This window comes from Pleurodeles waltl, chromosome 4_1 (assembly GCF_031143425.1).
Source record: "Pleurodeles waltl isolate 20211129_DDA chromosome 4_1, aPleWal1.hap1.20221129, whole genome shotgun sequence".
In the NCBI taxonomy this organism is placed as follows: Eukaryota; Metazoa; Chordata; class Amphibia; order Caudata; family Salamandridae; genus Pleurodeles; species Pleurodeles waltl.
In genome coordinates, this window is record NC_090442.1 from 1,011,047,467 (window position 1) to 1,011,119,555 (window position 72,089).

General features: G+C 43.5%; 1 protein-coding gene across 1 annotated transcript; it reads right to left on the bottom strand.

Moving 5' to 3' along the window:
- Positions 1-6,031: 6,031 nt before the first annotated feature.
- On the bottom strand, positions 6,032-58,312 carry LOC138288342 (hyaluronidase-4-like). Its single transcript, XM_069229875.1, has 4 exons — positions 58,203-58,312; positions 29,006-29,975; positions 14,983-15,072; positions 6,032-8,993 (listed from the first exon to the last, which is right to left on the bottom strand). Exons 2-4 carry the CDS (start codon positions 29,936-29,938, stop codon positions 8,568-8,570), a joined length of 1,449 nt encoding a protein of 482 aa, XP_069085976.1. The 5' UTR covers positions 29,939-29,975; positions 58,203-58,312; the 3' UTR covers positions 6,032-8,567.
- Positions 58,313-72,089: the final 13,777 nt, after the last annotated feature.

Below are 72,089 nucleotides of genomic sequence, written 5' to 3' on the forward strand. Positions count from 1 at the left end.
CCCCGAGGATAGATCTGGTGGTGACTTACAATAAATTAATCTATCCAACTTAATCTATCCAACCGCAACTCAAAATAGGATGGATGCTCACATCACTTACCTCTGATTGCCTTTACTCTCTTGGGCCATTGGTGGAAAGTTTATACTAATGGAGGAAATCAATCAATCAATCAGGTGCTTGCTGAGCGCAACTACTAACCCGCAAGGGTCCCAAGGCACTGAGGGTGGGGGAGGCATGTAACGTCCATCAGTGAGGTGGTTCTTTGAAAAGCCATGTCTTCAGCTCCTTCGTGAAGTTGATGAGTAGGGTAGTTCATCTGAGATGGAGCGAAAGGGCGTTCCAAGCTGTGACTGCGAGGTGGGAGAAGGAGTGAACCCCCTGTTCATGTTTTCCTGATGTGGGGTACTTCTGCAAGAGAGAGCTGGGCTGAGCGTAAGGTCCTGTGAGGTACGTGGAAGCTCGGTCCCCTGTTCAGGTAGGCTGGTCCGGTGTTGTGGAGAGCTTTGTGTGCGTGGGTGAGGATCTTGAAAGTGATTCTTTTTTCTATGGGAAGCCAGTGCACTGTGTGCAGCTGTTGAGAGATGTGGCTGTGCCAGGGCAGGTCGAGTACTAGTCGGGCGGCAGAGTTCTGTATGTTCTGTAGTTTGCGGAAGAGTTTAATGTTGATACTGGCGTAGAGCGCGTTGCCGTAGTCCAGTCTGCTGGTAATGAGGCCGTGAGTGACTGTCTTTCTGTGTTCAAGGGGGTTCCACTTGAAGGTCTTACGTAGGAGGCGGATGGTGTGGAAGCAGGTGGATGTGACTGAGTTGATTTGGCGGTCCATGTTGAGTTTGGAGTCCAGGTTGATCCTGAGGTTGCGGACGTGGTTTGTAGGAGTGGACGGGCTTCCGTGGGGGTGGGTGGCCACCATGAGTCGTTCCGAGCGTCGGGTTGAGGGCCTATGATGAGTACTTCTGTCTTGTTTGCGTTGAGTTGAAGGCAGCTGTTTTTTCATCTAGTTGGCTCGTTGGATAGGGAGAGGATGAGTTGGGTGTCTTTGGCATTGGAGATGATGTTGATTCCGTAGCTTCTGAAGATGGTGGCCAGTTGGGCCATGTAGACTTTAAATAGTTTTGGGCTGAGGGAGGATCCCTGGTGAACTCAGGAGGTGGTAGGGGTGGGGTCCAAGAGGAAGGGGGCAAGTCTCACTCATTGAGTTCTGCCTGAGAGGAAGGATTGGATCCGGTCAAGGGCTTTGTTCCTGTTGCCGGCTTCATGAAGTCTGTGTATCAGGGTGTGATGGGAGACCATGTTGAAGGCCGCTGAGAGGTCTACTAGGATGAGTGCCACTGTCTCTCCCTTGTCCAGCAGGGGTTGGATGTCGTCTGTTGCAGCCAGGAGGGCTGTTTCGGTGCTATGTTTTTTTCTGAAACCGGATTTGGAGGCGTTGAGGATGTTGTGGTCTTCAATAAAAGCAGCGAGTTGGCTGTTGATGGCTTTCTCAATTACTTTTGCTCGGAATGGGAGCAGGGAGATGGACCTAAAGTTCTTGAGGCCGGTGGGGTCAGCCAAGGGTTTCTTGAGGAGGGGGTTGATTTTGGCGTGTTTCCAGTCATCGGGGAAGGAGGCGTCAGCTAAGAAGTGGTTGATGATGTGGCAGAGCTTGGGGGTGATGGTGTCAGCGGTTCTGTTGAAGACCTGGGGGGGCATGGGTCTATGGGGTCCCCAGAGTGTATGGTCTTCAATGTCTTCAGCGTGTCTTTGGTGGTCAGTGGGATCCAGTTGGTGATTGTTGGTTTATTGGTGTCTGGTTCTCGTGAGGGGGGGTTCCACGCGTAGGTTGTCCTTGTTGAAGCTGTCATAGATGGTCTTGATTTTGTGGTGGAAGTAAGTGTTTAGTCTGTAGCAGAGGTCCTGTGAAGGTGGGATGTTCGTTGTTTCACTGTTGGGTTGGGCGAACCCCTGGATGATGCTGAAGAGTTCCTTGCTGTTGTGAGTGTGTGAGGAGATTCTATCTTGTATTGCTTTCTTTTTGGTGTTTCTGATGAGTTGTGTGCGGAAATCTTACACTGCTGGAGTAAACTTGGCAGTTTGTCCACTTCTAAATTGGGCATGTAGACCAAGAGTTGTTAGAGAGGGTATTCTGTCACAGCTGCAATGGACTAATCTCTCAGGCAAACTATAATCATCCCCCAAATCTTGTGTATGCCTCATTTCCTTTTGAATGTTACCACTGATGCAAAATTTATGTAAATGAAACAAAACTGCATGTATTTTAAGTTGCCACAAGAGTAACAGTAGATCTGTGTTCTGTTTAAAATAGAAAAGCCATCACTGATGAGAAACTGCAGAAAATCTGACAGAACCTAAATCTAATGAGATGAGCTGTGTGACCACAACCTGACATTTCTAGTGTGTCTCCTCTCACATTGCTATTTATCACTCAGCCCCCCTCTTCGCCATCAGCCCCTAGTGTAATCTTTGACATGTTCAGCACTGTCTTAGGGGTATGAGACTGGCATGTTCCATGCAGTTACCGCAGCAACATTCAGATCAAAAGGTTACTAGTCACTTGATTTGGACACTGGCGTCCACCAATAAAAGCATATTCCAGCCCTTCATCTCATATTTTTCCACAGGTGTTAAAGATTTCCTTATGTTTCCCACCAGGTTCTTCGGTGGTAATTAGAGTCTCTTTGACTAATTCCATAGGGACCTTCACTGAAATTCATTTAGAGTGCCTTTGCCTTTCTCGTTGCCACTGTTTTAGTTTAAAATAATGCTGTGGGTATCTTAACAACTAAAGACAGAGGTCCCTTTAATTTTTCTCAAACAGGTGATAAAATCCTGCTGCTGTTGCCTCATCAGCCGACACTGCTTCTGCCATTAGTTTCTAATAAAGACTAATATTAGTAATTAAATCCTTGGGTCCTTGTTATAAGGTATGTAAGCCTGAATGACCAGCTGATTTGGTCTGTTTCTTACAAAATGTAGTTGTAAATTGCTGTATGAAACTATCGCAATTAGAAAGTCAAGGACTGACTTAAAGTCAACAGTGTGGGCCAAGCTGAAGCATCTTTACTGTAATACGCTAACCTAAAGTTACTTTGGTTTGGTCAGTGCACCACTGATAAGGCTTGGCCAAAATGTTAATGACTTTGTCCCCCAAAAGACTAAAAAGTATGAGGGTCACTGGAGATCTTTAAAGATGGCACCTTCCCTGTCATAAATAGTGTTGGAGAAAAGCCCAGCATGGAGTTATTTGGTCTGTAATCCTGTGACCTGGTAGGAATAGAGGCAGTGGTACGAAAATCCTTCCCTTCTCCGGAAATGCCCACAGAATTTGCCCGTACCATCTGATTACTTTTGTTAATTAGAAACAAGGGGCCAGATTTACAAGAAAGTGGCACATCAGCTGTGATGTGCCACTTTTCTTGCGCCTCCTTGCGCTCCCCTAATGACACCATCTGTGCGCCTTATTTACATTACAGCACACCATGGCGCATGTTAAGACAATAGCATCAAAATGTATGATGCTATTGTGGTACTTTGCAGGATTAGCGCCATAAATTGTGGCGCTAATCCTGCAAAGTAAAGGGAGCCCCATTGAAAGTAAAGGGCACGTCATTTTAACGCCTGCTCTGAGCAGGCGTTAAAATGATGCCAAAAGTGGTGCAGTAAAATGTTGTAAATTTCACTGCGCCATTTTTACGAGCTTCCCTGCAGGGGGACACCTCCCACCATACATTATGCCTGGTGCAGGAATAATGTGGCACAAGGGGGCGCAATGCAAGCCTTGAGCCACTTTGGAATTATGGGGAAGGAGAATGGTCTCCTTAATACCACTTTAGCGTAAAAGAAAATTATGCTAGTGTGGCGCTAAGAGGCACTAGGGCCTTGTAAATCTGGCCCAAGGATTCTTACTGGGCACTTCCTACATCATCTTCTGTTGTTATTGTTTGTGCCATTACTTGTCTAGCATTTGTTTAAGAATCCATTTAGTCAGGTATACTGTCAAAGTACATGCAAGTCGTTCCTTGTCCACTACAGGCCACCCAGCCTGTGAATGGCGCAGGGGAAAGGTGGAGGAGAGAGAGATAAACGTGTACCTGCAGATACTGGGTTGGACAACCTCAGCTGGGAGGAGAGGATCGAAGGATGTGTCAGTCTTGGAAAGTAATGATGGTGCAGCACCTGGACGGAAAGAGTACAATAAGCAGGGGAAGCATGATAGCTATATACTTTAGACTTATCACAAGAAGTTCCATATACGACCTACTGGTGCAGGGAGCAGGCGAACTGTGACTAAAACTAAACATAACAAACATCCTGCCCAGGAGACAAAGCAGGATATGAAAAAACAGAGCACCAGTAAGGGGGAAGTTTACAAGAAGGAATACAAAACTAAGCACCACAAAATAAGAACCAAACTTACTGGAGAGTAAGGGACAAAGAGAACCAAGGAAGGAGAAGACAACAAGGTGAGGGGCAGGAAGGCTGCTTGTGAATGATAGGACGCGCGAAGGAGTTGTAACAACTGCTGCTTCCACATGCCTGCATATACATGGGGTACTTCTTTATACTAACACTGCCTCTACTGACCCGAGAGTGCTACTCGCTATAGCTGGCGCTAGTGTGGCTGCTGTAATGCAAGAGTTCTGTCTTGCCCTGGAAATATTTGCATTTTCTCTGCATGTCAATATTTTCATTGCCTTGTTCCCCATCTTTTCCATGTTTGATGCTGTTGGGTTGTCTTCTGGGCTACCGGGTCTTGTGATCTACCACATTCCTTATTCACTTGCTCTCTTTTTTTGCCCCTCTAGCCATTTCCTACCCCCACCCTCTCTACTCCCACACTTTCCTGTATGCAGGAGGGTGTTGGTTAGTTGACATGGGGAAATCTGAACATCTGTAACCCTGGTGTCCCTGTGGAAAGAATGCACAACCCATTAGACATTTTCAGAGTCAAGTTTGAATGGAAAAATGTTTCGGATCAGATCATTCTTGTCCTGCAGAAGTATATATGTTGTTTACAATCTGCAGTGCATTTCTGGCTTATTATATATATACTAAAACACGGTTTGGCAACTATGGTAACAGATCACAGGTATTTGGTCCATTAAGAAGGGTATTGACACATACCCAGTTGTTTAAACATTTTAAGGAATGTGACAGTTCCGACGACAAACTACTGAAATGTACTGGTATCTACACAGAACATAAGCACACATGAAATGCAATTAGAGAGTTAACAATAAGACATTAAGGCTGATGAAATCTTCGTAATGATGCCCTCTGCAGTGGAACCAGATGTCTGAATCCAGATGAGAGCGTGTTCTTTTTCTTGAACACATTAAATCGTGAGACTGATAAAATGTCTGATCTTTGCACGAGAAGCCATCTAGGATGTATTTTATGATGTTCATGATAAGAGACTATGCAATTTCTTGCAATCTTGAAGTTTCCAATCTCTGCCCAAGTCAATATAGCATTGATTTATTTCTGTTATGATATTCTGATGACACTTCAAGGGTTAAAAATGTCTGTATATTTAAGTTTCTGTAGTCTACCATTGATGCCTATGTAAGGAAAATCCTTTCACTGAGAGAGAGGCTGTTTCCAGCCCTTTTTCAGTATAAACAATGAAATCTATTGGGCGTCTTCATATTGAGATGAATATTAACACATTGCCAACTATATATACTCCTGTTCACCAGTTAAGTATAAATGCTGTTGTGTTACTTTGTTCAGTGACAACTGAGTATCCCAAAAAATACATTGACACAAGGTTTTCATATAATGCAGAGCAGCTATAAATTGCTGCACTGAATGAGAGGTAGAGAGCAGGAAAGTGCCATATCTACTAAGTTTCCACACTGCCCCTGATGGAGCATTTTCATCCTTCACAGGAATCAATACTCATCGGAAGTCAACTGACCTCTTGACCCAGCAATAAAGTGTGGTAGAACCATTACACAAAATTCAGTCGCCATTCAATAAATCTAAACAGTATGACCCATTTGGACACACAAGGAAAACTCCAGTCATAAATCAGGTTAAAATATTTATTACAAACTCAAAGTTAAAGTCATGTAGGTTATTCTCAGTATGAAGTTATAAATATACATTATCACTAGGAGTTGCTCAAGGCGATAAAAGAAGTTTAGTCAAACTAACATTAAAAAAACTAAATATTCAAGAATAACTATACACAACATTAAAAAGATTATCTGAAATACCAATATCCAATGTCGCTCAAGGTTAGCAATCATCAGTAATTTCAATTTTAAAAAGTTATCAATTCAGGCTGGGCAGCAGAAAATCCTATACTATCCAAATCAAGGAAATGCATGTGTGGGGCAAAACACATGCAGTCAAAATACAAAAAGCACAAAAAGGGCAAAAATAAATTGGGAAAAGATAATCTCGGATTGTGGATTACCTACTAAAATAGGCAAAAGATAGATAAAAAAGGATAGCATCAGCATATCAGAAACTCGGTCAAGAGTCTTCTGAACAGGGAAAGAACAGATTTCTAAGACTCAAAAGGACATCTCAAAAGGGGCAAAGTAGAGAGGGAGATACCTCTCTAAGGAGCGCAGCAAAGCAAAGCATCAGGGACGGGAATTAAGGCAGCATCTCTCATAAAATTTGACCAAAGTCCAACTGAACACTGCAATATCAAAAGTCACTAAGCCTTCTGATTCACCAAAGATGTCAGTCCATGTCATGTTGAAGGGGCGTCATCCAATAATAATCGATCACACTATTCCAAGATGTAACACGCTCTTACTTTTCCAAGCCTTCCATGAGAATATCTTCCATCTGTGCGACTCCAGTTTGAAAAAATTGTATATAATGTCAGTCCATGTTCCACACTGTTCTGCTCCAGTGAGTGATAAGTTACACTGTCTCTCGCTATGCCTAAACAATAATATGAGTAATACATTTCATTTCAAGCGAGGAAGCTTTGTTAACACATTTCATTAAATATATTAGTGAAGTGCATTGCTCTCATTTCTGTACACATTTTAAACTCATTAATCATTAAAATTCAATATTGTTTCAATATATTCTGTTAGTCTGGAGTCTAAGTTATATTTTAATACCACATTAATCCTTCTAGCATTCAATGTAATTCAAATAGCACCTAAGTCGAGCTCTGCATTATGTAAAGTACATTCATAAGCGTGTCAATGCAACTTTCTATGTTTCAATAGTTTGAGTTCTGAATCTAATAAAACATATAATGTCACATCCTGATGACTTTTGTGACACAAGGGGCACCATCAAATGTCAAGCTCTATCACCACTGTGAGAAGAATGCACAAACCATAAGACATGCCCAGTGGAAAGCAATAAACAATTGAGCCAGGATTGAACTGAATTTGTCTCACTTAAGCTGTGCATATTTTGGAGAGTTATTATTTTATGAAGGATGAATTTGTGTGCCAATATCAACATTTACCATTGAAACTACATACAAATCTCATATATAGGAAACTACCATTTATTGCAAGCATCAAATATAGCAATTTGAACATCAAGAATACAATTTTAATTGCAGTTCAATAAGAAAGTTCACAAACTGCTCTTTCTTTTGAAACCAAAAAAAGCTAACTTTGACACCTACATCTAAAACAAGAAATCGTTTTTTTGCACATGGCAGCAGAAAGTAAGGAGTCTAAATGAATGAACATTGGCAAAATGCAACATACATGATATTAAAATTGTTAATGACAATTCAGCTCAGTTATTAAACATCTTTCTTGAGGATGTAACACAAAGAACTTAGCATTTAGTAACAGATATGGTGAGTGGATCCAGAAATGAAGCAAAAAACATTCAATTGAAGAAATATAAATTATATATACAGGGAAAAGGCATACAGTTTCTCTCTAAAAATTGGATAGTCTTACAAGTGCAGGAAAGATGAGGAAAGGCATGCTTCTGTAAAATGAAGATGCTTTATGCACAAGATTAAAGCTAGTGTGTATCCCAAAGTTTCACTACTTCGGTCTCCTCAGTTAAATGACATTATGTTTTTCTACCTAGCACACAAATCTAAATCATAGGAAATAGACTGAAAGATTTAAAAACTAAAAAGTCACACAAGTCAAAAGGGCAGTAATTGATATTAACTATGTACAATCATGTATATAACTGAATGTGTCATCTGAAGATCAGTACTGATATATCAATGAGTTACATGTCTATGCAAATTATAATAATAAAACGAATAGTATGATTGGTTGTCCCTTTAAAAAAAGTCTCTCTGGCAGCCTGAGACCACTCCGGTACCCTATACATTTCTATAAAACCATATAAGCCCTACGGTTTAAAATACTCACTCTGTCTAATATAAGAAATCTCTCTTTTTAATTTGACCAACCCCAGCAATAGCATTTTACCTAGGCATGTTAAGTTCATGATGACTCTTCTGAGCCTCGTGCTTCTTATATCAGTCTTCTTGACCACCTAGATGAGTGGACCTGGCTCACTGGACATTGGCTAAGCTTGTCAACTCTGTTTACCCAGTGGTTTCACACTGGAAATAATCTTGAAAATATTGACTCACTGATTTATTTTACACCTGAGTGGCCAAAAGTACAGCTGCATATAGGAAACTGCTAATGTGCAGAATGTTTTTTATTGCTTTATTATGGACAATATGACTATGTTTGTTGGTTTTTATCTGGTTGGGCAATTCACAAAATATACCTGTCCATCCTTGGTAACACTGGCACACAAATCTTTTCTTCATAACCCTGATAGATTCCTCTGCTGGCTTCCCGGACACAAAGAATCGTGGACTTTTCCCGGCAGCCCGGGTATGGATCTTGAAGTCCCTGGGATCTAGATGCAGGTAAGCTGCAGAGTCTTCATTCCTCCGGATGCATCGTCCATTCTTTTTGCAAAGGACTTTGCTGCAAAGCTTGGCTGCTGCAGTCACATTGATGACATAGTGTCCTAGTGGGCCATCAATATACTTTTTCACTGTGTTGCAGCTCTCCTGGAGGAAGACAAAATTAGTCATCAGGCCATCCACAGTCAAGTGCAGCATAAAAAACAATTCAGTACTAACACAATCCTGGCTCCTGTCATCTTGTCAGTTCAGAAAAATGGAGAACACACACCAGCACACTTACAAACAGATCATTGGTGCAGGTGGTGCTTCTATGACAATCTTGTGGTTCACAAGAACAGACAGTTATTGCTGTCCAGCAGTGCTCATGCAACATACATAGTCATGTACTACATTTAAAAATTCAAGTTCAAATGTATAATTATACGAAAAGTTGTTTAAAAGAATGAGCCATTACTTTACAAACACTTATATTAAACATTTATGTTTAATTAATATAGATAGCAAGTAATGGATCCACCCAGAGTTTCCAGGATTTGCACATCAGCTATATTCGAATCAAATACATATTAAGGGCACTCATTTGCAGGTTACTGGATATCCTGAAAATATGACATAGAACCAGATTTCAAGGCCTATGTTGCACACAACTAACCTGCAGGCCAGTGTATCAAGTTAAATATCTTAACTGATATAATAAATTCACACTTTTCTGATGGTGAATCTATGTGTCTTACATGGGTTTTTGTAAATTGAATAAATGTTATATTTATTTTGCTTTAATGTGTTTTTATTAAATGGGTCCTTATTGCTGTCCATAAACAATTCGTATTTTATTTATGTTAGACACTTTACTTACCTTCGATTTTATGAGAATATAATTTCTTGTTTTTTAATTCCTGGTAATCTCTCCTTCTTGAATTACTTATGGTTCTACTGGATTTATATATGTATTGACAGGTAAGGAAAGATGTTGGATGTCTTGCAGAGACAGGGCTTTATTTATAGTTAGCTGGGCAGCCCGCTGTTCCATGAGGGTGATGGAGAATGGCCTCCACCATCATTGTGGGTGAATGGTCCCCATATGTGGAGAATTCTGCCTACTTGCCAGATATATTGGTGCCTTCAAAGAAGTCACTATAGCTTTTCTGAGTGGACACGGGCGACCAACAGCAAAGGTTTTTGTTTTTCAAAAACATACCATTAGTGCAAGAATTTGTTTTTGAAAATCAAAACTAATGGGACTGACACCCTGGGAGTTTTTTCTCCCCTTTCTGCGATGGCCATTTTTGTTATTTTAGTGTGAGGGACTGACAGGTTTTTCAGAATGTCTGCCCTAAATATGTATCTAGGCTAATGGCCCACAGGTGCTCTGCTAGTGGAAACAGGGTGGTTTGCATGAATTGTGCGGTTCAACAAACAGTTTGGCTAACAGGATACTCTGCCACGTTTGTACCCCGTCCATCAAAATCTAAATAAGGCTGTTAATTTCCTAAAAATAAGCCATGGATTTTCAGGCATAATTCTTTCACTTAATCTATGCAAATCTGGCACACGGCTGCATGAAGGTCAATTCACCAAAAATGCCAGAGTTATTGGAGGTGACATCACACACCATTTAACCTTTACTTTCACTCACACACGCATGCTTACACATACACACACATTCATGCATACACACACTTGTTCTCACATATACACACTCTCATCTGCAAACGTGCAGACAACATACATTTAGAATCATTTCCTACTTACCTCAGCTGCTAGAGAGGGACATATTCCAGCAAATTGTAATTCATTATTCATTACACTAATAGTGAATAATAACATATTATTCACCACTGAGTGTAAAAACAATGGACAAAAAACAAGCAACTTGGTGCTGCACTTGTGTGTCTGGGACTGATTTTGCCACCTCTGAGGCCAAGAGTCCCAAATTTAGTGCCAGGGGTCGCAAGTCAAGAGTTCGCAGCTGTGACCCCTAGTGACCCTTAAATGACGCCCATGCAGGGCTGGAGGCTACTTTGAGATGAAGATTCATGATCCAAGAGGTCTCACATCCTCTACTTGATTAATGCATTTTCTCAATTGTCTAGATGACATTAGGCATATTTTTCTTGCCTCAAAAAGGCATTGGATTCTGGGGAATCATAGTTCAATAGCTTCAGCCTCATTGAGCAATGTGCTCACACAATCAGCGAGTATCACTGAATTAGTAAATGTTTTTGATTCTTGCTTGTAGCATTTTTTAATGCACAGGATTACAGAAATACAAATTACAAAATCTCCTCCCTGCCCTCAAAGACAAGGAGTAGAAAATCAGCATATTAGAGATGAGAATACACATAAAATAGCTATTGATTAATTTGATGCGTTTATTTGCATGTACTAAACTCTCAATACATACTCCAAGTATGTCTAATCCTGATTTAACATTTCCTTACCCAAGTCGCTCCAACTTTTAACAAGTTTCCCAAATTATTAACTTCCAGGTCAAACCAATATTCCTGCTCACAAGTTACGTGCATCTTCACAAACCATTTGCAGTAAGTTGGGAATGAATTGGCTTTTTAATGAGCTGGGCAAGCCTGGTCGTGGTAATAAAAATCTGTCTCTGATTTCAAGCAATAAGTTCGTCTTGAAATTCTAAGATGCCAAGACAGGCTGATTTGTGGTTAAGCAGTATTCTACGAGATATTGAGTACTCATAATTGATTAATGGATTGCCAATTTTCTGGTTAGGATATTTGATGCAAATTTGCTTTATCCAATTCTTCCCTCCGTAGCATATGCTTTTAGCTTAAAATTTCAGTGCCGCCCTTTGCTGGATGAATTGTGAGTGGCAGAACGTATACTGTGCCAGGGCCCACATGAGTGTACCCATTAGGGGAGTGCCCTGGATGCATGTCTCCTTTTGTCTCGTTAGGTAGCACTGAAAGTGCGAGCTCTCAAATGTAGACAGGACAACTGTAGGAATATAATCGAGCAGCAAGCGGATGATTGTGTTGTTGGGTCTGTTATAGAATATATGTGATGAATGGGTGTAATTGGCTAGGAAGATGGAGAGGACTTTCTAGAGTCTGGATGGAGACAGACTCTTCTAGCTGTATTAGTCAGAACAAAAGAGTCTCTGATAAAGAGTATTGTCAGGGGAAGTTGGAGCTGAACCTCTGCCAAGTGGGTATTCCATTGAAAATAGGTGCCAGAGACAATCTGGGTGAGGCTACTTTACATCCAAGTGACCAATAGGCTTTTTTGAGTTGCTGGCAAGTGCATCTGCCCTGTGGAGGCCTCTGTCCATCACCGTTGTAGGATTACAGTGGTCAACCAGTCCTCTAGGCCGGTTAAAGCATGCAATCCCCTGGAATAACGATGAGAAAATCTGTCTCTAATAACAAACCAGGCTTAGTTCTCTTGGCTGGGTTTCCCAGTAACCTAAGTTAATATCAGCAAACTCAGGATGGGTAAGATCCCATGATCCCAGATCCCCCCAAAGGCCTTGACCTATGTTATTCACAAGCTTCTATCAGATGCTTAGATGATCAGTATTGATCTGATGCTATAGGCTCCTTGAAGAGAAACTGAATTCCACGCTAAGAGGCTTTTGCGAGACAGAACATTGTCCAACAACAAAGCAAATCCTCTATGCAAGATACGTCGGTGCACTCTCTGGTATACTCTGTCCCCTCTGAGAGGCAGTTAAGGTTTGTTTGAGAGAGATATTTTTGTGACCTCCTGTAATAATGTTTACACGGATCATATCTGGAAGGACCAAATGGGACTCATGTCGACAAAAAATGAATACTTTTGGATAACGTGGAAACTAAACGTCCATTATTGTACTTTCCCACAGTACTATGAGGTTATTGCCCATATGGCAGGTTTTTGTCTTTAATACAAGGAGGATGCCGTTTATATAATCACGTTTAGTCCCCACAAAAGAGGCAGGGTGAAGGGGTGTGCACACGGTAAGGCAGTGGTTCTTAACCTTTGGTCCGGGGCTCACTTAGGGGTCCATGAAGCCTACTGAGGGTGTTTGGACCTGCACAGAAAATTAAATAATATTAGCAGATTAATCAAGTGTATATCAATAAAGATACAAAATGTAACCATAACATTTTAAAACGTTCTTTCTGTAAACGTGAAGAAATTGTAAATTTGAGGCTAATAATTAGGTTAGTATCCTTAGACTGATTTGTGGGAGCAGTGCACAATGATCAGACAAATTGTAGTATGGACAATGAGTAGCCTAAATTGAATTTAAAAAGCTCTAACCTGCTGAGTGTGTGCATCCAGGTATGCATGTGTATTTTAAATAGCTTGTTCTATGTGCAGCTGGAGCATTTAGCAATGTAAAATGCAATTTATTTCTGAGTTGAACAAATATCCTTTAGTGAATCAATACCAGAATGTCCATTTGGAATGGGATTGTGGCTCTCAAGACAGTCCCCCACTGCAGGTACATCTCGTATTAAAAAGTGCAGAATGACTTTCATGGGATTAGCTAAAGTGGTTATTCTATGTATGGCTAGGACAGGTGTAGGTAAAAAGAGGACAACGTGGGCACTTTTTGTTGATTTAATTCTGATTGGGCACGCTTTATTGATTAAATCTGAGGATGATGGTTAGAGAAGCAAGGGTGAAGGCAGGATAACAGCTCACATGTAGATAACATACAGTTTCAGTGACATTGCAGAAGGAAGAGTCGGATGTGCTAGGTGTGGAACCAATGCGTGTGGGCGTCGGGTGGTGATTGTGTTGTGCCTTTCACATGGCATCAGCAAGCCCACTGCACAAGCCCACGGTCAAGACTTGCAAGCAGGTACGGAAGACACTGCTACAAAGGTGGTCAGCGCATCATAGACGATAGGGTGCACGGTAATATCACAGCTCTGTTGAGCATCTTTGACTATTATTTGGGCAATTCTGTTGCTACAGGGGATATATATGAAGTTAGATCTGATGGAATTAGTGTTTCTCACAAGTATCAACATGCACAAAAATAGACAATATATTTACACGAACATTTGAATCCTCTTTTAAGCAGAGTAGTACTGAAAGACCTTCATGCTACAAGGTAGACTTTATTGAAAGAGAAGCAGGTGGTGTGGTGTAACAAGAGGAGTGTCGCTGGTTCCTGGCCAGGTGGCAGTGCTATGACAGGACTACCTTATGTACACCTTGGTTTCTATGCCCAAGAGGAGCAGGGGCATGAAGCCAGTCCATACATCACAGGGTGGCCTCGAACCTTAAAAGCCCCTCAACTTTTGAGGGTGGGGGGGGCATTCAGCGAGGGTCATAACACCAGACCCTACATCCCCTGTGGTGCAGGGAGTCCACCAGTGCTTCAGGGGGCCACAAAGCCATCAAAGGGGCACTCATTCAGCCCATGACTAATGAACACCTGCGAGATATGGGTGACTCGTGGGGAGGGAGCCTGTGGTAACTAAGCAGCATCCAATGTGTTGTGGGTACTGTGTCCATAGGAATGTGTATCTCATAACAATGAGTTCTAAGAATGATGAGGTCACGTCTAGAATGTATGGCCAGGGGAGAACGGTCAGTCGGTAGAAGGAGTCGGACTTGTTGGCTGGTATAGGGCTTTGATGTGTGGACTCAATTAATGAACTAAGGCCCTCATTTATACTTTTTTTCTGCCGCATTTGAGTCATTTTTTTAATCAAAAGGAGAGTAAACTTACGAAACTTTGTAAGTTTGTGCCGCTTTTGCATCAAAAAATGCAGCGCAAAAAAAGTATGAATCAGGGCCCAAGTTCCTGATTCAATTCAATGGCGTGTTGAGCTTTCACTACTTTCTGCTTTATAGCCGCACTTTTCATTACTCGGGGGGCCCTCATCGCATTCTGCAGGGGGCCCCATCATTTTCAGTTACACCACAGAGGGTGAGTGATAACGTCCTTCACTCTCTAATGTGAATGCGAGAAGAAACAAATGAATGAGGTAGTGTTTGCAGTTCAACCTTTGCAGACGAATGTACTTGTGGAACTAACGTGGGAGATTTCGGTTTGACGTTGATGCCCAGTGCATGTTACACACTAAAACCAGATAGCATGTATTATTTTCCCCCAGAAATTATATTTATAATGAAAACATTTTTTCTACTTATGTTTGCTTACCGGTGAGCTTGCATACTGGATGCTTCCCCACAGCACGACCCCGGCGGCCCCCAGTGCTGCACTCTCGCCAATTGTATTGATCAGGTCAGCCTACAAGTCAAAATAAAGTTGGAATAAATCATCTAATTTCAAAATGTTGCTTCAGATTTCACATTACAACAAACATTTTTCTCACACACATTTAGAGGCTTAAGAAGAGAAACTACTGCACGGACACGGCTTATATCAAATAGGTCTTCTGTTCCTAAGGACAGATACATTTGTGGCTCAATTTTCAAATTAGAAGCTGCAATTCTCACACACAGCCAGGGCCAATCCCCCTATAATTCATTCGGCCATGAAACTAACACTGATGGAGCATGTGATGTATTATACACGCAAACACTGCACGCGATCCCGTCATTCGAGATGGAATGACGAGGACGCGTGAGGACGGTTGGAAGAGGGACCGATCGATGGCTGAGGCGACAGAGATTAAACGTATGATTGTACCCATATACTTGTAGTGGGACATTATTACCTCATTACATTTGGCGACGAAGGTGGTGAGAGTCGCCTCAACATCAAGGGTTTGGTGTCTCGCCTGACGGTGGAGGTTGCGGTGACGCGAGCCAGTTTTGCGCATTTGGCTGAGAGGGTGGAGCCGTGGCGCAGTTGTTTTGGGGAGGATTTCACAGGGCGGACCACAAGGGAAGCACGAAGTTTCGCGGAACGAACAAATCAAAGCAGGAAGATAACGAGTGTAGAAGGAAGCTACGCTGCGTGAACAACGTCTGTTTGGGGGCGTGCCAAACAACACCGGTGTCCTTAAAGGGACGGTTATTTCAATTTCTTAAAGGGAAGTTGTACTTTGCTATCAGTGGAAAACCAAAATAGGGAATTGCATTGGAACGGTGCCTATGGTGTGGAATACACGGTGATAGGCACACCCTGACTAAGCAAGAATTAATTAACTATCATAAAAAAAAAGGTTTCAATGTTGGGACATGGAAGGACATTGAAGGATTGGTGATTCACTGTTAGAGTTAGATATTGGTTCAGTTTAGGTCTGGCATTCAGGGTGTTGTTCTGTGGGTTCGTCTAGTTTATCACAATAATGCAGAATGTAACACCACCTCCATTTTTTTTAAGCAGTCCAGGTGATCCAATATATCCTTGGAACAAGTGGAAAAAGATATTTGCTCACTATGCTAGAGTGTGTGGACCGACATTGAGCGCGGAAAGAAAACATGCATTATTGTTACACTGTCTAGGGGGAGAGGGACAGGAGGTTTTAGAAAATTTGCCTGATTTATGTGCTGAAGAAAGTAGGAATTTGAATGAATATGAGGCATGTATTATGAAGTTAGACAAACATTACTTACCAAGAGTGAGCACGATAATGGAACGATATTATTTTGGGAAAAGGGAACAAGGTAAAGAAGAGTCGGTGGAAGATTTTGTAACTAGTTTGAGAAAGTTGGCGGCGTCATGCAAATTTGGAGCACTGGTGGACGAGAGAATTAGAGATCAGTTTGTATTAAAGTGCTGTAGTGACAAAATAAGGGAAGAGTTGTGGTTGAAAGATGAACCACCTTTGGAAGAAGTAATTATGGTGGCGAAAAGAGTGGAACATATGCTGAGCTGTGTTAAGGAATTAAGTGGAAACAAATTAACGAGTGGAGATTGTGCGAAGGTGGAGGAGATAGTGTGTGAAGTGAAGAACAAAGGAAGTGGAGGTGAGAAGAAAAAGGAAGATATAGTGAAGTTCAAAGGTGAATGCTATCGGTGTGGTAATAGTGGCCACAAAGCCAATTCGAGCAATTGCCCAGCTGTGAATGTAATATGTAATGGGTGCGGGAAGAGAGGTCACTTCTACAAATGTTGCCGTGGTAGAAAGAATAAATTCCATAATGATAATATGAAGAAAGAGATCAGGGAAGTGTCTCAAGAGGTAGTGTTCCAAGTTGGTGCTCAGGTTAAGTGTGGAGAGCATCCAAGTGAGGTGGTGAGAGTGGATGGTGTGGATTTACTAATGCGTTTCGATTCTTGTTCACAACTGACGATAATTTCAAAAACAAGTTTTGACAGGTTAATTTTGGAATCTAGGAAATTAAAGAAGATGGATGTATCTCCTGGGGGTTATGGTGGACAGCCTATAAAAATGCTAGGGTACTTTGAAGGGCATATTGAGTTCAAAAGTAGACACCTGTTGGGAAAAGTGTATGTGTCCAATCAAGGTGATAATCTTTTGAGTTGGACGCACCAAAAGCTGTTAGGCGTCATTTTGAATCCAAACGCACAACCTCAAGTTCAAATTCAGAGTGTAGATGGTGTGGACAGTGAGTTAGTAAATGAATTTCCTGAAGTATTTTCAGACAATTTGGGATGTCTAAAAGGTTATAAACATAAAATTAGGTTAAAGGAAGGTGCTATACCCATGGTAGCGAAAATGAGAAGAATACCGTTGGCTTTACAGGAACCGGTGAAAACTGAACTTAAAAGATTAGAATTAATGGGCATAATTGAGGAAGTAGAGGCAACCGAATGGTTGGCTCCCATAGTTGTGGCAAAGAAAGGGGATGGTGATATCAGGCTTTGTGTGGATCTGAGGGCTCTAAATAGAGAGGTGGTGGTGGATAAATTTCCACTTCCAAACATTGAAGAGATAGTATCTATGGTTGGTGGAGCAAAGTACTTTTCCACCCTAGATCTTAAGTCAGCATATCATCAGGTAGAGTTGGAAGAGATGTCACAAGAATTGACTGCATTCATAACACCTTTTGGTGCATTTAAATTTAAAAGAATGCCATTTGGGCTTGTCTCTGCGGCCTCTGTGTTTCAACGCATTATGTGTAAAATTCTGAAAGAGGTCAAAGGGGTGAAATGTTATCAAGATGATGTGTTAATTTACGCTGACACGGCGGTAGAACATTGGGAACGAGTGAAGTTGGTTTTGGGATGTTTAAGTCGTGCTGGTCTTACTTTGAAGAGAAAGAAATGTCGTTTTGCTTTGACAGAGGTGGAGTACCTGGGACATTTGATTACAGGATGTGGAGTAAAACCTAAACCAGATTTGGTTTTGACCATAAAGCGGTTAGCCTCTCCTCGAACCAAAGAAGAAGTGAATTCGTTTTTAGGAATGGTAGAATACTATGGGCGGTACATTAGGAACTTGTCAGAAAAAACTGTTAACATGCGAGATTTACTGAAGAAAGGAAGAGAGTTCAAGTGGAATTCCCTGTGTGAAGATGAGTTTGGAAAAATTAAAGAAGAATTAGAATATGCTCCCTGCTTACAAGCTTTTAAACCGGGTAGATCAACTGCCATTGTCACTGATGCTAGTGCAAAAGGTTTGGGTGCGGTTCTGATGCAAGAAGAGGGAGGTATGAGAAGAATGATTGCTTGTGCATCCAAATCTTTGAGCGGAACAGAGAGGAATTACTCTGTGATTGAAAGAGAATCCCTGGCCATATATTGGGCATTGAATAAATTTAGACATTTTGTGTGGGGCACAGAGTTTGTGGTTTTGTCTGATCACAAACCTTTAGTAGAAGTGTTTGGTAGTAAGGGTCTTAATTGCATTTCTGCAAGAATTAGAAGATGGATTATCGGGCTCCAGGATTTTAAATTTAAAGTAGAGTATTTACCAGGTGCATTGAATGTTAGTGCGGATTGTCTTTCAAGATTAGTGGAAGAAGACAGGAAGGATGAAGAACAAAAAGATATAACTTTGCAGGAGGAATTAGTGTGTGAAGTATGTTGTGATGTGTCTGAAGTTACATGTGGAATAATAACCGAACAAGAGTGGAAAGAGGCGTTGAAAGAAGATGTTGAGTTGAGTGGAGTGTGTGAGACTTTAGAGACTGGTAAATTTGTGGTTCTAGGGAAAGTTTGGAGGTTGGTGAAAGATGAATTGGCGGTGGATAAAGGGATATTGTTGAGAGGAACAAGATTGATTCCTCCAAAAACATTAAGAGAGAGGATAATGAATCAAGCCCATGAAGGTCATCTTGGGATGGTTAAGACAAAAGAAAATTTACGAGCAAATTTTTGGTGGCCTGGTATGGATGTACAAGTGGAGCGTGTAGTTAGAGAATGTATACAATGTGCACGGAGTGACAAAATTTTAAAAACTCGTAATGCACCTATGCATTGTAGAAGTTTACCATGCAAACCCTGGGATGAGGTAGCAATAGATATTGTGGGTCCGTTACCAGGAGAACATTCAATGCCATATCTAATTGTGTTAATAGATTTGTATTCAAGGTGGGTGGAAGTCAAAAATGTGCATGAAATTTCATCTTCTAGTGTGATGATTTTCTTAGAAGACATTTTTAGGAAAGAGGGATTTCCAAAATCATTATTGTCAGATAATGGTCCACAATTTTGTTCAACGGTTTTTGAAAAATTTATGAGTAATTGTGGCATATCACATAAGAAAACAGCGGTTTATCATCCAGAAAGCAACGGTGCAGTTGAAAGATTTAACAAGTACATAAAGGAAAGCATTCAACTTGCAAAAGTGAATGCTCTGAGTTGGCGTGCAGAACTTTTGAAAAGGATTACAGCCTATCGGTTCTCTCCACATTCAACTACTGGCAGATCCCCTTTTGAACTGTTTAGGAAAAGGATACCTAATACCAAGTTGTCTCCTGGATGGATGGAGTGGATAAAAAATGGATATAATTTGGTGAACACGGAGTGGAGAGATAGAGAAGAAAGGCTCATAGAGAAAAGGAAACAAGAATTTGATACAAGGAAGAGGGTGTGTAAAAATAATATTGTTGTGGGTGATGTGGTGAAGGTGAAGGCACCAGTTGGATGTCTTGAGGGGTCAAAGTTCACTAGACCTCTTCATGTGATTAAACTTTTCAAGAATGCTGTAAAAACTTCAGATGGCAAGATATGGAACATGAACAGAGTGGTTCGGTTGAAAGGGATGGTGGAAACGGGTATTAGTACTGAAAGGTCCAGAGGAGTTAGAGACAGTGTTGGGTCAAGAACAAAAAATAAGGGACGACATGATACTGATGAATTGAACGCAATGAGGAGAAGTGGTAGAAGGAAGATAAGTCCCGGACATCTTAAAGACTATGTTCTCATTTAAAAAAAAAATTTGACGTTTATAGGGATGTGTGATAGCTTGTATTAAATTTATTTAGCGGGGTTGATATGATGTTTAGTTGATATGTTTGGTGTATACATAGTTTTGGTTATACATTTATTTGTTGTCATGGTTATGTGGGAACATCATTTCTGTATTAATTTGTTCATTGTATAAAAGGGAGATGTGTGATGTATTATACACGCAAACACTGCACGCGATCCCGTCATTCGAGATGGAATGACGAGGACGCGTGAGGACGGTTGGAAGAGGGACCGATCGATGGCTGAGGCGACAGAGATTAAACGTATGATTGTACCCATATACTTGTAGTGGGACATTATTACCTCATTACAGAGCATAGCAGAAGGTTTTTGCAGGTTGTACATGGTTTGCTGTGGCAGCGAAATAATGCTCCCAGATACTGTGTCAGATCATGAAATACTGGCTAGTGCCACAAAACACTGAAATTCGCAAGCCATGCAAACTAACATTCACACCAAAAGCAATGCTTATGACTTTACCCTTAATGAAACAGATGCAGTTAAAATGTTTTAATTCATTTTACAGAAAAGGTAACATGTCACATATCCCTTTCAACTTTGACAGAAACAACTACAGTAAAAATGCTCATACAAGCAGTTATGAATAGGTCATTAGCAGGCCCTACGACCAACCCACTGCGGACATGCAACCCAAGGTGCACACAGACTTTAGCCATTCATAGCAGCAGTAGGGCCTGGGAGCCGGCCAGGCTATGCGCTGATTCCCACTACTGGTGGCCAACCGGTAAGGCGCACGACCTTTGACCATGCAAAGTGGCAGTTGGCCAAAGTACCTAACCTCCAGCTAGGCACTATACTCACCTCTGTGCAGCTGGGCATCCCCTGCTTTGAATCTGCAAACCCAAAAAGGCTGAAGGAAGAAAAACCTTTCGTGGCCAATCAGATTAAAGTATTTTTTTCAATGTTTGGATCCACGGAGTTCCACAGCTTAATGGTCCAGATATCTCTAAAAAATAACTTCTTTTAGCCAAACCCAAGCACCTTTTTTTAAATGCTAATTTCTCAAAAACTACTCAAGACTAAACCAAGCAAAAGACATTTCCATGCACTTTTATTTTGGGACAAAAGTTGTATGTAGATTTTTCAAGGTATATATACATATATATATATATATATATATATATGTGTCTGTATATGTATATATATATATATATATATATCTATATATATATATATATATACTTCTTCCAAATTTTGCTGGATGCTGCTGTGCTTCTTCAATGGGGGCGCTTCAGCAAGTTGAGAGCCAGCAGCCTTAAAAAATATGTAATGCCACAATCCCTTGTGGAACTTAGAACAAAGGAGCTGATGCTTGTGGACTCGCTACAAGCTACAAATTTATTGTTGCAGGGCATGCCTAAATCACAAAATCAGACGTGTTTCGGATACCTATGTAGCCTTGATCATTGATCAGCCTTTGTCACTAGGTAGTTATAGTTAGGACAATGTTTCCATAGAAAAATAATTTTTTGACTTGCCTATATCTGTGGCACCATTTAACGAATCTTCACAACATTTCCCAAAAAAAGTGCCAGGTGATTCTTGTTGTGCATGGAAAGTTTCGGGGTGATCCGTCAATCGGGGGCGAGAAATAAGGGGGGTACAAAAACGTTGTGTTTCCCATGTTAATTCCCATATGACCTTTAGACACGTCTACAGCCCGAACCACTGGGCGGAATTACACCAAATTTGGCAGAAATCTAGCTCTCGTTACGCAGATTGAAAGTTCGCTCATTTGGTGTAAATCTGTTCAGCAGTTTTTGAGAAATTTAGGGAACTCCAAATTTGTATATCTCTCGCCACCACGTCTTTGCGAATAATTCACAAAATTCGCAAATTTCATAAATTTTTCATGAATACGCATGCGGAAGGAAGTGCTGTATTTGGCTGACCGCAATCTCACTAGAAAGTTGCAGCCGCTGTTTTATTTTCACAGGACACGGTCTCCAGGGGTGACAACCCTAACTGAAATTCACATAAGGGGCCAGGGTGCAGGTACCCTGACCCCAGGAGTGTGAAATAGATGTGTTTTAGGGGCAAATTATGGGTTTCAAATAATTTTGCGTTTCTTTGCGTGATATTGGTGAAAATATGCGAACTTTCGCAGAATATTCACAAACATAAAATTTTTTGAAAGAAACCAAATACTCATTCATACAGTAATTCATTCACTCATATATGCACTCAGAGACTCAGACGCCCACCGACATGGACACTCATGCACCAACTTAGACCCACTCAGACTCACACACTCACTTTCAGACCGACTCAGACGCTCACACACACACTCACAGATCCACTGACAGAGACAGGCCCTGTGGCCAACATGCACTGTGCACGGTCAAACAACACACATCCAAACACCCGGGCGATTGCCCGTGAACAAGGAAACTTCGTTTCCCAAACCCGTTAAGCTTTACCACGCCAATAAATTCCTGATTTCAGCTATCCCTTGTGACGGAGACTCATTTCTACGTCCGGGGCACGTCGACGCGGCTCTTCCGGGTGTTTGGATGTGTGTTGTTTGATTTATTGGGGGTCACGACCCCGTCTCCATCTGCCGCGTTGCTGGGAAAGACATAGCAACTTTCTTACTTTTCTTTATATATATATATATATATATATATATATATATATATACATACATGGTCCCACTCCAGTGAATGCAGCATCAAAATAATTGAATGATTGAAGAATGGATATCAGGGGGAACTTTCTTTTCACTTGGACATGCATTGGTGAATATTTCTCCTAGTGTGTAGGATTGTCTATTTGCTTTCTGTTCAGGACTGACACGGTTTCCCTTGTGGTCCCAAACAGGAAAAACTTACATTGGATTGTCTGCCCTGACCAGGGCGGACAGTCTCATGTAGTGATCAACAGTTTAATATCAGTCAGTCCATTGGGCAAAGATTTCTACTGCCAAAGCCAGCAGAGGCTCCACTGGTGGAAACATAGGGGTTTCCCAGCTTTAAATAGAGTGGGTGAACTATGAGTTTCACTATGCATTCTGCCGCATTTGTGCTCGAGTATCTTGTCTACCAAACTTTTATAAGGCCCTAACTCCTAAAATGAAAATGGTTGGTGTTTTGTTTGATTCTCATTGAACATGGTTTGTGAACTGCTGGATGTTCATTATGCAGAATCTGGTAGAATGCACAGGACATGTGCAGTTAAGAGACACCAACTATGAAGGCTAACTTCCTGGATGTGGTATTTAAGTGAGAAATTGCTTCACAACAATCTGCCTTGCTAAAATGGAAGAAGGTTATCCCACCTTCTCTAGCTAGCTAAGTCCGACTGGAGCTTTTTTGGTGCAGTTTTGCTGCAGACTGTTCGGAAGCATCTGCTGAAGAAGTGTAAAAATAAGTCTTTAATTGAAGACCAGCTCAAGAGCTTTTTATTGAGTGCCAGCTGCCAGTCAAACTAACCCCTTACATTGAAGGGAACTACATTTCAGACAGCTCCATGAAACATTTGAGAGAATTTTCATTCTAAGTCACAGCACATGACTTGTGGTGTTAATACAATGTTATGCTATAAGTGATTTGTTAGATGGTGCCTGTACCTCTGCTAGTAGTAACCCTTGCTAGCAAAAATCTGGGGTGCAACAACCTAAGTCAGTATCTGTACCAGAGATCTGTAAAAGACTGTAAGACGTTCCATCGGCTTCTCGGTGTCTCGGGTTTGACAGGACTACAGCATTACAATTCTAAGGTATAAATCACAAATAGAATCCAAGTTTGTAAAGTGTTAACATAAAATGGAGCCCAATGCTACCGACTGCCAATAGAGGCCTGGTCGTCCTTCTCATAATGAAAACGTCACCGCCACCAGGTCTAAAATAAAGTGCGCTGACTATGATAGATTATGTTTAGCCAGAAAAGAGTGGGTGGGACTCAGGCATCTGTGCTGGGCTTACCTTTGCTGAGTTGTGTTATCATGTGGCAGGAAGTCCCCCACATTCCTTTTCCTTGCCTCTGAAGAGCCTGCCTTTTACCCAAGCTGTCCTCAGAGCACATATATCACACTCTGGTGCTCCCCATGTGGCTGGGCATCATCTATGTTCCACTCACATCATGTACTGATATTGTACTGCTGCCCAGTTAGTTCATGGATCATGAAGTCTGAGGAGTGTCACCTCCCTCTCCACACCAGTCCGGATGGAGTCAGTCATGGACAGAAAGACAGACAGTATTGGTACTGTTCATTGCTATCTCAGTCAGGCCTACTCTGAGCATGGACCTCTTCTGGATGCGAGCAGGGGGTTACACGCTTTCACAACATGCATTGCTCCTCTAGTGTCCTAATGGCTTGTGGGAGTGGCTGACAATTCTGTGTTCGTTACAGCCCTCCCCTAATTTTTCCTACGCAGATGGAGCAGTCACTGCTATTTTCCCTGTACTCCTAACACTATGATGTGTTTATGTCCCTTCCTCATTTCTTGAGAGATTTTGTCCTGGTTGCAGGTGTATTGATAACCATGAAAGAAAGTGAGCGTGTCAGCCATACAATCCATGCAAATCTCTTCATGGGATGGTGAGAGCAAATGATGATCAGAAATTTGAACATAGAGAATGTAATGCTCTTGTTAATCTGAAAGTACTACAAAAATTTTCATAAATGAGCTAAACACGAATACACATTAGGCATAATATCACTGGACATCAAAAACCAACAAAAAGCAATATAATGCTCTTTACAGCAAGTGGACATCCTACTTGCCTTAAGCGGAGAACCACCTAAGGGGGACTTCTACGAGGCATATGTAATAATTCAGAATGATCAAGATAAAGTAAACACAATACAGATGTGGTTCAGTGAAAGACAGTATCCGAGCAGATTTGACTGGAATCAAGAGGAAAGGCACAGGAAAAGTCTAGAGAGCATGTGCTGGTCACAAAAGTACAAACACACAATCAGCACATAAAAAAAGCAAACATAAATACACGAGATGATTAGGGAATAACAACCAATCTGAAACCTATAAGATGCATTCTGTTTTGTAACGAAGAGGAACACAAGTTCATCAAATTCTTGCTAACTTTGATTAGTGCTCACTGTTGATGACATACACAAATACTATAACACAAACCGGTATCCAGGAAAACTAAATTCGTTTATGGCTACTTTAAGGGCAAGAAAACTGGGAATCCCAGCTGGTTAAGTGAAGCCAAAAAAATATTCAACAAATGAGGACGATGTACGACATGAAGCATCCCAGAAAGTTACAAGCAGTATATAGGTCGAGAAAACAAAACTGAAAATCACATTACTCATAAATTAGAATGTGTACACCCTAGAATTTGCTTGCAGTAAACTATACATCAGAGTAAAAAAATGGATAGACAATTATCCAGTCGCGGCTTGCTTTCCTAATTAGGAGGGGGGCTGAGGTGGCATTGCAGGGTACTGGCAGGGGGGTAGGGGAAGGTGGTCCACGGAAGCGTGTCTTATAATTAATTTTTTTAAAACAACATACCTGCTCCTCACACGCTGCTCCTCTCCTCCGTCTCCTCCCTCAGGCACAGACTCCCAGCCTGTCCTGTGGCCAATTCTGATGCTGCTCACATCACGGGCCCGCCAAACACACAAGCGCTCTGAGGGGAGTGCACAGTGCATGCCCCTCAGTGCTCGTCACTCCGTGGTCCCGTCCCTTCCACCACGAAGGGATAACAAACATAGTTTATTATCCCTTCTTGCTGAAAGGTTTGCAGCTTCTGCTGCTGGGGGTGGGGTGATGCTCCTCCGTCCATATGCAGAAGCCACCAATGCAATTATCAGAGAATGTAACTCAAGCTTAGGCCGTGAGAGTACAGTGTACAGTCTAAGATACTATGCACTAGGACAACTGAAAGACAGCATAAACTAGTGAGCTTCAAACTACAGTTCACAACCCCTAACCTCCATAGGGGGTGCAACATCATTCCAGGGAGGCAAACAGCACAGAACAAACATTCTTATACACTCCAAGTATCTCCTGCTACTGATTAGGAAGCTCTGCTCTAGTCCGTAATGCTGACCATATATATTAGTTAAACAAAAGAGACAGACCCCCTCCCCCAGCACATGACCACCACCAATTGTAATCTCATGTGTAGATGTTAAAAAGGCCAGCTCAGATAAGGCTGTCTACCTGGCTAAGGAGGCTATCACTGGAAAACAAAGTTGCATTTTATCTCTTATCTCCTGTAGTCTGCCAGCAGATAACATATACATGAAATCATTCTAAGTTGTCTTTAAAACTTTTACACAAAAAAAAACTGTGATGTCATCAAAATAACATGAACGAGAAAGTGTGTAGATATTTGCACCCTCCTTGCATTCATCTAACAATATGGAAGGTAACATGTATACTTTCCATGGGCTCTAGGCTTTCAAAAACTGGCATCCAAATGCCCCAGCCCCCCCAAAGACATGCTCGATGGGTTAAACTGACAGACTGGCCCTGATCACTATCTCCTTGGGATGCAAAACCTACCACTATTAAAGCACATGCAGGGGAGTGTCAGCAGCCAGACCTGGTGCAGTAGTTCACCCGTCATGATGTGTAAGTACCGGCACTCCACTGCTCTTTATTGAGGAGCGGAGGCCCCGTGAGGCTAAGGACTGATGCCAGACCACATGTGGGAACCCCTGTTTTCCCATTTAAAATGGTACAATGGGTGGGAGGTACTAAAAATGCAACATCACCCAATTGGATCTCATTTAGTGCGCTCATAGGACCTTTTGCCTGTCTACATATTTCAGTAATATATAGCAGGTGTAAGGACAAAATAAACAAGCATTTGCATCTCACATTTGCTTGAGTTAGAGTTATTGATATTGTAAATGCATGACTGGACTTTTCTTGCTAAATAAATTGGTCGCCCATGCTGCATAATTTGGTCCTCTCTGCCACATAAGTCCAGTGGCCCTGCATATAACTAAAGCCCTTCCATTTACCATCTTCCTCTAACTGCAGCAAAAAATGAAAATATTGCCATTATTTATTATTTTTTATACTATTATTTTGGGGTCCCTGGTGAGTTATGGGCAAAAATGTTTTGTAAAATGAATGCCCTGCCCAGCATTTTGGGGCACGTTTTCGAGTGCAGTGGAGATTGTAGCATCTTGATTGTAATGCCCAGAGCTGCCCCTAGAGGACACCATAACAAAAATAGAATTTGTACGAAACATGGACATGTAACCATATAGTTAGCCCTTGGAGAGCATAATCACATGAAGAAAGAATGGAAGAAAGTAATGCAGTGGAACCATCTATGTAACCCCTAGAGGGAGTAAAGCCTTATATATTTTCAGGCCTGCTGCAGTACTACTACAAACAAGGCCCTTAAAACGCAAACTACCCCTAGCTGTAAAACAAAAATTCCAGCCATGACAGCTTAAAAAGACATTGAATGGTGGGAGAGGTTACTTTTCCCCCCCAACGTAGTGTGGGGGACTAGAGATGACCTAGACAGAAAAAGTGCTTCATGCTGAACGGTTTGGTGGTGGTTCCATTGTCATAGGACCACCACAGGCTGAGTTATGGGCAAAACTCTTTTGAAAAAGTAATGCCCAGCAAAGCATTATGGGGCAAATTTCCAGAGTGCAGAGAATATTGTACTATCAGCTCTCCCACTGTGCCAGGAGAGCCGTTTCGAGGATTTCTGTGTTTTTTCTATGTTAAATGCTCCACTTGATAAGTGGTACTCATGTAAAGAGCTCCCCCGATTGAGTTTGTCCTATATGAAACTTCACGTCCTCATGTAAAGTGCTCCTCCGATCGAGTTTGCACTGTATGAACCTTTTTTTTTAAATGTATTAAATAAATTAAAAATAACTTCCTCCAGCCTGCGGCCTTTGTGCACAGACACCACAAGAAACAGTGGCATGCCCAAAACAAGGAAGAGGAAGAAACAACATCCAGCAACGCAGCGTGAAGCAGTGAGGCAAAAGAAAAAAGTAGTGTGCCACACTAAGGTATATGGCCGATCGTGCAAAGATCTATGTAACAGGGTCAGTCTCCAAGGCAGTAACAAAGCAGGCGCAAGGCGGGACAAACATAAAGTATTTACTTACGAAATCAAGGGAATTTTAAAAGGCAGGCCAAGGAACAAATTAAAGTGATGGATGTGAGATGGGCATGTTGCAAGCCCACAGATGTAGATTCCAACATGTCAAAAGACAGAGCTTCTGAGCTGCTTATGCTCGATCTAAAAAAGTATTCCTTCATTTTCCTTGGGTCACATACACACATAAAAAAGGGACACTCTCTTTCAAATGCATGTTTGCTGCAAGAATGAATGCCTGTTTGGCATTACAGAGAGGGTTTTACACACCTTCTGTAATATCTATCTGCACCATTGGTAAGCTATATGTCCTACTCTTGTGTTTGGTCTGAAGGTGCATATTTTCACACCTAGATCCTGGTTATTGTAGTGCACTGTAGAGGAGGTCACAGCTGAGAGTGCTGGTGTTATTACAATCTTCTAATTTCATATCAGTGTATCTTATCCATGAAGCCCTTAGAAGATGATGAGAGAGACAAACTATCAACATGTAAGGAAAGCACTGAAAATTTACTTTCAAATCACTTTTGGAAGTGACTTAGGACCTGATTTCGAGCCTGGCAGCGGGATTACTCTGTCACAAATGTGACAGATATCCCGTCTGACGTATTACGATCTCAAAGCATATTATGGGATTGTAATACGGTGGACAGGAAATCCGTCAGCTTTGTGTCAGGGTAGTCCCCGCCGCCAAGATCTAAATCAGGCCCTTATTGAAGTCAATGTGGTTAATCTACACAAAACAATATCAAGAGAGCAATAAAAAAATAATTAATAGGGAGTACAATGCACACTTGCTCTTTGCACATACTGCTTACCTCTGACAACACATGAAATGTATACGAGTAAAATGGTCTTGAGTAGACAAACACAGGTATCGCATATTCGTTCTTCGCCATGGATGCCACTCTCATCGCTTCATTTACACGGTGGTGTACAAACTTGAGTGCATTTGGGCTCGACTTTAGGATGTAATCAAGGTAGATAGAGGGGAAGAGAGCACTGCTTGCCTTCCAGAGCCACAGAAGCAGATCATTGCGTGCAGACTCAATGTCTGGGCATCGACCTGTGTATGTATCTGGATGTTCCTTGTAGTCATAGTTGTAGCAGTCTGGAAAGAGGTAGTATCCCCACAGTCCATTGGGCCGCATGTGCTGAGCCAGCAGGACAGTATTGTTCATGAATCCTCGGCCAGCGTTCTCAAACTCTTCCTTGGCCGCTTGCCGTACTTTGGCTTCTGACCAATGTGGGTGATGCTTCTTCACCAGGTCTATGGACTTGTTCCTATATATAGCCTTTGATCCCCAATTCCTATCCCACTGGGGTCTCCAGTTCTCCCAGTCGATGACACCAAGGCCTTGGAAGTTTTTAAAGGGGATGTAAGTGTCAAAATCAGACTTGGCTTTATTGAGGTGTTTCGTAAGGCTCTCATTCTGGGGCACACCTCCATTGATGGGATAGCCATGATCTGTAAAATAGGGGTAATATCCCAAGTGTGTATGATAGAATATGGTGACATTGGAGCCACTTAAAGTCTCATTAGTATTGGCCACAATGTCGAACACGCTGAGGTCCAGATCGATCTTGTAGCGCAGTCGGCACTGTTCGGTGGGTGCATTCCAGACAACAATGAATGGCTTGTGCAGCAGGAGTGGAGATTTTGCCTGCTTGAATTGTTCCCCCATCGCCAGGATGCACAGCATCACAACTGCCAAGCCACTGAGGCAAGACCTGTTGAACTTTGTGCACATTGTGCACCATTTGTGCTCAGGGAGTGCTGAAGGAGTCCTAAAAGAGAAAAAAGAAAAATCACATATGTCAGAATCTCACAGGGAGCCCCTTAAAATGAAACAGTACCACAAAGACCATTTCACTCTAGTCGAAAGAAATAGAGTGATTGAATTCCACAACTCTGGGCTACTAGTGACCAGACTGCTGATGCTGCCTGAAGCAGCTCCTCCAATCACTAGAAGAGTGAAAGAGCTCATGCATAGATGCTTGCTATTACCCAGACTGACACCGGCTAATTCCAGAAGGCATGTGCTGAGGGTCTCTCTGCCCCAGGGCTCAGTGTGGGTCACTGGAGTTGCCATCATTGTGATTTTGGTTGAAATTGCACTTCACCAGTTACGAAATGGTTTCTACCGGATTCAGTTTTGGCATATGCTTTTCTGTGTTTGACCACTGGGCTATATCTAGACCTGTCTATGTATCTATCTCTGCCTCTATATATATATATAAACATATATGCATATAAAGAAAGAGAATAAATAACGTTTATCTGTGTAATATAGCCTATATTGCCATCGAGGGGTTTCTAGTGACATTTATAAACCACAATGCGAAAGGCTGAGCGGTTTATAAATGTTACCTGAACCCCAAGATGAAAATATATGACCATTTTACACAGTTACTCGTAATATATTTGATAAATTACATGGGTTATTAACTGATTTATATACTCTTTAGAAAGACTTGCAGCATTTTCCATGTACTAGTCATTGTTTGCCTGAGACTGCAGATATGTCTGTCAGTGTTTGGATAATGTTTTTGTTGGGGATGATGTGCTAATATTTAAAATGTGGTTTCTGCACCGATGTGTATTGTTATAAGTTAAATCTTAAATGGAAAGCACTGTAAGGATTTAAAACATACATTACCTTCTCAACCTTTATCTCGTACCTCTACCAAGGTATCATGTGACCTAGCTAGAACCAATCACAAGTTTTAGCGCTAAACGTCCCCCCCCCCAAGCCTCTCCCACCAATATGGTGGATAAAAGGGGATGGAGACCACAACACATCGTGTTTTTTCATCTGCTCATTGGTACATGACCTACGAGCCTGTGGAACCTCTTTTTTCAGGTAAGCCAGGGAAGGCGAGGCCTCTCCAGGTATGAGGTTCGCGGTTGTGCTCCACCTACTCCTGGTAAGTTGGGTGCTTTGCTGGGGAAAGTATCTGGAGTGTGGGGAGCATTGTTTGTTTCTCTTGTCTCCAGTTTTCCGAAAGGTGGGTCCTTTTTGGTGCCCTGGCGATGTCTTGTTGACCCTAGGGGTGGGAGGCTTGGACTTCTCTTCGTGTGGCTATGAGTTGCGTGGAAGGGCCCTGTGGTTGTGGCAAGTGTCCCTCCTTTTCTCTGCAGTGGTGTGGCTTGTCATTTTTACCATGCGCTGCTGGGTCAGGTATGTCCTGGGAGCGTGGTCTGTTTTGCCTGCAGTTCCCTTCCACCTCCCCCCGGGGTGGCTGTGGCTTACCTGGACCGGGGAGCTGGCTGCGCGTTCTTCACCCTGGAGCATTGGTGTCTCTTCAGCTGTTCCGCTGGGCTCGGCGCAGTTTGCTCCATGTTGGGCATGGCCACGCACGTGCTTTCCACTCCAAGCCAGTGCGGGGTGCTTGGTTGGAGGCCGCGTTGGTTTCTCAGCGGCCGACTTGTGCGGTGGCTGGGTATGCATGGCTGCCTGGCGGTGTGGATGGTGCTCTTCTGCAGCTGTGCAACTTCGGCCTCACACTTGCAGTGCCTGGTTGTTTTTCCCCTGACTTCTTCTGGGTCTGTTTCGACTGGGTGCGTGTCTTTTGTGTGAATCTGGCCCCCAATTGTAGATGAGTGAGCTTATGTTTCTCTTGCTGCCTGCACCTCTCTTTCTCTTGTGCCAAGGCTCTGTGACTTGGTGGTTGTCACTGTTTCACATTTTTAATGTTTAGCCATGCCCAGGACCTATAGAGTTATGTGATTGTGCGGCTGGAGTGATTTTCCCATCATTATAGATGTGCTGCATTTGCCCCTTACAGAGACACCTGTGACCAATGGTTTTGGTCACAGACCCTTACACTTGAAGTTGGGGGTTTTACTCCAGGTGTGCTTCTAGTCATTTCATCCTCTGAATCTGCGGAATTTCTCATAAAGGAGTCCCCAGTGGCGTGGTGTGTTTGAAGACAACAAAATCTTATTTCAAGTGATGTGGTTCAGGGTTGGTATGAACGCCATGATATGATGCCCCCTAGTTGCGGGCCCTTTGGCAGGCCTGGAGTGGTTGCCTTTCTGTTGTTTGTTGCTCTGTTTGGGTGAATGGAGTGGGACTGCTGTAGCACGGTCAATACCCAGGCAGCATTCTCAGGTTTTATGATGATTAAGTGCTGAAGAGATACTGTTCTGGGATGTGTTGAGCTGTGCCGCATACTTGGCTTTGCTTGCCATGTGGTTTGTTTGGCCCTCCCCCATGGTTTGGCCCTCTTCTGCTGCAGTATTCCAGTGGCTCTGGCCATAGCTAATTACTCTGGGGCTGAGTATTTTGTTACATGTTTGGTATCAGGTTTCACTGCCCGTGATGTTGGGGAGGTACTTTTGACTCCATGGCAGGGTCTGGTGCCTCTGATGGTGCTGCCTGGACCAGTTCAGGTGTTCGAGTCCCGTCATTGCTCTTTATTTTTTGGCAGCATTCATGTTTTCTGTTTTACAGTTTCTGCCGTCACTTTTCTCTACTGGGTTGGCCACCTAAGGGGTCCTAATGGTGTTTGTGTGGGGCTGTGCTAGCCCTTCATTTTGTCTGTTTCCATCATGGCACGCTAGCAGTTTGTTGTGCCACTTGTCATCCATCAGTTGGAAGGCTCTGGGGGGTTGGGTCATCCAGGTGCTGTCTGCTCTGCTCTGCTGGCCGGTCTCTTCTTTTCCGTTCTTCAGGGACCTGCATGCGTGGATGTGGTTCAGATTTTGGTTGCTGCCACTGCACTTCAGTTTACCTTCTTTTAGTACCAGCAATTTGGCTCTGTGCCTCCCTCTGACCCCTGCACCCTGGGTGCTGGTGAAGAGAGGAGGCCTGGAACCAGAGCAAGCACCGGTGTGGTCTCTTAGCAGCATCTTGCAGCAGCTCAAGGTCAACCGGCAGGAAGCTAATCCTTTGATGGGGATACCCTTGCCTGTCATAAGGTTTATGTTGTCTTCCTTTACAGAATCGTTTTGGCCCTCTTTAGGGAACTTTTCTTTGTCCCTCTGGTGGACATCTTCCCTAGTTTATTTCCCAAGTGGATTTTCCTCCTCTCATGTGCTTGGCAGTTCCCTAGGAGTTATTGGGTTGACTCTTGTGTGACTGGAAAGGCTTGGTGATGGCAGATTTTCCCACTTTTCTGACAGTGCTTCTGTCCTGTAGCCAAGTGACATGTGGAGTTTCCTTTTTCATTGCAGATGGTTTCGCTGCTTTACAAATTTGGTTTGCGGACTACCTGCTGTTCGTGCGGCCTCTGCTTGTCTATCCCTTCAGTAGGTCTTCCACTCCTTGTGTGCTGCTGTCCTGCGTGGGGTGGGGTATTTGGGATTTGTTTGCCATTATGATGGCTCAGGCAGACCTTTTTGGAATGGCCTCTTCTGCCTGCCTCCTTTCTTTGGGGACTGAATGGTGGCCTCTTCTCAGACGGCAGGTTGGCTTTCTATGCCCTTTTCTGGCAGTATGCTCTTTTGGGGTCAGTATGGTTGTGTGTAATTGCACACAGGGGTCTTCTGTGCTCCTGCTGTCTGTGAGCATGCCCTGCTCCTTTTCGCTCTTGCTTGGGGCTGGCAGCCTCCCTTCTTGTTCCTGTCACCCGTTTCCTCTTTCTCAATCTTCATTTCCTCTGTCTCTGCTTCTTCTGCTGTTCCTTCTCTGTGTGGGTGTCTTCCTTGGTGGCTCAGGCTGTCTCCCTCATGCCAGGGGTCTGCCATGGCACAGTCTGTTGCTTTCCTTGGGAAGGAGACCTGTGGTGTCTGGATGTGTTTGGTTGCACCTTCTTGGTTTGACTGTTACTCCCCTCTTCTGGCAGTTGATGCAATGGTGGCTGGCGTTGGCAACTCTTGTCACAGGGTTTCTCTGGTTTTTCTATCCCCCATTCTAATACATGATGGGGTGGGGCGCGGCCTTGGATGGTCTCTCAGTCCCGGGGTTGTGGTCACCTCTCATCTTATTCCATTCCATTCCTCGGGATTCCAGACGTTGCAAGCCTGTGTTTTTACATTTTTATGCTCTCCATCATGGTCTGATAGCTTCCTCTCTTACCTTATGTATGTGGATTTGATCTCTGCTTTCTCTTATTTGTGCCTCCCCATTCAAGCACTTGCCTGGCATGGTACGCGGACTACTACACATGGACTAGCAGCCTCCTGGGCTTCCGCAGCAGGTGTTTCTTTTGTTGCCCTTTGTATGGCAGCTTCCTAGGCATTCCCGTCTGCCTTCTTTCCCCTTCTCATCTGGAGGTGGGAGTCTCTTTAGATTCTGGGGCAGGGGTTCTGGCTGCGACTTTTCCGTGTACTCATGGCTTGCTGTTTATTCTCCTCTCTTGGTTTGCAATGCCTTCAGTGCTTTCTTTTGCATTTCCAAGAGTTGTTTTTGTTTAATTGGGATTCAGGTTGTGCTGACCTTGCTTTGGTATATCCTCATTTAACTAAGTATTGGTACGAGATAAAGGTTGAGGAGGTAATAGTTCTATTACTTACCGGGAATCTTCATTATGCTGAATACTTTTTTCTCGTACCAGTACCTACGACCCTCCCTCCCAGTGCCCTCTCCACACACTGAATCCTCTTGCTGGCTTGGGGAGATACAGGGCTTGTTGTGGTCTCCATCCCCTTTTATCCACCATACTAGTGGGAGGAGCTTGGGGGTGGGCATTTAGCACTAAAACTTGTGATTGGCTTTAGTTAGGTCACATGATGCCTAGGTAGAGATTGAACACCTCATTTAAGTAGGTATTGGTATGAGAAAAAGGTATTCAGAGTAATGAAATTACCAGTAAGTAATTGAACCATTCTAAAATAGGATTTTCTTTTGTATTACATTGACACTATAAGGTAGCCATACATAAAGAAAGAAAATAAAGTGCAATGTACAACAGTGTAACTGTTTGCTGGCAGGATTTACAAGATGTATTGGGAGATGCCAGCATCAGGTGTGCAGCACTGTCATTGTTAAAGTGCTTTTCCCAGCACTGAAAGAAAATCATAATGCTCTGTCAAACATCCATTTAAATTTGTATTTGCTATTGCAAGCTCAATGTCGTGAAAATGAATTATAGGAGATAATTCACAGTTAAGACCTCTTTTCTGTGAAATAGGAGATTTGAAACCAGTGGCAAACATTCAATAAGAAGGCTTACTTACCCATGTAATATATTTTTCCCATGCGATCCACAGTACTGAGTATACATTGGTGTACAAATGTAGGGTATCTAGAGAGTGGGGCATATCGATTAATGCTATGTACTGTCGCAAAAGTGTTTACTTTTTTTTTAAAGTACTTATCACGCTTTGTGAAGTTCACTTTGGTTGTAACATTTGAAAACTCAATCATGAGTGGAAAACACTACATAACCCCCGTCAGTTTTGTCTGAAGTAACTAAGCCCTTTTCTCAGGTGGTTGGATAATACAGTCTTGGGATGACTGTCTTTCTCCCAAGTGCTGTGAGTCCCTCTGATAAAGCTACTAACCCAAACAAGAATTTACAAAGCAGTCCTGCCAACCTCCAAGAAATACTCACTGTGGACAGGAGAAAAGGTAACCTGGACAGGGCAGGGCCTGTGGAGGGGGTGGGGCCCTGAAACCATTGCTTCCCTAGTCATGAAAGTGCTCCTTAGGAAGCGTGGCCATTTAGGTAGGGGGCGAGGCTTTTGGCAGCTTACTGCCTGTAGCCACTGTAACTCCACCTGAAACACAAACCACGCCTTCGGGGGGTGCCAATGATATACTGACGTGGTATTTAAGCCCTGTTAGACATCAGCTGAGCGTAGCCCTACACTCAATGTGAGCTCGAAACACTCTCTACAGCAGTTTTCAACTCACATTGTCTGCCACCTTGTGATATCGGGTCCTTACCAAGTGACAATGTGAATGGAGCCGATATCGTGTGACACACAGTGGTGTTGTGTGAGTTGGCTGGTCTGCAAAGTAAAAATACAGCCTTATTGTACAACCAATCCACCAACAAACTAATCTCATTGATTACTAGATAGGGGTACAGGTTTCCACCCTTCCAAACGTGCTATTAAAAGCTGCTCAGAAATTGTGCAGCATCATTGGCTAGCTTAACCACAAAGGTTCCCAACTGTATATGTTTGAATGAGAAGCATTTTATTTGTATATATTAAAATAAAATATAAAACATATTTACTCTAACAAATATAAAAATAACAAACAAAAGTATCATGATATAAAACACTGGTCCTGCATAAGAGCAACTTTCATGAAGTTGATAAAAGTTGCAGTCTAATATAGGGTAGAGCATACGTCACTGCTGCTGAGATTGAACCGCCGGAGGCTCTCCACTGGGGATTTCATTCTCAAATCACACTGATGTGTGCGTGTGGTATGAATGGTGAAATTGTCCTCAAGGCTGGTTCTGAAAGGTAGGTGGGCCTTTCAATCTCTGAACCTAATCCATGTGAATTGTAATTGCGTAGAGGGTTGTCCCTGCTTGGTGGTTTGCAGTGGCGTGCTCCAATTAACCTGTGTCAGCTATGGAACTAATCAACTGATGTTGCGTATAAGCAATGAATCTTATGTCTTTATGAGTGGCGTAGGTCAGTGGTTCCCAACCTTTTGAATTTTGTGGACCCCCACTTTATCATTACTGGAGCCTGGGGACCCCCACTGAATCTTTCTGGGAATCCGGGGACCCCGCACTGAGTCATTACTGAAAGCTGAGGACCTAATCTGATAATATTATTTAATTTTCTAAGCAGTCATGGACCCCCTGAGGAGGCTTCGCGGACCCCCAGAGGTCCCCGGACCACAGGTTGGGAACCACTGACGTAGGTAGTTGAACATCAGAAACCTTGTAGTGCAGTGTTTGTAGGTCTTCTGTTTCTGGTCTAGGGTGTATTATCCCTGATTTAGACTCTAATCGAAACTCGAAGCCTGGGTTCTTGTTTTGCTGCCTCTTTGCGTCTGGAACTAGTCTGCCCCTCTCTTGCGCTGTTTTTATTCTTATGTGCAAAGTTCCTGTCTCGCTGTGTTTGATGTTTCCTGGCTTACCATCCTTTAGACTGAGAGTCCCTGTGTACCCTGCCCCGTGCATTCCCTGTCCTGCTAGCGTCATCGCTAAGGTTCCCTTTCTCCATCGTTCTCTGTCCCTCGAGAATTCTTCTCCTTGGGGTTCCATGTCGCAGCTCATAGGGACAGATAGATCGATGCAGACGAACAGACTGACAAAACAAACAGGTCGATACTCATAAGCGTATCGGAAGTAACAGCAGACACGGCACTGGCAGCACAGGAAAGAGACACATCCATCTGGACTTCGTAAACTACTACAGACTAATTTTAGAATGTGCAGCTTTTTTACCACTCGATTCTGCATTTCATGTTAACAATGGAGAATAAGAGGGGAAAATATTTTTTGTACCTGCAAAGCGATTGTTTGTGCTATGTTGTATTACCACATTGTAGCTGGTGGTAAATGAAAGTGTAAAAAACTAAGTGTAAATAAAAGAAGTACAAAATCTGAGACGTCAGCCTCCAGCAGCACTGGGAAGTTTTTTGTTTGTTTTTAAAAAAGAAGTGAGAAGACCCGCAAATAATTAGCCTTGGTGGTAAATCTACTATTACCCCTATTTTCATGAGGAAGAACTGTTGTAGATATAAAGTTTTGCTGGAAAAAATGGGCCACAAAAAATATGAATTTGAGGTTTGTCATCTTTGCAAAACTTCTTAAGTGGTGTTTTTTGAGGGGACACATGGGAAGATTAAAGAGCAAATCATATAATTTGATGGTGGACATTTGATTCAGCTCTTAACAGACATATTGTGACCTGCAGAAGCATAGACACATACCCCAGGTTTGGCAGGATCTTTCTTCTTGTACAGACTTGTTCAGGTACAAGCTTCTAGATAAGGAAATGGCTTCTTTCGGTCCTGTAGACTTTCATTTGTACATCGCCCACAAACGTTGCTTTTCTTCAGGAAGAGCTTTATTATAACTTGAAGTCCCTCGTAAATCATGAACCCCAAGAACCAGCACAGAGAACATTTCTTGCTCTCACAAACTCTTTCAAAAAACACAGTTGAAAATGACTGCCCTATTATTTCTCTGGACTACAGTCCCCGGAGTCTTCCGCTTCAGTACTAATTGCTCGACGTGCCAATTAGAGCTCCGGCTTCATAATGAGCACATTAAGCACTGGCTGGATTTTTCAAAGGGTTTCTCATGTGCACAAAATGGGAAGCGAGTTTAATTAAACTCTTAAATGGCATGCCTGGAAGGTTGTGACTAGACACAGCTAAACTCTTCCGCGTTGTTTTCATCCTTGTTTGTCCCTTTCCCGACCTCCAGCTCTTCTTATTCAGCTGAAGAGTTAACTTTCATTTAGGGACTTTGTAAATAAATCTAAATTTCTTCAATACGATGTCATCAAAAAAAGTATGTTGTGTTATTCATATTTGTGTAGCTCTTGCCACCGGTTATGGCTTTTTAGTGCATTGGAAGACAAGTTTTCTTTTGCTACTGTGCCACTAGGAATTAAGGCATAAGTGAATTGGGCTCACTTTTTTTTATTTTGTGTACTATACTCAGAATCCCATTTGCATGGAACGGGATTTGGACACATCTACTTCCCAGTTCCATAGCTTCATGTTATCCATTTCTTCATGGAAGCAAAACAACACTTTCAAACCCAACTCAGGCAAGACCTACATGCTGACTTTGGGTGGTCTGCCTTTGGTCTGGTCCTTGACCTGATGGCTGTCTGAACTTGGCGACTCACCAGTGCCTGGCCCTATGGTTCTGAATCTTGGATTTCTTTTGGACGCTCCTCTTTCCAAAAATGTCCAAGAGAACAAACTTTGCTCCACTTTTTTGCTTTAAAAAAACCCAGCCCTTTTCCAACTGGACTAGGAAAGTGGTTGCCCAAGTGGTTACTTTTTTGTGCCTGGACTATGACAATTCACTTTACTCAGGTGTTCTCAAATCCTTTTTGTGGAGTCTCCAAATTATTCAGAACAGTGCAGCCTGGCTTCATCTGAGCCAACTTCCTCAAACATCCTGTCCCTTTTTGTCGAACCTCATATTAAAAGTAATTTCTCAGTATATACCCCGGAGCTGGCTCAGCTACTGGTCATGCTTTTTTTTCTGGGCGCTTCTGAGCTGTGCGGATGTTTCAATTTTTCGCTCTTCGTCAGTTTCTGAAATTCTGCAATTATCACATCAGTTGAAAGTCTTTTGTTGTTGTCACCGATCTTTATGAAGTACATTCATCAATGTTTCAGGAAGGAGCTAAAAACCTGGCTCTTCAACTCCTTCAGGCAGCTTGAGCCATCCGTCATTTCCGTGGTCATGTCTTCTAAAGCATCAGCGCACCCCTATAGTATTTGCATACGAGACTAGCATTCATTCCTGATAGGAAAGCAATGGAAAAACAAAACACCAGGGATGCGGTACTTACAATGATCACAGAAGACAAATCTGTGATAACCAAAGTTGAAGGTATCATTTGGCCACACAGTGTGCAAAGACAATAGGACGGCAAGTGAGAAGATTGTGCTTTCCATAGGAATGAGGGAGCTAGAAACAAACTATCAGTAACGGCCCAGTTGGAAAAGTGTCTTCATTTTTACAGTCCAAATGTCTGGAAGACTGTGGCAACCAGGATGAGAGTGTTGAAAACGTATTTTCAACTGGTGCATAAGGGATTGCAAACTAACCATCCCTTCATACTGATCAACACTTGCTACCGTTTCTTCTTCACAAAGCTTTGCAGTGGAAATATAAATGCTATAAAACCAAGGCCCTGATTTATACTTTTTGATGCATACCTGCGCTAGCGCAGGTTTGCATCAAACAGTTTACAGCCGGCTACCGCCATTCCTAGACGCCAGCTGGGCATCATATTTGAGGAATGACGCTAGCCGGCGCTAAGGCCCGGTTAGTGTCAAAATAAATGACGCTAACCGGGTAGGGGAGGCATTGGGGAGGCTGGAGGTTTGCATCAAAGAATGACGCTAGTCAGATTATCGTAAAAAATATTGACTCTAACCTGACTAGCGTCATTTTCTGACTCACAACCCCCATGGACATGACTTCTGTTTTAGCAAAGACAGGAGTTATGCCCCCCTGCCCAATGGCCGTGCCCAGGGGACTTATGTCCCTTGGGCATGGCCATTGAGCACATTGCCATGTAGGGGGGGCCAAGTTAGCCCTTACCTGGACTTACCTTGGATGGGTCCCCCCATCCTTGGGTGGCCTCCAGGTGTGGGTGGGGGGGTGGCTGGGTGTGTCCCTGGGGGCAGGGAAGGGCACCTGTGGACTGCTTCCATGGTCCCTGACCATGGAAATTAGCCCACAGGTCCCCTAATGCCTGCCATGACCCAGGCATTAAATAATGGCGCTAAACAGGCTTAGCGTCATTATTTAAGGCCCTCCTCCTCCCGTGTGTGATTTTTGCACGGGAGGATAAATAAGGCGCAAAGGCCTTAGAGTCATTTTTCGCTCAGGAACGCCTACCTGGCATCTCATTGATGCAAGGTAGGTTTCCACGGTAAACAAATGACGTTAACTCCAATATTTTGACTCTAGACGGGTCTAGCATCAAAATATAAATATGGAGTTAAGAGTGCGCCAGATTTGCGTAAAACAAATGACACAAATCCGGTGCAAACAGAGTATAAATATGCCCCCAAGTGTCCTCCAAGATGTTTCTAGTGCCACAAGGTAAGCAGCTCTCCTAGGAGCTATTTCCACAATCTCCCAGAGTCCACACTTCATTTTATCCATCAAAAGTGTTATTTCTATTATCACACCAATATTAAGATCATCTATATTTTAAATGACACTTCAGTTGACTTGAATGATTCTCCTTCTCCCTCTCCTGGCTATGATGGCAATAAGTTGATGAGGGCAGCCATGATGCGTCTCCTCTCTTCCGTGCATGATGCAGTTCCTGTGGGAAAATTGGCTTTTGTCCTGCCTTCGAACAGAGTTCAATGTATCATTCTTCTCTCAGGCGTGTTAGGGGTTTATGTGCTGGTGGTGTTGCAGGTATCATATAGAATATTGCTATCAAAATATCGTCCGACATATTAGTCCCGATTTAGATCTCGGAGGAGGGGAATACTCCGTCACAGATGTGACGGATATCCCATCCACCGTATTATGATCCCATTATATCCTATGAGGATCGTAGCAGGGCAGGCGGGATATCCGTCATGTTTTTGACAGAGTATTCCATCTGTCAAGATCTAAATCAGGCCCATTGATCGTAAATACCATTTACAAAAATTTAGCTCAATTTAAATTAATAATGAAAAGTGTACAGCCAACTAGATGATATATTTGTAAATTATGTTTAAGGCATAATGTTGGGTGGTGGGATGTTGGTTGAGGCTACTGGTCTTGAGGGTCCCTTTACTACAAATGGTACCCTCTGCCTCCTTAGGGAGTCTACTGTTGACCTGTCTTGTGGGACAAATTCACTGTTTAGGGGGAACCTGTTGTGGAGGATTTCTACAGGGGAGTCTGTGGGGAAAGACTTAGCTGGCACTCGAAGTAGAACGAACCATAGGGCCACACTGTAGTTAACCTTCCACATTACATGGAATCTTGAGGGTGTTAAGGTACATTCTTTGGGGAAACGGTATGAATTAGTGGATGGCGAAGAGGAGAGTCCTACTGGGTGGTACTGACCTCTCTTCAGCTGATAGCAGACTGTACTTCGCGTACCTGGTCCACATTTTGATAATGTCCCATCTCCGAGTGGGAGCATATCTGAGAACCTTGGAGACGAGTTCTTTGTCCCCTAGTTTGATAGGGCCTGCTCATGATAGGTTATAGTGAGAAAGGGGTTGATAGAGGCTGGTGTTGCTGCTCATTGGTCATCAGGGTGCCGGGGGATCTGGATAGCATTCTCCTGATATGCTAGTAGGGTTCCTGTTGGCATGACCCATGTCAGGGATGGGGTTATGGTTGTGCGGGTTGGAGTGGAAGCCTGAATGGGCCTGGGACTGATAACAGTTGTGTCCAGCACTCCCTGGGGCTGGGAAAATTCATGTGGGTAAAGCAGGAAAGTAGCTTCTTTAAGCAGTTCCAATCTTAAAACAAGTAATTTGCTACATTTTTCTTTGTATCCAATCTTTCTTTAACAACGTCCAATTGTATTGTAATCTATGTGCATACTCATGTTACCATATTGGTCTTGCTCCCAATATCGCAATATTATTATTTACTTACTAATTTGCATAGCTTGCTGAAGGACCCTGAACATTAAAGTTACTTTTGGTCCCTGATAGTCTTAAACTGGGGGCAGCCCTCCGGTTCCTCCCTACGGTGTACCAATGCCCTGAGTTTCCCAGGTGAAAGGTAAAGGATACCAGTTGTTTCACCCCTTTATGCTGCATGAATAGCAGCATCAAGGAAACATTCACTTGTGTGAAAGTGGGGTAAGTGGTACTTAGTGTGCATGGCCCATTTTGGTGTTACCTGTTGGCTTCCTGCTTCTGAAAGTGACACTTTCTGGTCCTGGAGTTTTATTTATTGTAATGCATTTTGAGAGTTGTAGTCCTGGTTCACTCCAGCTCAACCAATTAAACTGCCACATTCGGAAACAATGATTTGTGGTTGAAACACTCGGACAAAGCAGCCTTGTTGGCCTGGAATTAACTGAGGTCCTAACATATCTTAGTCTACTTCCTCTCATACAGGTATTAGGAATACCCTAGGACAGTCATCGCACACACCAATGTGTTAGACAGCATGTACTCAAATTGCTAAAGATCTGTGGTTTCACAGACCAAACGGTACTAAAACCAAACACATACACAAAAGAGCAACTGCACATGCTACTGGCAAAATTATTTATATTATTTAAACAGTAAACAAACTCTGTTCTGTGATGGAATCCTGGAGACCAGGACGGGGACATTGTCATTAGTATGATAACAATACTGTCATCATACTAATGACAACTAAATATACCTTCACATGACATTGGGGGCCTGATTCAGAGTTTGGCGGAAGGGTTACTCTGTCACAAACGTTACGGATATCCCGCTCAGCATATTACATGTGTCCTCAGACATAATGAGCTTGTAATACGGTAGACAGGATATTCGTCACGCTTGTGACAGAGAACTCCATCTGCCGTATTCTAAATCAGGCCCTAAGTTACTATGGTGTATGAAGGAACACAGTTTGTAGGAAAAGAAAGGGTGATCGGGGGGCACCATCTGATTTAGCCACACGTCTGATTGCAGCACAGGAAAGAATCATTGAGTACTTAATGGTGATTGATAGGTTGGTGGCGATCTATTGGCCTGTGGTAGAGATACTCTGTAGCCTGAATATGTCTGACAGTCCTTCTTTGTCATCAACCTCAGTGCTTCCTATGTGATGTTTAATTATAATTCTTGAAGCCAATACCAAGATATATGGGGTGTTTGAGACAGCCCTCTGGATGCAAACACGTTTCAATCCATGCAGAGAATAAATCAGATTATACCATAGATTTGAGAAGAGAAATGCAGTCACCGCATGGTATTCTGAGGCAAGCAGAGCTGTAATGTTGGAACAAACCTCTTCCAGCCTCTCTTGAAACACACATGGCAGAGTGGGGCGCACACACTAACAAGCTGTGCCTTGCTTCAACCACAAACTGCTCTGGGAAAGGTTAACTTGAGTGTGAAATTTATTTGGTATTGAAAGGAGGCCTGGTTAATCAGAGGCCTCATCGCTTTATAAGACCAGTCTTTTAAAGGCACAACAAAAAGGAAAATCCTATATCAATAACACATGAAGGATAATACACACTGAATTAATAACTAGATGTTCTCCAATTTACTTATTTAAGAGTTTTCTGTTCTCCACATTTCACCTTCGGACTACTTCAGAGCATTAGGTTCTCAATAAAATGTATGTGAACTTCAGGTCACATGTGCTAGGAACCCAACCAGATGCAAAGTCTGTTAGCACACCATTCCTCATCCCCCAAACCCTCTCCAGACTTGCATTCTTCAGTAGTTGGATCTACAGGTGAAAGGTCTAACACCCCACCAACCCGATACCAAACTCTTCAGTGTCTCCGTAGTTCACCTTCCAAGTGTTTTCTGAAGCACCTGTAGATAGTTTGGTTCAGCTCTGACACTTGCAATAATGTCACACCAGAATCTAAGACTGGAAATGACCTGCACCCCTTGGATTTCTCCTTTGAAGCATGGTTACTGGCAGATTCAGTGTCCCAGGAAAAAGTTGTTGTTTTTTGTGTGTGTGTGTGTGTGCGTGGGGGGGGGGGGGGTAATCTAGATCGCATCCTAAACAGTAGCACAGAAATGACTTGCAATAGAACCAGCACCGGTTCGCAGATCAGTTGTGTGTTTCCTACTTGTGTGGATGAGTGTTAACGTTTTTGAGGACTTGGGCTTTGACTGGAAGTACACTGCTTCCAGTGCTCCTCAAACTAGGATAAATGTTTTCCTCACCAAGACCAGAGAAAAGAGTATTTGGTCTGAACTTCAGAAGGCAATTCTCTACACTAACCTAAAAATATATTTTTACAGGGGAAGAACTTAAGTAGTAACAGGCGATGTACAGCCTGGCGCATGAAAAGGAGGAGACCGTCGAGAAGGAACTCAAAGAGCAATCTGACTGAAGCCTACTTGGAGGATGTTTTAATGAAGTGAGTCACAAAGGAGCTACAAGAAACTTCCAGCCCCACTGGCCAGAAATACTTGAAGCACATCTACTGTGAGCAGAGAGAGAGGTAGAGGACCTGCAGAGAGTACTCCTTTGCTACCAGTGGGGTGATCTTCCGATTTAATATGAGGTAGATGAAAATATGATTTGCAGAATCTTTGCCATCCTCATTATTGTTTTTCCTGAGAAAAAAATATAATCACATCTTTTTTTATCTCGATGATACAGGTCCAAACTAGTGCTCTTCTTTCCTTCGTTCTCTTATTTCTGTCCCTTTATGTTTTTCTCCCTAGGCCCTTCCCTCTAGCGCTTCCTCTTCATCAAACTTTTTTATGGCCTGGCTGCAGAAAGCTCCAGCTGTCTGGCAGACCGCATGTCAGCACAACACACAACATCTAACAAAGAAAGCAGCTTTGGGTTAGCCCCATTGAGTAATTGGCTTGTTTCAGCGCCCACATTGGGTCATTTGGTTGCCCACCACATTTTGGGAGCAGCTCAAAGAATGTTGCAGATGTTTACATTTTGCATTTATTGTTTTTATAGGTAAATATGACAACTACAAGACTTCTTGCTATTGTAGCTGTTGCTTTTGCTTGCACACACACAAGCATGCGCACACATACGTACACAAGCACACTCTCTCTCACAGGTATGACTGCGCATGCATGTACACACACACATGGATTTAGTGCCTGATTTAGAGTTTTTGGACGGGTATTTATTCCATCATGGAGATTAAGTAAAGTACTCCATTGCAGCTCTGCTGCTACAAATCTCAAGGAGAGGGGCAGGGATGGAGGGCAAATAAAAAAAATATAATAATAATTAAAAAAACGTACTTTTTCCCGTTGCTCCTCTGGTCTTCTTGTGGTGTCCCAGCATTCACTGGGACACCAGCACAGTCTCCCCAGCAATCCTGGCGCTGCTTTCATGTTAAACCTAGCATGAAAGCAGGGCCAGGATTGGTCTGAGTGGCTTGGACTGTCACTCAGACATAGCCCTGGGGTCTGTGCAGTTTCTACGGCCGGGCTAGAGAAACCTTATTGCGCATGTGTGTTTGCCTGGCCTGAGACGGCCAGCCAAACACACATGCACACTTAGTGCACTCCGCTCCTCCTCCCTCCCATAGCCCAGCCTTGACCCACCCTGAACATGCTTCTGTCTGAACCAGCACATTTTTTTTCTTTTATCTCCTGACTTAGCCAGAGAGGCGACGCTCCTTTGCCATTGTGAAGGAGCCACCCCTGCAGCTATCAGCTGCTAACTTTGCTTGTTATGCAAACATTAAGGGACAGTTAGGTAAAGAGTTCAGCACGTTTCTTTATAAAGGTTAAAAAGAGATTCAGTTACATCTTATCATTTATACCATTCATTTCTTGACTAAACAACAAGTGAAAGCAAATGGTAACAGCTTCTCCTTGGTAGCCTGCTGTACGAGTGCAACACAGGAATTGTCCCCTTTTTTAGGATTCGCCTGTGACAGCGCATGCACTCTCCTTGTGAGAGATATTGTTAACAACACTGGGCCTGAGCCTGCCCATTGCTTACCATTAGTTGGCTTTATTGGTACTCTTATCTGCTGACTTCTAAATGGCCAGCGCGTGCCGGCTTCACTTCCTCTTCTATCAGCTGGAGCACAGGCCAAGTACAAATTGCTTCAGCATGATTGCCGTCCTCCTAATGTTTTTGCTGTGATTGTAGTACAATTTATGTTTTCTTGTTTCCCTGTTGTCCTTATCCATGTTTGCAATGTCATTGCATGCAATTTAAGTACCTCGTGTACCCTTTATTCCTTCTAATCAATGTTGTGGCTTTGACATTAGCAGCTCGCTGCATGCTGCGACACAAAACAAAACTTTCTTTTCTTTCAGTTTGAGGTGTGTGAGATTGTGGGTTGGTAGACCGCAATGTGAGGGGTGAATGCATGGGGTGTGAGATTTTATGGGGGGAGGGGCACTTTGTTAATGGCAACTTGTGTGAAGAAAGCTTAGCCTTAGGTGGATGGTGAAGGCTATGTTGGCTGCTTTCGCCCCTGCATCTAGCAGGATTGTCATCGTTACTCTGACTGATTGCCAAGTACTATTTATTTGCACCCTATTTAAGATTTCACAATGCCTTGTGACACCTTCCTTTTTCATTTGAATGTGGCTCCTGAAGATCCCTAATAATGTGCCATAACAGCTAAGGCATTTTGTACGTAAGTGCGATATGTAACCACATCCTACAATACCTCTAGTGTGCATTTTTGGATGTTGGTGTAGTGGTAAATCATTTTTTGCAGCCTATGCCCTCCATATCAAATTATCAAAGCTACCAATGTTGTCTGCATATCCAGGACAAATGAAGCAGATACTGAGCATCTAAAATAACTCTACTGTTATAAAACAAGCTACCTCAAAATACCAACTGTGCACTCAAAGACAGACTGGTAATCAGAGTGGCTCTTTCCCCTGTCCTTTTGCAGTCAGTCAACCTAAGTTTGTTACTCTTCTAACGCTCAAGCTTTTCTTGGCTTATGTTAACACATGTATCCTAAATTAGATTACAAACAACATCTGGGTGCATAACGCAAGGCCAGTTACTCAAAAATTCTGGTATGTTAATTCCTGTGTGGAAGTTATGTTTTTAGCCAACTATCATCTCTTCATAGAGCACAGAGGCAAACATGATGCTGAGGGCTGTCTTTATACACAAACACCATTTTAGGTCTCACCTGTGGTGGTGCATGCTCTGCATGTGTTCTCACAAGAGATATTGTATACAACAAGGGGTTTGCAGGCCGCCCGTTGCTTACCATTTATTGGCTTCATTATCATTTTATTTGCTGCTTTCAAATTGGCCAGCACATGCTGGCTTCACTTCCTCTTTTTTTGGGTGGAGCATGGACCAAGTACTGATTGTTTTGGCTTGATTGATGTCCTTCCGCTGATCGCACTGTGACTGAGGTACTATTTTTACTTTTTTCTTCACCTTTCTTCCTTGCCCAGTTACTTTGTCCCTCCCAAGCCTGCCTTGTCCATGCTGCTTCTTCTCCTCCCGCCCTGTTTCCCTATTACTTCTTTCCACTCCCACCCCGCTTGTCTTTGTTGCATTTTCTCCACCCACACTCCCATTGTCAGTGTTACCTCACAACTTTTATCCTTGCTACGCAGCGGCTGTGCTGCTCTTCATCGTGGCCAAAAAACATTGGTAAAGCCAATACCTTGCATAGGCGAGACCCATTGGCTTTGCCAGTGCTTTCTATTTTAATGGGCATCTTCTGAGCAGTGCATTAGTCGTTGAGGGCTTAACGTCCTGGGTTATATAAGGGGAAATTGATGAGCTTTGGTCTTGTGTATCAGAGAAAAACAGAGATGAAGTCTTGCAAGCATGCTTCAAAACATCACATCTGTAGAGATAATAATGAGGGTCGTTAATCCAGAAGGAAGAAGGAGCTACTTTTGCTCAAGAACAGATTCAGTTTGTAATAAAATGTCTGTCTGAAGCGTTTAAGAAATCTGGGTCAGGATCCACTTCAAAATACCAGCAAGTGAAGATTCAGTAATTCCTTCTCAGTCTTCCCTTTCTGCTGGACAAACACCCTCATTGTCCTTTGTATCATCATGTTAAAAACCTGAGAATAAATTGGACATTGAACCAGAGAAAGATACACTGTACAACATTCAGATGTGCAAACATTGCTTGAAAAATACTGTGCAATAAATGAGATTACCATCAGTCTAAAAAAGACTACAACAGTGATCATTGGCAGATACATGATTAAAAAGGGTTCCCGGTCCATCAGAGGGTCAAGAACAACAAGCTGAAATTACCATAGTGCTACTCTTGACAAAAGAGGGAGCAAGAAAGCCCAGCTGGGCTCTCTGAAAATGAGGGCAAAACATCTGTCATGCAGGATGGGCCAACTTAAGAGAAGCATCACATGCCAAAATTCAAACACTCTCCTAAAGGTGGTGGCAGCAAAGGTGATGCCTGCATTAGCATATGGTGCAATGGTGTTTAAGGACAATCTCCACAAGTGGCTAGACAAACAGCAGTGTATCTGCTATTGGCGCTTATTTGCACTTCCAGATTGCATCAGTCGATCACCAAAAAGACTACAATTAAAATTTCCGAGACAGGATCTGATCCTGAGGGCCAAACTTGTCTCGTACTGTCAATCATTGCAAACGGCCTCAACCGGCTCAATTAAACATCTGTAGTGGGAGAAATTCCAAGAGCCAAGCTCAGCATGGGGCCAGCTCCTGGGAACCTCTATGAATGCACTAAGTGTGGAAGATCTAATAAAAAAACACCTTACCACAAAGAACAACAGCAAGATTGTTAACCAGAAAATAAAAATTAATTTCATGGGACTAGGATCTCGAGGACCTAAACACCAAACATCATGGCAGCTGGGCCATGAACCTGTACTCTGCAGGTTCTTTTCTGGATTATCTGAGATTACCCCTTCCAGACCACGCCAAATGTACTCTCCTGAGAATGTACCTTGGATTAATTCACCTAAGGGATTATTGATGTGGTTGCAAGGAGGGAGAAGTTGATGTACAATTCAGATGGTGTGGCACAGCAGGGGAGTCCCTAATACATGTGATCTGCGTCTGTGAAGCCCTCAAACCCCTGAGGTGCTACTGGCTTTGACCTATTTTTTGCATCCTCAATGTGATGGGCGATCGTCCTAACCAGTTTACAAGAGGAATCATGCCAGTTATCTGGGCATTTTGTAAAGTATATTAAAGCAGCAATAGGCAATCCAAAATGCCAATGATGTCCTCAGTTGTAAGCATGGATGACCTTTGATCTCCTGGGACTGCACCCTGGGATTGTGCTGTTTTCTGCTTGCAAGCATCAATGAAGCACTGCCTCCACGACTAAGAGCCTGTCCATGATGTAAGCACAAAGCACATTCTGATCTCTCAGGTTTGCACTTTACTGGGCCGCACTTTAACTGCACGGTCTGACGAAGTACTTTTTGCCTCAAGCGCCTTAAAACCACCAATTGCTCCTCACCAGGCCATACTTAAATTATACAGACTTGTATCTAATCTTAACCACTTTTAGCCTCAAGCACCTAAGAACTGGCTATTGCTACGTGGCTCCCATGAATGACAACTTGGGTAAAGGGAGCCAATAGGATCACAAACTTGACAATCACTTTTCTTGAAATAGTGTTTTTATGCCCTATAGTTCTTCTTTTATACAGTGTTTTTATGCTGAAATGTTATGATTTTAATTAATTGAACATCAATAAACTGAACTGAGTAGCTTAAATATATTGCAGAAAATTTGAACTGGCACATGGGGGATAAGGAACCCAGCACAAATACAGGCATGTTTTATCAGATGCAAGTGGCTCTTCCTGGCAAGATTACATATCCTGTGGCATAGGGTGGACAGGATCTTTCATCTACAGTTACTTGAGATCTGCAGCTAGCCAACCTATGGGGAAATCTCCAGTGATGTCAGAAGATATCTCTGTGAATGACCCAGTAGACAAAAAGGTGGAACCTGCTCTGAAAAATAACTTGATTGAACTAAATGTGTCTACTAGAGCCTCTGCATATGCAGTCTATGTCCTTCAGTCAGTTAGGGACTTTCAAATGTTATCTTAAGAATTATTGTGCAAATATGTTAGCCTATATGGAGACACGAGATAAATGTATCTCTGATGTTTGTTGTGATGATTAAAAAGATGTCACATACTCAACTACAATATATATTGCTGCAGGAAGACATTATCTTCAAGAGTGGAAGGTGGAGGAAGACCTAAAGCAGCCTTGGTCAAGCTAGTATTTGATGGTTCATTTAGGTTTGGAGGGCAATTAAAGAACTGCTGGAGAGAATATTTTAAAATCAAAAACATGCACAGATGTACAGAAGTGTACCTAAGCCTGTAGAACAATATACAAGATGTATTAGAAATCAAAGACAATCTTTCAGCAATAACCTGACAGTGGAAGCAACTGCTCAAACATTCACCTGCAACATTCTGACCGTTTAACCTCCATCTCACCGAAAAAGAAGCAAACATCCTGACTATTCCAGTCCTTTGCCTCTGTCAGATCCAGTTAGAGGAAGGCTATCAACTGTTGCAGCTCTGTGAAACCTCAAATATGGTCAACATGGTTTTGGACATGATTAGTCAAGGATATTCCATAGAATTCTCTTCTCTACCTCCAAATTTGAGGAGAATTCAGACACTCAGGCCGAGGTCTCACTTGAAATATCCTGCATTTCTTCAGGGAATCTCAAAATGTTTACAGAACAAAGCAATGATCCCAGTTTGATCAGCAGAGATAGGACAGTGTATGTTATTAAGAATCTTCCTGGTACCCAGACCATTGGGCGAATTCAGGCAGTTATAAATCTAAAACCAATGAACCAACAGTACATTTCAATAAGGAGACACACCAGAAGATCATTCCCTTGATACGCACAGGAGAATCAATGACTTTAACAGATTTACAAGCCTTTTCCACAAAAGATTCTAAGAGTTTGCGTCAAGGGAATTCATCTACAGTTTAAAATTCTGCCTTACAGTTTGAAGTCTTCTCCAAGGGTATTCACAAAGGTGTTGCTGCCACTGGTGCTCTGTCTTCTCAACAAAGAGGTTATGATCCACCCCAATCTGGGTGATTGGCTAATTAATCCACCATCAAAACATCAAGTACAGGAAAATATAAACAAGGCCTGCTTGTACTTCATAAGCATGTACTTAGGATAAATTATCCGAAACCAACCCGAGCTCCCTTGCAGGACTTAGGGGGTTATTACAACTTTGGAGGAGGTGTTAATCCGTCCCAAAAGTGACGGTAAAGTGGCGGATATACCACCAGCCGTATTACGAGTCCATTATATCCTATGGAACTCGTAATACTGCTGGTGGTATATCCGTCACTTTACCGTCACTTTTGGGACGGTTTAACACCTCCTCCAAAGTTGTAATAACCCCCTTAGAGTTTATTGAAGCTTGTGCGAAAATGCCCATTTTTGTCATGATAATCTCCATTTTGTGCTGAATTCTATTGCTGGTTTTTAGACTCTGCACAACGGGGCACTGCTGTATAGTGCTCAGTGTATGTGCTGTGACCCCTAAAACTTATAAAAGCTGGCTAATTTCTGACTAGAATCTTTAACTTTCTATCAGGCCATAGTATATGGTGTGGAAACTACATCCATGACATGAAAATGTCACCTGTGGGCTGAAGCAATTATGTTGCTATCCACTAACAAGGCAAGTGAAAAGAAAACATGACTCCCGGCCTACCTTGTGTAGCCTGGCAGTGGCAGCTGAAACCTGCTGCATAGACCTCCAAACAATTACCCTTTTGACAGATATGGAAACCTAATTTTAAATATTAAATAAGTCATGCATAAGCACATCTTGCCGCCCACAAGGTAGGGTGCATTGTGGTTAAGAGTAGAAAATGTGTGACATTAGAAATGGCATGTTCCCTCAGTGACTAGGCCCAAAACGATATTGTCACTGGCCAAGTAGTAACTGGCAGATAGGAAACGTCAAAGTATAGATTAGTTTCTTTAATCTGTAGTTTTAAACTGTTCCAGCTACAGATCCCATTTAAAAACTCGCTTTATATTTACTAAAAATCAAATCTATTGGTAAAGTTGGATTTTTTTATTAAATATAGGGGAAATATAACTTTGAAAAAGCTATTCTAACTCTGACTATTGCTGCTGCAGGCTCACGTCTACTAGCTCTCCAGCAATGTCCAGATGGTACTTGGCTTGAATTATATGTGAAAGAGGTGTGAAAACTGCTCCCAGCCTTGGCCTAGGTGAGGGGAGATATTTTTCTTCCGCGTGCAGGAAGACTAGTTAGGGAGAACTCAGGAACTTCATTAACGTGAAAAGAGGTCTACTCATTCACGAGTTAATGTAAGGGGGTACCTGTAGGAAGTAGCTTTTTTTACCCCATCATCAGGTGGCCATCAAACCCCTTGGAAGGCCACCACTAGAATCAAATTTGAATGACCAGAGAAGAGTGGATGGCTCATTACCCTGAAACCACCTCTAGGTATGCTCACAGGCTCTGCACAAGTAGAGATGGTGTTCCACTTCTTAGAATTTGAGAGTGACAGGCACAGTGGGATTGAGAGCACTAGAGCAAGCAGAAACTATTGCGCAAAATGTGGGTAGGGTTTTACACCCATGGTTTAGGGAGTGCCCAGGAGTCATCCCCCAGAAACCATTATTTGGTGGCACCTTCTCAGAACACTCTCTGGACCTGCAAAACAAAAGAAGGGGACTGGACCTGCTATCTGTGACTTGAAATGAGCTCCGAAGGACTAAACTTGCTCCCTCTTGTACACAGGACAAAGAAGTGAACTATAGGGGTCAGTTAACTGACCTCCTATGTGGCAACAGGGACACCATAAGCTGCAAGAGGCTTTTTCTCTGAATACCCAGCTGACCAGTGGCAACTGGACCTGGAATGGACTTTGCTGTTGGCCTCTGGCTGACACACTGAGAGTCTCTAAGTGCCCTACCTTAAAGCCCAATTGCCTTACAAGTGTACTCTCGTGATTGTTTGGGCACCAAAAGAAAGTTTGGAAACTTTTGAAATCTTATTTTTGCTCCAGGGCTCCGTCAGGACCTGCATGAAAAAGTATTTGAACAGAAGCTTCCAGGTGACAAATTTCAGCTTTGTCCAGCTCAAGGCTCCCAGTACCTCAGAAAAAATCACCAAGGGATTTAGAAAATTTTGAGCAAGAAACCTCCAAAGCTCCAGGGCTTCATCAGGACCTACCTGCTTCAGGTGTCCGGCTTTTGGTGACACAGCGGCAGCTACAATTTCACCTGTGACCCGCTCAAGGAGGAATTTCTTCTAAAAAAATGACAAAGTCCATTTCTGTGCTGGGACTTAGAACCATTTTTGGACTTTTCAACTTCTAGTCTTTCACTGGGACCAATCCACATCTTGTGTCCGACCACATCTTTCTTGTTTTGGTGTCATTTTGCTTATTAGATTTTCTCTATTTCTGTCTAATAGAACAAACAGCCTTGAAACTCCAAATATGTTTTCAACTCCTACACGAGAAGCAGATGGCTTCATCCAGGGACCTACATCGAGTTCAAGGAGATATGTTAAGCTTAGGTCGTAGAGAAACTTAGACTAAAAGCTTGAGAAATAGGAGTATTTTTCTTACAGCATATGTTGTAAGCGGCATTGGTGTCAGTTAATTTGACCCCTTCCTAATCACTATGTTGTAAGCGGCACTTGTGTCAATTAATTTGACCCCTTCCTAATCACTAGAAATCAAAACTCTAGGGCTTCAATAGTCAGAATCCAATATCTCAAAAGGTAAGAATGGATCTTCAATGGTGGCTAGTCTTGGAAAACCTCAGAAAAGAGATTTCTTTGAGTCGCCCTATGCAGTGATTGTAACCACAGATGGGAACAGCCAGGGGTGGGAGGGCAACCCTGTAAATGTCAAAAATACAGGAGCACCAGTCTCAAAGAGAGAAGGTTCAATTCCCGAACTGGAAACAAATGTCAGCCATAAAGAATGGCATTGCTACATTTTGCATCTCATCTTCAGGTCAAGTAGTGGTGGTAAGAACAGACAATTCAGTGTTGAAGGCTTATGTGAATTGCCAGTCGGGAACTAGGGGCCAGATGTAGCAAAGAGTTTTTCCCATTCTGTGTCAATGGGAAAATGTGTTCGTACATATGGCCCTAGATCCCCTGCAATAGCATCCTTAGCTTATCAGACAGGGATCTCAGCAGAACAGAACCTCTTAAATGTATTAGCAATCCACATCAGATTAGTGGACAGTATCATAGTGCATGAGCTGAGCAGGGTGTTTTCCTCCTCACACAAATGCTAGCTGGCTCCAGAAGTATTTCTAGAAATAACAAAGTGATTTGGGCTGCAGAAGGTGGATCTGTTTCCAAATTCTTATAAAAACATATTTCCAGACAAGAAAGCATGGGCAGTGGATGCAATAAAAGCACCATGGCATCCTTGTACTCTCCATGGATTCCCTATGTCCCCACTGATTGCCATTCCGGCTTTTGGATGGATTCTCTTTCTGAAAATAAACAAATATTGAATGTTTGCTGCACGAGTCCATCATGTTGACGGAGCCTTCTGTCAAACTTTCAAACTATTTACAAGAACCACTGTGACAGCAGTTCCTGTAAATGCAAGAGCTGTCCGATGGTCTGGCAGACATCTCAAAATTTGGAAGGCAGGTACCCTCTCAGGGCGATGGAGCAGGGATGGCTCCTTCGCTATGGCAAAGGAGTTTTGGCTCCATGTCTAAGCCAGGAGATGAAAGATAAAACGATATTTAATTATTGTTTTATCTTTCATCTGCTGGCTCAGACAGCAACGTGTTCAGGGTGGGGCTGGGCTATGGGAGGTGGGAGAGGGGAGGAGTGGAGTGCACTAAGTGCGCATGTGTATTTGGCCAGCTGACTCAGTCCAGCCAAACACACATGCGCACTTAGGTTTCTATAGCCTGGCTGAGTACGTAGCCAGGATGGAGAAACTGCATAGACCCCAGGGTTGTGTCCGAGCGGCAGTCCAAGACGATCCGACCAATCCTGGCGCTGCGGAGGAGCAATGCAGCGGGAGGTGGCGACGGGAAAAGGTGAGGTTTTTTTTTAGGTTTTTTTTTTTATTTGCCCCCTGTCCCCGTTCCCGCCCCTATCTCCGCCCCTCCCCTTGAGCTGCCGCTGGATAGCTGTCCAATCCATATCAGGTCTTAAACTCCATCCACTAGACTTCCAACGTCTTTAATTTGCCAAAATTCTTCATCCACACCATATGAAACAACAAGCTGTCCAAATCACATTGGGCCTTACAGCATTTTAATTGCAAAAGTTGAGTTGTTTCCATAAAGTGCCTTGCTGCCCATATTAGTATTGCTTGTTTTAAGCGCACTTGCATGCATATTGATTATCCCCACACAAGGTAACATGCTGCCCAAATCCAATCAGTTCTTAATGTGGTATATTGCCTCTTTCGCAGAGAGACACTCACCCAAAACCCTTTGCATCTCACTGTACTCTCTTGCCCATAAATACATTTGCAGATTAAGAAGATGGGTTCTTTCTAATTATTTAGACCCTTCAACAAGCATATTTATGGAGCCTAAAACGGTATTCAACGACCTCCCAGCCTTGCTGGGATTCGAACTTGTGACCCACCGGTAACTGCATTTATCGGTGGCGATTGTGAAATCCCTTGAGCCACTGCTTGCATCATGGGAAAACTTTGCCATTGAAGCAAGCGATTAGTTATCAACCATACAATTCCTAGGCAAAGCCAGTCAATCATAAATGTTAATATATAGCCCCGAAACTATGTAAGAGATGGGCTTATGTTCATCTGTAACATAACAGACCAGCAGGACTCCTGGAACTCATGACAATAATTGGTTTTCCAGAATTATAGAGGTAACATTTGAGACGTAAACTTCAGGAAAGCCCGTAAAACAGCCTCCTTTACTAACCCAGGGGAGCAACACCCCCTCTTTCCAGCTGGATGGAAATTCGGACCTGTGAGTAGGACACATGTAACACATCTACCAGAGCTGTCCGTGTGATTCTGGATACCGTGGCCATCACTGCCTCAAAAACTAACATTTTTTAGCCAAGGTTTTGCACTATTGCTAGTTTATGATTTGTGCCAGCTCCAGGTTCCCGTGTGCTTCCACGCGTTCACTGAGGGTGTCCCATGTTTGCAAGAGCATGTTTGAACGACATGGCGTGAGAGTGGGATGTCAGCAGACAGGACCCTTCACGCTTACAACATGACACAAGGCCATGGCTACGCATTCCGCGCCACCCAAACGTATAGCCCTGGTATGTGCGGCAGGGAAAAGCCTCTGGCCTTTATAATCTTTACATTTCCTGAGGTATCTTTAAGTCGAGGAATGTTCTAGGGCTCTGTGACGTACGGCAACGACTTGCGATTTAGCAACACCAAGTTTAAGAGGGCTCGCTCTACAAAGAGCCACATATTTCATCCTGGCGGGGGCTGTGTGTGTGTAAACGTTTGCATATGTCCCCTTTGGCCCGCAGCAACAGGGGGTACTTTTACAACGTGTTGTGCCTGAGAAGGTATGCATAAAACATTCAGAGACGCCATACTGAAGACATTACAGCGCCATGCAGTGTTGTTGCGTCGTTGGTCCTAAGAACAGAATTAACATGTTTGAAGTTCCAGTGGTATAAAATATATATCCGGCTGCCGTCCTACTGCCTCCTCGAGCTTCTGGCTCCCAAGTGCGTCTTTTTATTCTTTAAAACATTCCTTAAGTGATTTCACTGAAGCACGAACTCCAGCGAAAGCAAAGCGCCAACAGTAAAAATGTTAGTCTGCCTTTCAGCAACCCCCCTGGCTGAGCGAGCTCACTGAGTTGTAAACAAGAGGAGGGCTGTATATTGCACAGATCCGACCAGACTTGTGCAGTGAGAAGCTGGGGCATGGTTGAATATTACATACATCACACCAGAGCTGTCAGTGAGACAATGGGGTAGGCCTGTTAAGCCATAAACCATGACCCGTGCAGTGAGAACCTGGAGCAGCGTGGTATATTGCACAGATCATACCATATCCGTGCAGTGAGAGGCTGGGGCAAAGCTGAATATTGCACAGATCCAAGCACGCATATGCAGGGATAAACAGGAACATGTCTGTACATTAAACCGACACTCCAGTACCTTCGAAGTAATAAACAAGAGCGCGACTACATATTACACAGATCACAGTATACCCTGATCTGGTAAATGCTTTGGCTCAGAGTTAATGTCGCACCCTGGCATTGTTGTCTTGGCCATGGTTGTTTCTTGCATTCATCTTGCAATACTAGTGCAGTGATAAACAGAGGCCAGCACCTAGTATGAGGATTATGCAGCACTCTTCATAAGAAGGAGGGGGAACGAGTGCACACATGGTACCGTGCTTGTGCAGTGAGAAACAGTGACCAGGCTGTATCTTACACAGATCATGTAACACTCGTGCAGTGAGAAACACACACATCTATAGACTAACAACACACATCATAAATATGTATAACATTTACATTCCACAGCTCCTACCATACCCTAGCGTGATAATCAAGAAAAAGGCTATTTAAATCATAGATCATACAGTTGCTGTGCACAGATAAACTAGACGGCGTTGTATACTTCACAGATTATATAGAAGTCTGAGGTGATAAACAGAAAAAGAACTAATTATTACACAGATCATTACATATTAGTGGACTATACAAGTACACACATCCTGCAGTGCCCCTGCGTGTATAAACACGACTCTGAATATGTTTCACAGATACTAAACCTTCCTAATAATGCATGTGGCATTAACATTATGCACGGAAAAATACTGTCCCGACTGTACTCACCTCTGGCAGTCGGAGGCAGGGAGAAGCCCCTTGGCAATCTGCTCTGGCTGCCTACTTTGAAAGGGTTTTGCTTTTCAGGGCCAGAGCGATGCCCCTCCCACCGCGTGTCCTTTCAACTAATGGGACACAGGAGGCTTCAGGGAAGGCAGGACCCTTCCTCGTGCCTGGTCTGATATGTGAGCTGTGTACACAGACTGCACAACGGGTGCCAGCAAGGGCCAGGGTCTTTGGGTTAAACACCTAGCACCACTGTTGAGCACATGCTGCGCGCGCACAGTTTATGAGCGCTCTCACCGTCCCTGGTGTGAGGATTTCACCCTCCCATTCACAGCCCAGGTAAAGACAAGCATCTACAATGCAATAGGTGTCGCATTTGTGAGCCTTGAGAGTTCGTGCCGTTGTAAATGAGAATGTTTTTATATCTGGGTTTTGATTTGGAGTGTAGGGGATGTATGTGGTGAGTGGAAATTTGTAGTTTGATTTGCAATTGTTGTGAAATTGTGTGGTGTTGAGTGTATTTGTGTAGTGGAATTATGCGACATGGTAAGTATATATATATATGGGTGAGAGCTATATAGAAAGAAAGGTAGATTGAGAGGGGTAGGCACTTTGTTTAGGAAGTGGCAAATGAACTTGAGATAGAAGCTGTACTGTAGAACATTGTTGCTGTGTTTCCAAAATAGATTGAGGTAGGTGTAGGTGTAAGTGTAGTTACAGGTAGGTGTAGTTAGAGGTAGGTGTAGGTGCAGTTACAGGTAGAGGTAGGTAGAGGTGAGTGTAGGTACAGGTAGGTGTAGGTAGAGATATGTATAGGTATACATAGGTGTAGGTAGGTATAGGTGTAGTTAGAGGTAGGTGTAGGTGTGGTTAGAGGTAGGTGTAGGTGTAGTTAGAGGTATGTGTAGGTAGGTGTAGGTGTATAGGTGTAGGTGTAGTTAGAGGTATGTGTAGGTAGGTGTAGGTGTAGTTAGAGGTAGGTGTAGGTGCAGGTACAGGTAGAGGTAGGTAGGTACAGGTAGGTGTAGGTAGAGGTAGGCATAGGTATGTAGAGGTAGGTGTAGACAGAAGTAGAAGTAGGCAGAGGTAGGTGTAGTTACAGGTAGTTGAAGGTACGCGTCAATCTTTATACCTTGTCCTGAATACATTAATTTGCAGTACCACTTTTAGAGTGCCAGCCTCTCTCTGGGAATTTTCCAGACAAACAGGATATTTGGCAGCGTGCGCGGCAGTCACTCCATTCACCGGTGATTGCCGCCCATATCCATTGACTTGCAGCAGTAAATGCCTAACGGAAACAAGTTCACTTTTGTACAGTGAAAGGTTATGAAGTGACTTTCCCAGTGCATTTAGCTTTTATTTAGTGTGTGCTTGCAAGCTTATCGCTCAGAGAAGAACGCTACTAATATCCGTTGGTATTTTTTCACTAATCTGTGAAAACCAATTATGAAATAAAGTAATCAGGCAGAGTAGTAAAACAGCCTACTCTATATAACAAAAATGTTTTCCACAGATTAGTAACACAAACCAAAGGATAATAATAGCGTTTTTCTGAAAGCAATGAGCTTCAAAGCACAAACTAATTAAAAAGCACAAATAAATAAAAGTCAAATGCGCTCGGGAAAGTAATAAAAATATCCCTTTGACAACGTAAAAATAGTAAGCACTTGGAGTATTGCAACAGCCTGTATATATAATAAGATGGTTACCCACAGATTTGTGAAACAAACCAAGGACCAATAGTACAGTTAAGTCTGAAAACGTACATAATAAGCAACACAACAAAGTTAAGCCATACAATATTTATAAAGGAGAAAAACAATCTGAATGAAAAGCAAACAGCAGATACAGTACAGGCAGCAGTGCAAGCTTCCCTCACAAACAGCAGATGCATTACAGCACCAGTGCAAGCTTCCCTCACAAACAGCAGATACATTACAGCAGCAGTGCAAGCTTCCCTCACAGAGAAGGAACAATGCAAGCTTTCCTCACACAGAAGATACAATGCAAGCATCCCTCACACACAGCAGATACAGTGCAGGCAACAGTGCAAGCTTCACTCACACATAGAGCAGATGCAGTGCAAGCCCCCCCCCCCCACAGAAGATACAGAACAGCAGCAGCGCAAGGCGCCCTCACACACAGAGCAGATACAGCACAGGCAGCAGCAGTGCAAGCCTCCCTCACACTTAGCAGATAGAGCACTGCAACAGTGCAAGCTTCCCTCACACACAGCAGATACAGTACAGGCAGCAGAGCATGCTCCCTGACAGAGAATATACAATGCAAGCTTCCCCCACGCACAGCAGACACAGTACAGGCAGCAGTGCAAGGTTCCCTCACACACAGCACAGACACAGCACAGCAGCAGTGCAAGTTTCCCTCACACACATCAGTTACAGCACAGGCAGCAGCAGTGCAAGCTTCCCTCACACACAGCATGTGCAGCACAGCAGCAATGTAAGCTTCCCTCACAAACAGCACACACAGCACAGCCGCAGTGCAATTTTCCCTATCAGAGAATGTACAATATAAGCTTCCCTCACACACAGAGCAGATACAGCACAGGCAGCAGAAGTGCAAGCGTCCTACACACAGCAGATACAGCACAGCAGCAGTGCAAGCTTCCATCACACACAGCAGATACAGTACAGGCAGCAGAGCATGCTTCCTCAGAGAGAAGGTAAAATGCAAGCTTTCCTCACACACAGCAGATACAGTGCAGGCAGCATTGCAAGCCTCACTCACACACAGTGCAGATACAGCACAGGCAGCAGCAGTGCAAGCGCCTCTCACACACATAGCAGACACAGCAAAGGCAGCAGCACAAGCTTCCCTCACACACAACAGATACAGCACAGGAGCAGTGCAAGCTTCCCTCACACACAGTGCAGATATAGCACAGGAACAATGCAAGCTTCCCTCACACAGCAGACACAACACAGACAGCACCACTGCAAGCTTTCCTCACACACAGCAGACACAGCACAGCAACGGTGCAAGATTCCCACTCAGAGAATGTACAATGCAAGTTTCCTTTACACAAGGAACAGATACAGTGCAGGCAGCAGTGCAAACTTCCCTCACACACAAGATACAGCACAGCAGCAGTGCAAGCTTCCATAACACACAGCAGATACAGTAAAGGCAGCAGAGCATGCTCCCTGAAAGAGAAGGTACAATGCAAGCTCCCCTCACACACAGCAGATATATTACAGGCAGCAGGGCAAGCTTCACTCACATACAGCAGATACAGCCCAGCAGTAGTGCAAGTTTTCCTCACACACATCAGTTACAGCACAGGCAGCAGCAGTGCAAGCTTCCCTCACACACAGCATGTGCAGCACAGCAGCAATGTAAGCTTCCCTCACAAACAGCAGACACAGCACAGCAGCAGTGCAAGTGTTTTTCACAGAGAAGGTACAATGCAAGCATCCCTCACACAGAAGGTACAATGCAAGTGTCCCTCACACACAGAAGCTATATACAGACAACAGTACAAATGTCACTCACACACAGCACAGATACAGCCCAGGCAGCAGCAGTGCATGCTTCCCTCACACAAAGTATATACAGCACAGCAGCAATGCAAGCTTCCCTCGCAAATGGCAGACACAGCGCAGCAGCAGTGCAAGTTTCCCTCTCAGAGAATGTGCAATGCAAGCTCCCCTACCACACAGAGAGGATACAGCACAGGCAGCAGCAGTGCAAGCCTCCCTCACACTTAGCAGATAGAGCACTGCAACAGTGCAAGCTTCCCTCACACACAGCAGATACAGTACAGGCAGCAGAGCATGCTCCCTGACAGACAATGTACAATGCAAGCTTCCCCCACACACAGCAGACACAGTACAGGCAGCAGTGCAAGGTTCCCTCACACACAGCACAGATACAGCACAGCAGCAGTGCAAGTTTCCCTCACACACATCAGTTACAGCACAGGCAGCAGCAGTGCAAGCTTCCCTCACACACAGCATGTGCAGCACAGCAGCAATGTAAGCTTCCCTCACAAACAGCAGACACAGCACAGCCGCAGTGCAAGTTCCCTATCAGAGAATGTACAATATAAGCTTCCCTCACGCACAGAGCAGATACAGCACAGGCAGCAGCAGTGCAAACGTCCTACACACAGCAGATACAGCACAGCAGCAGTGCAAGCTTCCATCACACACACAGATACAGTACAGGCAGCAGAGCATGCTTCCTCAGAGAGAAGGTAAAATGCAAGCTTTCCTCACACACAGCAGATACAGTACAAGCAGCATTGCAAGCCTCACTCACACACAGTGCAGATACAGCACAGGCAGCAGCAGTGCAAGCGCCTCTCACACACATAGCAGACACAGCAAAGGCAGCAGCACAAGCTTCCCTCACACACAACAGATACAGCAGACACAACACAGACAGCACGAATTCAAGCCTTCCTCACACACAGCAGACACAGCACAGCAACAGTGTAAGATTCCCACTCAGAGAATGTTCGATGCAAGTTTCTTTTCCACAAGGAACAGATACAGTGCAGGCAGCAGTGCAAACTTCCCTCACACACCAGATACAGCACAGCAGCAGTGCAAGCTTCCATCACACACAGCAGATACAGTAAAGGCAGCAGAGCATGCTCCCTGAAAGAGAAGGTACAATGCAAGCTCCCCTCACACACAGCAGATACATTACAGGCAGCAGGGCAAGCTTCACTCACATACAGCAGATACAGCGCAGCAGTAGTGCAAGTTTTCCTCACACAGAGCAGATACAGAAAAGGCAACAACAGGGGTAACTTCCCTCCCACACAGCAGATACAGCACAGCAGCAGTGCAAGCTTCCCTCATAGAGAAGGTACAATGCAAGCTTCCCTCACATAGAAGGTACAATGCAAGCGTCCCTCACACAGAAGGTACAATGCAAGTGTCCCTCACACACAGAAGCTATATACAGACAACAGTACAAATGCCACTCACTCACAGCACAGATACAGCCCAGGCAGCAGCAGTGCATGCTTCCCTCACACAAAGTATATACAGCACAGCAGCAATGCAAGCTTCCCTCACAAATGGCAGACACAGCGCAGCAGCAGTGCAAGTTTCCCTCTCAGAGAATGTACAATGCAAGCTCCCCTACCACACAGAGAGGATACAGCACAGGCAGCAGCAATGCAAGCTTCCCTCACACAGCACATACAGCACAGCAGCAGTGCAAACTTCCCTCACACACAGCAGATACAGTAGAGGCAGTAGAGCATGCTCCCTCACAGAGAAGGTACAATGCAAGCTTCTCTCAGACACAGTAGATACAGTACAGGCAGCAGTGCAAGCCTCACTCACACACAGTTCAGATACAGCACAAGTAGAAGCAGTGCAAGCTTCCCTCACACACAGCAGATACAGCACAGCAGTAGTGCAAGCTTTCCTCACACACAGCAGATACAGCAAAGGTAACAGCAGTGGTAGCTTCCATCACACACAACAGATACAGCACAGCAGCAGTGCAAGCTTCCCTCACAGAGAAGGTACAATGCAAGCTTCCCTTGCACAGAAGGTACAATGCAAGTGTCCCTCACACAGAAGGTATAATGCAAACGTCCCTCACACACAGCAGATTTATACAGGCAACAGTACTAACTTCACTCACACACAGCACAGATACAGCACAGGAAGCAGCAGTGCAAGCTTCCCTCACACACAACATATACAGCACAGCAGCAATGCAAGCTTCCCTCATAAATAGCAGACACAACACAGCAGCAGTGCAAGTTCCCTCACAGAGAATGTACAATGCAAGCTTCCCTTACACAAGGAACAGAAACAGTGCAGGCAGCAGTACAAGCTTCCCTGACACACACCAGATACAGCACAGCAGCAGTGTAAGCTTCCCTCACAGAGAAGGTACACTGCAATCTTCCCTCAGATAGAAGGTACAATGCAAGCGTCCGGCACACAGAAGGTACAATGGAAGCGTCCGTCACACACAGCAGCTAAAATACAGGTAAGAGTGCAAGCTTTCCTCACACTTAGCATATAAAGCACAGCAGCAGAACAAGCTTACCTCACACAGAAACAATACAGCACAGGCATCAGCAACAGTGCAAGCTTCCCTCACACACAGCAGATACAGCACAACAGCAGTGCAAGCTTCCCTCACACACAGTGCAGATACAACGCAGCAGCAATGCAAGCTTCCCTCGTACGCAGAAGAGACAGCACATTCAGCAGCAATGTAAGCTTCCCTCACACACACAGCTAATACAGCACATAAGCAATGCAAGCTTCCCTCTCAGAGTATGTACAATGCAAGCTTCCCTTACACAAAGAACAGACACAGTGCGGGCAGCACACACACTGAAAACAGCGCAGCAGCAGTGACCCCAGGATGGACAATCAGCATCAGATGGGGCAAGAATCTAATGCGAAATGGGTATCCGTCTTGGAAGCCTAGGCTTGATTGGTGGATTAGCGGGGGTAATTGGGGCAGATGGTGGGTCCGATGGTGTGGTACGAGGTCAGAGAATTTGGGAGGGGGCAAGATACTACAACTCAGGGCACCCCCACCATGTATTATTTTATATCGCGCATCCTTCTGCACAAACAAGGGTTGGGTTTTTCAGCTGGTTTATTGCCATTACACAAGTTGTGTACATCTGGTCCAATAAAGGACAAGTCTGGTGTGCTGTAGGGGACTGCGGGGCTTTGGCCCTCTATGCTAATGAGGAGGGACAAGTCTGAGAACCCTTTTCAAACGTCTAAGTGCTCTGTGAGTCAGTTAGGGGTGCCTGACACTAGTGGGGTTACATGCAGGGCTGGGGAATGAGCTCATGGTCTCGAATTACTGGACCAGGTGGGGATCCTGCAGAGACTTGTACTAGCGTACTTCTTTATGGGGCATGTCCCCGAGGCACACCTGGGTGGTTGTGGATCATGAGCCTTGAGTATTGAGAGTGGGGTGACAGAGAGGAGATGCTAGGGAGGAAAATAAAAAAATATATATGTAGGATGAGGAAACAAAATTGAAGGAGAAAAAGATATAGAGAAAGGGAGCAAAAAAAGGGGGGAGTTCAGGTTAAAGGAAGGACGAAAGAGATAAGGAGTGAGGGAGATAGAGGAATGAAAGAAGAGAGTGAGGCAAAGTGTCAAAGCAACAAAAAGTTAATTTAAAAACACAGCAATGTCTTTAAGATAAAGTATCGTTAAACATGCTTCAACATTTTAGTGATAAGGCTGCAATGCATTAGAATATCAGTAAAAATTTAAAAGAAGCTACATTATGGTAACATAGTGGGTTGAGCCCCAGTGCTAGAACGGATCAGTAAATTATTCTCGTGGGGGAGGACAGTCTTTATCTTTACTGACCTGACAGAAGGCAATGAAAAGAGAGTGTAGTTAGGGTACCGTCGCCCCACTCCCCACGCATCTAAATTATCTAGATGACTTAAATAGTTTGTAAGGCCTGCGCGCAACGGCATGACATGTTTAGCACAACTATGAACTGCTGTTAGGAAAGTGAATGGTGCGTAAAATATGATTTTATAGCTCCCTAAAACATGCATTTTCTTTTATTGCTGCGGGTCTTTTTGCAGACAGGATCCATAGTGTTATCACTAAGACATCTTCTTGTGCTGACCTCTGCCCTTGTTTCTAGTCATAGTCAGATGCAGCAGATAATCGCTTCACATTCCCTTCACCCCTCCCTGAGCTGAAGAATGGCTGCCGTTTTATGGCAAGCTGCTCTTCCTGCCAGTGTGGGGTCTGGACGCAATAAACACAGGTAGGAGTCTGGTTTGATGAACTGTAAAAATAAAATGATAATGGGCCTCTAAAACTACGTTCCTCTTGTATCTTAAAATAAAAGACAAAGGCCCTCATTCCAACTTTGCCGCCCGCCAAGTTGTAACCGCTGTGCGGCAGCCAATGCGGCCGCACTCCCGCGGTGGCCATTATGACATCCCTGCTGGGCCGGCAGGCGAAAACCGAGTTGTGTTGCTGTGCAGACAGTGAAAAGCTGTGTGGGGCTGTGCCAGGGGGCCCCGCGACTCACCTTTCCGCCAACCTTTCCATGGCGGTTCCTACCGCCATGAAAAGGCTGGCGGGAAGGGGACTCATAATCTCCTGCTGGCGGATTAAATCCGACCGCAGCGCTTCCACCGCAGTCGTAATACCCGAGTTTGCACCGCCAGCCTGTTGGCAGTGCAACCTCCAAAACAGCCCTGGAGGTCTTTGACCGCCAGGTTTGTAATGAGGGCCAAAGTCAGTTGAAATGATAAAAAAAACACAAGCAGCTAAAAGAGTTAAAAAAAGAATCAGAAAAAAACAGAACATTCTGCTTGTTCCAAAACATTAGTATTGTAGACCACGTTTTTGGGGGAAACAATAACAAGCCTCTAAAGCGTACAAAATTGTTGCTGCAAACAAAAGATAACAACTGAAATCCAACAATAATGAAAAACAAGTTCAATGAATCTGTTATTGTGCTGGAAGTACGTTGCTGTGGTCATGAGAGACTGAAAACGAAGAATTAATAAAAAGATTTTGTTTGTAGAGGTGCATTCCAATTGTGTTTTAAAATGAAACCTCAAGTCACTAATAAATTAAATTTTAAAATAAACAAGCAGCAAAAAGTCAAACAAAAAAGAAACAAGCAGCAGAAAGTCAAAAAAGAAAAACAAACCATTGTGGTTGTCCAAATGCGTTGCTATCATCATTAAAGTCATGGAAGTTTGTTCCTCCCATGGCTTCGAAAGTAAGCTAACTCACCAATAAAAAAAAGAGTGCTGACTAAGTGAAATAAATAACATGAAGAGTAAAGACACATGTAACAGAGGCAGTCCTCATGAAAGGTTACAAAAATGCAAAAGGAGGGAGTAGGAAGCATTTGCACCAATCTAAACCAAGCATTTAGCAAAGACAGTAAAACAACCCAATTACAAACATGGGTGGTACTTAAAAGCCATATTCTAAAAACAACATGTCTCAAAGAGCCAAGCACTTCCTAGGCAAGACCTAAAAAAATTAATTTGCAGAAAAATGTATATATGTATGTACTTATTTATGCATTTTTATATAGTGCGGGAATTACCCAAAGACGTTTTGTCGCTTTACAATAAAACACAGCCCCTTACATAACATTAAAAATTACAAAATCGCAGGTCATTAGATAAGGCACGTTGTTACAAAAGGCACAGAAAATAGTAGATTGATGATGTAGGTACTATAAGAAGGAGCGGGGAGCAGGTACACAATTGGTGAGGTCAGATCAAGCAGAGGTAGTGCAGTTGACCTAAGCATTAGATGTGAAAGCCTATTTCCACTGAAAAGTTTAGCTAAGGGGATGTTAGATGTGAGAGCACATTTTTCACTTAATGTCGCTATGCAGGGAATACATTTTAAACACACGACTAAATAAACAACTAAGTTAAAGAGCCTCCACAAAAACACCCTTAGGGCCAGATGTAGCAAAACTAGGTTTTGCGACTTGGAAATTGCGCAAAACCATATGCAGAATGGTGTCTCAGACACCTTCTGCGAGTTGCTATTGGGTAGCAAAGACCCACCTCATTAATATTAATGAGGTGGGTCGCATTTTGCGACCCCATAACGAGTCCCTGCACTCACAGGGATGGTGGCCTGCTGAAGTCAGCAGACCTCCATGTCTGTGACTGCTTTTTAAATAAAGCAGTTTTTTCTTTTTATTTTGCAGCCCGTTTTCCATAAAGGAAAACGAGTTGCAAAAAAAATAAATAACGAAACCTTTTGGTTTCGGTTTTTCAGAGTAGGCAGTGGTCCATTGGACCACTGCCTGCTCTGAAAAACCATTTTAGGCAACATTCACAAAGGGGAAGAGGTCCCATAGGGACCCCATCCCTTTTGCGAATGGGTTACCACCAGTGTGACACTGGTGGCAACTGCGAATTGCTTTGCGACCGCGTTCGCGGTCACAAAGCAATTTAGCATAGCGATGCGAGTCGCAAATAGGAAGGGAACACCCCTTCCTATTTGCGAGTCACATTCACAATTTGCGAGTCGGTACCGACTCGCAAATTGTGAATGTGCATCGCAAACGGCATTTTGCATGGCGCAAACTGCGATTTTCGCAGTTTGCGCCATGCAAAATGCTTTCTACATCTGGCCCTTCCTTAGACTGTTCCTACTAATACAAATGACTGCACTAAAGCACTGCTGCAGCTCTGGGCCCTAATTCTAGATTCCTGGGTCTGATGAATTTTTCTTCTTTGTTCCTAAGGGTGAGGAGACAATGCATCAAATTTTTTAAATCAATTGCAATGTAACCCGATAATTACATATTCAATTCCAGAGACCAACTTATATTTCAAATGGCTTTATAAGTTTGACTGAAAGTCAAACTTACATATATGAGTCTCGGAATCATAGTATAAATGTACAGAATAACCGAAGGTGAATCAAAGCGTTGTCCAATATGAAATGTAACTAACATGTAAAAGACCACTAATTCGATAGCGATAATGCAGACAAGGAGGTAAAACAATTAATAGATAGAGTTTGAATCCAAGTTGTCCAAGTTTTCCACTCTAACCATTTGATCTAAAAACCTAACTATGCTCATATTCTATACGGTCAGGAAAGTAGTCAGCACAACAGAACATATGAAGAAGGTTCCATCTCAAGAGGTATGGCGGCATGAAGCCACATAGTAATTAAAGTTCAAGAGAATTATCTAAGTAAGGTCCACTCTCAGCTAAGGGCATAGGGTATCTGAAGCTTACCGCCAACTAAACCACACTTAAATCTTGTTTCCTCCAAGGATGATCTCATAGGCGGCTACCTTTCCCAGTTCAAAAACATGGCCACAAATTATAATTTGCTAATTGACACTTCGGCCTTCTGGGTTTTCAGTGTCGACCTTGGTTCACCCTCATGCTCTAGATTTTCACAAGAGTTACAGCTGCCAGCTAAGGATATTCCTCACGTCCTCGATAAGCATTCCACCAGGCTTTTCTTATCATCTCTAACAATGAGCTCCCTATTAACTCAGTCTCAGATCCTGACATCTGCAGCTTTAGAAAAACATTCAAAAAGCAAACTGCACATTGAAGGTTAAAAAGCAGAAAAATGTATGGGCCTTCACTTCGGCCAAACTAATTTAACATGAATACACTTTTGAGTTAAATAAATTCTATACATCTCTTATGTCAATGAAGATCATAAAGAATAATATTTCTAAAACATTGTAACATAACCATTCTTTCAAATGATGATAAAATTTGATGAAAAACCACCTTTGCATTTCACGTTTTAAGAGGCTCAGTGGCACGCTCTCTCAGCAGAGTCCCATAAAACTATAATTATGCAATGTCGCAATGGAAACTGTTTCTATGCACTTAGAATACATATGCTTATTTTCATTGAATTGGGTAATAGTAACACTGGATATTTATAGCCATGAAAAAAGGCTGAAGTGGGCCATGAAGGGCTATTTCAAAACAAATATGATAAGAATAAGAATAAGAATAAGAACAATATCATTATTAGAAACATTAGCTTTGTCCTACGACCTCTAGAGCATGCCATTCCACCTTGCCTCTTTCATATGCACCCACTCCTACTGACTTTCTTTCCCCTATGTCCTCCCTCTTGCATCTTCCTTCTTCCTTAGTCCTCTGGGTCACTTGTTTCCTGTTTCCACTTTTCCCCCTCTCCTCTCTCTACCTTTTACTCATCACTCAATGCACTAACTTCATCCATCATCCCTTCTACCTCCTTTCTTCTTCGTCTCCTGCAGTCACACCTCACACTTTCCTTCTCCCAAACCCTCACTTTTCTCCCTCATACTTCTTTCCTCCCCCTTCTTTCTGCTACATATTTACCACTTTCTACCTTCCTCCTTTCCTCATTCTCTCTTCTGTCTCTTCCTATTTTTTCCTTCACTTCTCCTTATTAACTTTCTCTATTTATCTTCTCAAAGCTCTCATGGACGATGGTTCTCTTGAAGCACCCTCAATACTATAGTGTTGTGTCACCTAATGCAACACCAAGTGTGACACCCGAGGGAGGGGGGTAAAAAAGAAGAAACCCCGTGTGCGTAAATAAGTTGGTGCATCCTGATGCACACGTCAAAAAGTAAATAAAATCCTGTAACAAATGGATGTGGTCATTTCATGACCATGCAACCAACTCTTTGTCTGTGTGCCATCATTTTGCAGTGCAGTGGTTTCACTACGGCACACTACACAGGCGACAAGTGGGCCACCCTCAACCCCACGTGTGCAGATATCTCTCCTGCTCTCCCAGCAGCTAGTTGAACTCAGTGCGCTTGTGCTCAACCATTTGCTTCTCACAGTGGCCCACACTGCCATCGGCGGTCGCTGCCCCTGTTGCCTGCACGCGAGAGCACATGCCCACCAGAAGGGCCCGGTATCCCTGGTCTAGCCTTGTAGCACGGCTGGCCACCTTCACCCGCCCTCTCACCTACATCAAAGAAGTGAAACTTGAGAACACTTCCTGGCTGACAGCGAGCCAGGTCCCAGTACATCGGAGGGCATGGTGCTGCACTGGCTGGCTACATCCGGCCACCTACACCCTCTCCAGGTCCGTGACCCAGAGGCCCTGCAGCAGCCCCAGACAATTACTCTGTGTCTCTTTGCTCCCTAACTGGATGCCTCAGGCATCTCCAAGCTGCAACCTGCCCTCAGCCCTCAGAGTTTGTTTCAACCTAGGACTTTGTACCTCTTTACTGCTTGGCAAATCGCTCTTGGTGCCTCCATACTGCTCCTCATACAGGACAGGGCCTTCAGTGTCAATTCGGAGGGCTACATGTTGCTACCAAAATGTGCTGCGTTGTACTCGGGGCCCCATAGCTCAAGAAACAGGCACCCTGAAGCTATCATTCTTTGTGCCGCATGCCTACCATGGTGGAGTACCAACCCCTGCTTCTGCATCCCAGATCCAGCACTCAGTGCAATTATCAAGGAAGGACATCTGCTCACCCTAAACACTCAAGTCAGCCCCACGCAGAGGGACCACACCCGGTGCCTCAAAAAATGCAGTACATAAGAGCGCCCAATCATCACATCCACTCAAAAAAGCCCTGCACTCTATTGCCTAAGCAACCTTCATTCCTGCTTCTTCACGCTACTCTGTGATGTTGTTCATCCCGGCCCTGGAGGCCTTCAAAATCACAGGGCACTCTCCCTCATAGGCTGCTCATTGGAAGGTGTGGGTGAAACACCTAGAGACCTACTTTGAAGCTTTTGAGGTACCGGACGATCGGAAATGACCCTTGCTCCTTCACCTTGGTGGTGCAGATATCCACAAGAACTCAAAGACAGTTGTGGAAGCAGGCCCCCGTACACCTACACAACCCTGAATAACGCCATCGTGGCACACTTTGAACCATACGCCAACCCCAACTAAGAGCCTTTTCTTCTTCACCAAGCATGACAGTGGCCAGATGAGTTAGTTGACGTATTCTATAGCCACCTAAAGGAACTTGTAAGCATGTGTAACCTCCCTGATGAGGAAGGTGAGGGGCGGGCCCAATTCATCCAAGAGTGCTTCTCTTCCAAGCTTCGCAAACGCATCCTCCAAAAAACAAATATGTCCATGAGAGACATCTTGGCTATGGGCACACCAGGGAACTCTCCAACGCCCGCACCACCCAAAAGGACCCACACCAACAATCAGCCATTGAGGAAGAGCTTGTAAAAGCAGTTCACAAGGGAGAGAGCAAACCGAAGCCAGAGGCCCCCAAACCAAAACCAGACAGCCGTACATGTGGTTGGTGTGGTGGCCTTTACCCCCACTCAGGCACCTGCCCAGTCCACAGAAAGTCCTGCAGTGCCTGAGGAAAGCCTAACCACTTCTCAAAAGTCTGCCACTCATCTCAGAAACAACGGCCCACAATGCCAAAGAAAACTTTCAGCAC

What these genes read in the sequence shown, in the direction of transcription:
- LOC138288342 (XM_069229875.1), bottom strand. Translation starts at nt 29,938, where the DNA reads ATGTGCACAAAGTTCAACAGGTCTTGCCTCAGTGGCTTGGCAGTTGTG. An exon ending in CATTTCATGTGTTGTCAGAG is followed by an intron (nt 15,073 to 29,005) that starts GTAAGCAGTATG and finishes TTTGACTTGTAG; the next exon opens with GCTGACCTGATCAATACAAT. An exon ending in TCCAGTATGCAAGCTCACCG is followed by an intron (nt 8,994 to 14,982) that starts GTAAGCAAACAT and finishes GTCTTCCTCCAG; the next exon opens with GAGAGCTGCAACACAGTGAA.